Here is a 72,089-nt window from a genome sequence, read left to right on the forward strand (position 1 = left end):
CAATTGATTGGATTATCAAAACAATCGATTGAATTTCAGGTTTTCCATAACTCAATCGATTGGACTACATGTTGTTATCACAAAATAATCGATTGAAAATTGCAAGGCAGCGTGATTTTCACAAAAATCAATCGATTGATCATAATACCCAATCGATTGAACGATCACTAAAATGTGGGTTTTTAACAATTCAATCAATTGCTTATACTACTCAATCGAAAACAACCAGAGGTCTCACAATTCAATCGATTGGTTGTGTTACCTAATCGATTGAAGTCATCAAAACAATATGGATTTGCATATTAGAACTTTATATTAATGGAAAGAATTGAGGCTGATCCTAATCCACTAAGAATTGCATCCTGTCCGTCTTTTAGTTTTAGCTATATTCAGATCTTAGAACTGTGATGTCAATTTTGCATTCTTATAACATTGTCTTCTTGAGCTTATTCACTTGAGCATGTGAACGTGATTGACTGCATAAATGAATGAGACTCCAAACTTGTAGTCTTATTTAGGATAATTGGTTATGCATTCTCTCTTTTGGATAAATGATAATATATTATACGTATTTGAATAGACTTGTGACTTTTTGTGCCTAAGAATTGTAAGTGATGGTTAATCAATTTTATATGTCTTTTATGTATCATTTATTGGGTAGCACAAACAATCGATTGAATTCGGCAAATCCATATTGTTTTGATGACTTCAGTCGATTGGGTAACACAACCAATCGATTGAATTATGAGACCTCGGGTTGTTTTGAAGCATTCAATCGATTGAGTAGTATCGATTGAATTATTAAAAACCCACATTTTAGTCATCGTTCAATCGATTGCGTAATATGACCAATCGATTGATTTTTGTGAAAACCATACTGCCTTGCAATTTTCAATCGATTCTTTTGTGATAATAACCTGTAGTCCAATCGATTGAGTTATGAAAATTTGAAATTCAATCGATTGTTTTGATAATCCAATCGATTGATTTTTAAAGAAATATGATTTCACAGTCCTTGACGAACGTCACGGATCAAATATAATTTTTTAATCGATTGGAATAGCCAAAAAGTTTATTACGATCAACGGAAGATCTAATTCATTATTGGTTTTGTTTTTGATTGTTAATAAACATAATAGATTAATGATAAAATAATAATTTATAAAATAAAAAATAAATTTTATAATTAAAAAAATATATGAGATTAATTTATAATTAAAATTAGATAAAGACTATTTATCAATTATTAAAAAATTTAAAAAATTATATTTTATTATAAAACTATTTAATGGTCCAAACGTTTTGGTACCATCAAATCCGATGCCAGGTTACCTAACACTTTTGATGAGAGGATTAACTTGTCTCTAGCATCCGATACATTAGAAAATGAACACATGCATGTACGAAATAATTATTTTATTAATTATCATAATAATTATTAGTGGCTAATTGGGTTTTGCCGACTAATGAAAATCATTGGTGAAATGACAAGAATGATGATGAAATGATCAAGAGTCAAGACTATTATTTATTATCACAATTTATTGATGTGATCACAGTAGTTAATTCGGTGTACATTAAGCTTTTGAGGGAATTAATTTAGTACCTTTTTGGTCCAATATAATTAACCAACCAAAACTAATTTGATCTACATTACTTTTGGAAGAAGTAAGTCTAAACTCATCAGTTTTGTATATTGTTATTTTGTCAAAAGTATTTTTTTAGGTGAAATATTAATATTTTTATCAAGCATGTGTTTACACACTTTAAAACTATATTATATCTCTTAAAGTAATTCTAATTAATAATTTATTTTATCCAAACAAAAATTATTCTCTTAGCTTAAACGTACCTTAAACATACTCAAATCAAATACAATTCAATATATAAAAGAAATTCTTCGTCTAATTAAAATGAATTTGTCAAAAAGAAATTTCAAATTCTTACGATTTTGTTAAAAAGAAATTTCAAACTAATAAATTTGTCAAAAATCATAAATGTTAAACCAAACAGAACCTTACTTAATTAAAAATAAAAAATTTTTAAGTTTTAAAATAGTCTTTAAATTTTCACTCAACTTTTAAATTGGTCTTCTAATTTTAATTCTCTGATCTCAATTTAGATTTAAATTTTCACTCCATAATTCGTATTTTAGTTTCTTGAATGTTTTTTGTTAACAGCGTATTAACGTGACAAAAAAACATAAATAATTAGTGCTACGGATTAGAATATAAATTAACCATGTGTAATAGAATGATGTGTTAGTTAACGATACAAGATATATCAATATAAATACAAAATAATACACGTGTCATAACATGATTTGTCCATGTGTCAATTTGGTAATACATATTACTCGTATGTTATCATTGCAATAAATTTATATTGTCTTTTGAATTTTATTGAGCAACTTATTTTAATTTTTGAAATTAAATATCATAAAACAAAATAGTCTTTAGAACAATTTTACTTTTTTTTTTTCACAAATTCAAAATCCTTAATATTTCATCCATTAATTTCTTTTTCTATTTATCACGCACTACTTAAATATAAAATTTTTATAAATATTTTGTTTAAACTTTGATCATTCAAATGATTTATATATAATAATAATTAAATATTAATTAATTTGACAATATATAAATAAAATTTTTTAATTAAAAAATATAATGATTGATTAAAATAGATACTTTCTTTATTTTGCTTCAAAACATGCATATGTTATGGAAAAAAACTTATTTAAGTCTTATTTAACTTCTTAAGGAGGACTATTATTACTAATTGAATATTGATTGATTGAATAATTAAAAAGACCAATTATATGAAAATTCCAAAAAATAATTTGTTTAAAAAATAGTTAAAGAAAGACCAAATTTATCTTTTATATAGACATTATATATTTTTATATTTTTTTTCCTTCTATCTTTCATCGTCAAAATATATATCATTAGAATTTGAAAAGGATCAATGATATTATCATGTAAGAAAAAACAAAACAACAAAAAACAAAGCTTTTCATTATCACCATTAGGTTTACATATTTTAAGTTTATTAGTTCGATTTAATTGGTGATGATGTATTATATTTGATTGAAATATATTACTCTTAAAATAACTATTTAATAATTTTATATTTGAGCAATGAACATTTTTTTAGTTTAACAAAAAGAGAAAACAATTGTATAAAGAGAATGTTTTTTTTAATATTTTCTTATGTTGTAATTGTTTTTATAAAATGATTTGTTGTACAGTAATTTTTTTAAATAATTTTTCTATTATACATGTAGCAAGAGTTTTATTTAAGTTACATATAAAAAATAGATGAAAATTAATAAGTTTGAAAAATAACGAGAGTTTTTTTCTAATTTATGGAAAAAATTTTGAAAAAAGTTTAGTCCAAAAATTAATTTGATTCATAACTTTTTATTTTAGAGACTAAATTGAGATATTTAACATATTCCAGTGCTAATTTAAATTACTTGTAAGAATAATATTCTAGTAAATGTATAGACAAATTGTGTTATGATACGTGACACTAAAGGTATGTCACCACTTTTTTACATATATTTAAACTATGTAGGGCTGTCAAATGGGCTATTCCGGTCCATTTAGGTCTGACCCAATAAATTTGTGGGTTAAATGGGTTGAACCGTTTAAACCCACTTTATTCGCGAGCCATAATTTTTCAGTCCGGATCGTTTATGGTCAGCCCGTGGGTTAAATGGGCCAGTCCGTTTATTTATTTTATTTTATTTTTTAAAAAATAATATTTTTTTTAGTTGATGGATCGGATTTTCGGATCGAATCGGAAAAAAAAAATATTGGCTAAAAAAGTTACTTTTTTTTAAAAAATATAAAAAAAATTGTACAGATCACCCATTTAGTCCGTGGGCTAGCCCGTTATTGTTGTTAATGTTTTATAAATTATTAAGGAAACTTTTTTTCATATTAATAAAAAAATATTTAAAAGTATATTAAAATAACCATAAATTACTTCTACAAAATAAAGAAAAATGATAGAAACTCAAGTTAACACACAAACCCCATTCTAGAACGCAATGATGATTCAATTGATTCATAGATAGAGTTGGCTGCTCCAAATTTTGGGCTTTTGCATGCTGTGCGTTGAAATTCACTTCCTTTCGCATGCAAAGACATTTGTGGATGTCAAATATATATTATCTTCACCGGCCTAATCTTTTAAGATTTGAAGCTTCATCTTCAATTTTCTTTCATTCATTTATTATTATCTGCTGCCATATATGATTAGACTCCACATGTATACTCCCATCCATATATATATAGTTTTATGGAAAAAAAATTTTCTGGAGGAATAAATATAGGGAATTAATTTTAATTAGTTAATATTTTTATTATAAAATTATTTAATTAATTTTTATTTTTTGGAGAATTTAGAGTTTAAGGCTAGAATTTAAAATTTAAAATTCAGGGTTTAAAATTTAGAATTTAAAATTAAAAATTAATTTTAAAAAATTGATTGATATTAACATTATTGTAAAAAAAAGCATATTATATAACTTTTATTTGAAAGGTACAAATACACACATAGGGATATTAGGCTGCGTTTATTTACAGAGACAGGAGACTGAGACATAGATACAAAGACACAAAATTATGTTTGACAGAAGAGACATGAATAGAAACAGTGTGTCTAAAGATACTGAATTAGTGTATTTTGTATCCATCATGACATGAAGGACACAGGGATATTAACAAGGAACACAACTTATTTTTTATTTTTTTTTATTATTTTTATTAATTTTTTATAATTATATTTTGTTATTATTATTTTTTTCATCTCAAATTTTTTGAATGAAAAAAATGAAAATAAATTAAATTTTTATAATTTATTTTAGTTTATCACCAGACAAAATATAAAAACACAAAATTTTGTATCTCTATCAGTCTAGATCAGATGTGGCATCTAAGTTCTAACCCGATGTTATAGTCGCCAATTATTATCCTGCATTGTATTTGAGGCTCTGAGCACAATATAATGGTCCTAATGGAGCCAAATTCAGCTCTATTAAAATTAAATTCTTTTATGTTTTCTGTTTTTATTATGGTCGACTCCTACAAAATAGAGAGAAAAGTAGAAATTAATGTAACTTTTTTTTTGGTTTAAAGCATGAAATTATGCAATATAAGCTCTAATATATTAAAATCCTTAAATAAATTTAAAATATTAATGATAAAATTAAAACATATATGAAACGTTAGTTAGGAACAAATTGAAACAAATTAGATCTTAAGGTATTTTTAAAATTTTTCAAAAACTTTAGAAAAAAATATATTTTATCAAAAATTAAAATTTAAAAAAAAAATTTTTTAGTAGGATCAACAAAGATTATATTATAGATTTTTAGGTCATAAAAATTATGATACTATATTATGAATTATTTCTTTTAAAAGTTTATCTAATAAAAAAAAGACACATATAATTCCATTTTTAACAACACTCAATATTCCAGCCAACCGTATTTTTTAAAAAATAATAATAATAGAAATTAAATCAAGTTTAAGTTTTTAAGATGTGAAAATTGTTTTCTCGGCCATCAGTAGTTATGACAAAAAATAACATCATTTATTATTTATTAATCTTCACTTTGTTTGTATTGAATTTCACCTCTCATTTATTCTGTTAAATTGAATTGTGATATAGTTATTTTATTTTTTTTGGTTATGTTGGTTTTGGTTATATCATTCACAATTCTGATGGATGTTGGTTGAAAAGTTACAATGGAAAAATCGAAGTGTGCAGTATTTTTTTTTTTTTTGCTGAATTGTATACGATTTGGAGAAGTCTATTTCTAGTTTGAGATAGTGGATTTCATGAGATTATTTGTGAAATAGACCGAAGTCTTTTTTGGTAAACTAAAGAATGCTTAGTAATGATATTCCGAAATGGAATTTGGCAAAATATATACAGGAGGTTATGAATTGGAATTAGAGAGTCTCTATTCTTTTAACTTAGAAGAATGCGAATAGTGTTGCAAATTGTATGACTAAAGCAGTCGCTTCTACTGATGCGCACATTCGCTCGAATTAGAGTCAACTATGGAGTGAGCTTCAACATCTAATAGATTTAGATATAAATCTAGCCAATTAATTTGATTTTGTCTCTATTTTTTTCCTTTTTTTTTTGTTTAGTCACAAAATATATATATATATATATATATATATATATATATATATATATATATATATTGAAGCTGTAAAAAATGAATTGCTACTAAGATTTTCTTTTCATTTAAGTTGATAATATTTAAAGATATAATTATTAATGTAATTTTTTATCAAATTAATTTTTTTTTAAAAAATAGTTTCATGATATAAGCAAAAGGTTTAGATTTTGATTCTTATTGAATCCGAAAAGAAAGAGTGTTAATATAAGACAAATTAAAAAAAAAAACTTTATGCAAAAAATCCACACAATTTTAAAATAGAGACTCTTGCATAAAAAAATATGTTAGAGATATGAATATTCATATGTCTTATTTTATTTGTTTAAATTTTGAAAATAAATTTTATATATATATATATATATTTAATTATACTGTTAATGTAAAATTGTTTTACACATGCATTCAATTACATAATGGGACGTTAATAAAAATAACTACTTTACATTGATGATGTGAATAATTATCAAAAAAATGATTGTGATTGTATTGTAAAACACAATTTATGCTCTCAGTGTGTGTATATATGAAAGGGACACCTAGAATACTAATTGTTGACATGCCCAACATTATTAATCAATCATAATAAACTGAAGAAAACTTAGTTGAAGTGACAGCTTTCTTATTCTTATTCTTATAGTAGTGTTTCTCCTAAATGTATATCTTACATATAAATATATAATCAAAATACATTAAAAAAAAAAAAGAAAACAAAAACTCTGTTTGAGCTATGTATTGCATTATTATAATCTAAAATTTGATGGTAAAAAAAATCACATGGGAGCTCTATACTACTAAGCTAGATTTAATTACATTACACTTTGCTAATTAAGTGATATATAATAATTGACCTCACCACCATATCACAAAATTAAATACCCATAACGAAATACAACAATAATTCCCCTGAAAATTCTGTGTAGTGTTTATAGCCTTCTATATGTAAAGCTAGCATGTTGCGGATGATGAGTGTTTGAATAATGGATATCCATTATTTTTGTAGAAATGATTATGGTGTTGATGAGTTTTTGAACTTATAAGCAATAATTCCCCATTATTATTATTATTATTATTATTATTAGACCAAATTTTCTCACAAGAAGGGCATATAGTAAGAGTTGTTGGTGGAATTTGCATGGAAAAGGGTGGTGTTGTTTGCATTGATTTGAGTTCTTGAAGCTCGTTTTGGAGCCTCTTATTCTCTTCTGTTAGACTTTCGTAGCACTTCTTCAGGAACTCACAATCTGATTCTGTTTGTTTCAGCTTTGTCCTGTGACCATCAAATATAATATATTAAAATAAATTAAAATAGAGTAACTTTTCTTTTCAATTCTTGACATTTTTTAAAGAATATAGCGTCTTTTCATAATTTAAAATTTTTTAATTATTTTTTAATTATTTAAATAATTAATTTAATTGATTTCTGTTATTGGCCTAACCAGTTTCTAACACGTCAACATGTTATTATTTATAGGAATTTTTGTGACTACTAATAGAGACTACTTATTAAATCAATTATTTAAATGAATAGAGACTGATTAGAAATTTTTAAATTATAGAGTGATAATTTGTCTTTTAAATAAATTATTAGAGATCGAAAAGAATATTTACTCATAAAAATATAAGAGTTTTAATCTGATTAAGAATAAAGTAAGTCTTGAATAAAATTTTAAAAAATAAATTTTATATATATTTAAGTTTTTAATTTTAATATATTAATAGTGTAAATTTTTTTATATAATCATTTAAACAAACTCATGTTTAAATAATTTTTTAAGTAATAAATTTTAAAATTAATTATTTTTGTTAATATATGAATATATGATTGATTATCCGTATAAAATTCTTTCAAGTTTTTACTCTGCTATATGTGAGGGTGTAAAAATTAAGAAAAATTTTCAAATGTGCCGTCATATCGGTGTTTAAGTAATTTTTAATCGTTGATTTTAATTATAAAATATATATATATATATATATATATATATATATATATATATATATATATATATATATATATAATTAAGATCAACGATATTGGTATGATGGTACACTTGAAAATATTCCAAAAATTAAATTCATGTTAGGGAAACCAAAAAATAATACCCATCTCTAAACATAAAAATCTTTTTGCTAGTGCTATTCCAGTTATATTCACGTTCATATTGGTGAACAAACTTTTCCAGTAAAAAAGTGAAAAAGTTAAAAAGAAATGCTTAAAACCGAGTACTTTTCAACTAAGTAATGATAAATTTATAAAATTTGTTTCATGCTTTAAAGGATTCAATAATTATCTTTTAGCTCCCAAATAAAATCTTTTTAATGAAAACAATGGTTTAATTATATTTAAAAAAAAACAGTTTCATAAAAATAATAAAAATATTTACTAGCTAATATCTCTAAAAATTACATTTTTTTTTAAGTAATTAATTAAATTTCTCTTAAGAGAATATGGAAGCATATTATTCTGGGAACCATACCTGGCTCTCCTGTTCTGGAACCATACCTCCACTTGTCTCGGCAGCAGATGCAAGTGTGTTGCCAATTCTTGCTTTTGCTTCTGATCAGAAAAAGTGATCAATTTATTATAGAAGATATCAAAAGGGCAAAAAAAAAAAAAAAAAGAAAAAAAAAAGAGAAGGGTGTTATTAGATTATATATGATTCTTATCAGGTGAAAATTCGAGTGTAATTAACTTCATGTAAAGTTGATAGTTGAGAGACTTTACATAATAATTTAGTCAAATTTATCAAATTATTTAATAATTTTCAGCAATAAACTTTCTGTAAAATTAACTGCAACTAAGTTTCTATCTTCTGATAATTAATAAACTGAGTTTTACTTTTAGAGAAAATATTAGTTAGAGAAGATTAGGTTTTAATAACTAATTGAAAGATTAGATTGATGAGGAGGATAATAGTCTTTATTTTTTCTGTAATAATAATAAAATGCTAACATATACATAATATAGAGAAAAGGACAAATAGGTCTATGACTTTTTGTCCCGCGAATATTTTTGTCTCTGACCATTGAAAAATACTTTTAAGTCCCTGACCTTCACAAACTTGGACGGATTAGTCCCTTCGTCCAAATGCCTCCGTCAGGGACTAATCCGTCTAAATGTCTCCGTTAGGAACTGATCTGTCCAAGTTTTGTGAAGGTCAGGAACTTAAAAGTATTTTTCAATGGTCAAAAACAAAAATGTCCGCGGGACAAAAGGTCAGGGACCTATTTGTCATTTTCTCTAATAAATAAATAAATAAGTAAAGAATAATATGGTACATAAAAGAAAAATAGATAAATGGAGTAATGTTATAAGGCATTTAATTAATTACCGGATTGGGATTAGAATAGTTCTTGAAGCTTTCCTCCAAGATTATAGATTGTTCTTTTGAGAGCCTAAGTTTCTTCCTTTTTGTGTTGTTACCATCTTCATCCCTTGATGATGATGGAGCCTTCTCATCAATCTCAACCTCAAATTCTTCAACCAAGAATTGATCTTTCTCCTTCTTGATTATGATAGAAGAGTTGGAAAACGATGACACTGCACTTGGAGAAGAATTAGAGTCTTCAATAATCTTTGAAGCTTGATTATTATGATTATCATCATCAATTATTGCTGGTCCTAATGTAAGAGATGGGTATGCCTTATTATTGCATTTTCTTGATGGATCATCCTCCTTTTTCTTCATGCAATTCTTCTCTTGATGATGGAAGCCAATTCCAAGAGCAAGACCAAGTTGAAGGCTTGTGTTGGAGACACCATGATCAAAGTTCATGATCACATAAATTATGGGGCATATACTTTAATTAATTTGATGGGTGAAAAAAATGCTATTTGATATAATAATATATATAACAACAAAAGTAAGTGTAGGAAATGATGATGATAGGAATTGAATTAATTACTTGTAGGAGGGTGTGAAGGAATAAGAGGGTTTATGATTGAATATAGGTGATAGGGGGTGCTTTGTGGGGACTAATTCATTTATTTATTAGGCAAGAGATGAAAGACTTTGAGGCAATAATTATATGAATATAATAATAATCAAAGTTAAATTTAATTTTGCATCTCAAATTTTGGCTCATGCGTTGACCAAGAGAAAGTTCATGAGTCACCCTAGCTCCCTTTTCAAGATGGGGTAAAAAATTAAATTAAATTAAAGTGTAGTAAATAATAAGGCTGATTTTTTTTATATGAAAAAAATATTGGTATTTTTTTTTGAATGGGATTATTCGGTGTAATTATAGATGTGTGAATTTTGTAGGAGAGAAGTCAATACGTGGGGAGTGTGCTGGACATGTGACAGCATCCTGGCCAACACGTGGAGGACGTATTGGACACGTGGCAGCATATTGGCCAACACGTGAGGAGCTTGTTGAATGATTTTCACAATACTGTAATATACATCAAATATCAATATTCAATCAAAATACCATCTCTAATTTCATATTAAAAATAATTTTTAAAATAATAAAAGTATATTGTAAATAAATTTGTACCATGCATGATGAGTGTGTATATGGTAGATGGCATACGTGGAATCACGTGGAAAGTGGGTAGCACAATCAAGAGAATATGATCTTCAGAATATTTCAGGCCTTTTATTATTATTATTAGCTTTTTTTTTCTTCTTTAATTAATTTATTTCTTTTTCATGCACTTTCCTCTCATTGAGATTAATTTTACTTTGTCCATATTTTACTCATGGGGGGTGAAAATAGGCAGGTTAGGCAGTTTAGTTAGAAGGCTGCGATCTGGCTTGTATTTATTTGTGTGACACATTATTGAGATGGTAAAAGAAGGTAGAGAATCAAATTTAATTCTTGTGTAATAGATGAGTAGATATATATCTAAAACATTTTTGTGATGATGAATTTATAAGGAGTCTGTGAAAAAATTATTTAGTAAGTTCTTGACTTCTTGAGGAAATTTTTTAATAGACTCATTGATCTTTACCGATGATTATTATATAAAGTGGTTACTTTTATAAAGACATCTTTATGTGAAAATAATATTGTGAACTGTTAGATAATTTAGTCAAATAGGTTTAGTCAAATATATCAAATTATCTGATGGTTCATAATATTATATTCACATGAAAATATCTACATTAAAATAAATTATCACAAAACTTTTTTAATTGTAGGCAATAAATGTATGTATTAACAAATATTTTTGTTGTCAGAAAAGACAAAATAAATTATCACTAAAAATGAATTTTTTTTTCATAGTGATAACGAAACTTATAATGCATGGTATGCGTATATATGTCATGAAATAATACAGGAGGAATGTTATTAGATATGTTATAAAAGAAACTATATCCAATGCAACAATTTAGTTATAACTTATAATGGAGTTAAAAGAAACTTTGTCATAAAACGTTTTAACAAACATGGTTGGGTTCATGAATATATGGTCCAAATTATTTGGTGTATTTGATATGTGTGTGTTCAGTGTTGTTGGAAAGTCAAAATTGAGAGAAGGCCCAATTCACATGTTTGAAGGACAAGCTGGCTAGAAATATCTCTTGCAACAAAATAGAATTTAAGTTTTATTTTCTTAGAGATTAAGCTTGAGAATTAGAGATGATAATTTTCAAAGTAATGTATGAAAGTTGTATTGTAAATGAAAGCTTAATAAAATTAAAGAGAGAAACATAATGCACAATTAGCCAGTACAAAACAATTAGGAGTATTTATAAATTAGATAAAATTAGATTTAACTCAATTTGAACTTTACTCAATAATTTTATCGGATTATTTATTTAGACCTTTATCTTACTATAAATATGATAAAACTCTAATATATTAAGTCACACGAAAATTGAGTCTAAACTTTAGACATATCAAAATATATAAGTTATCATCGTTTACTACTATCATCTTTTTTGTTTCTACTATTCTACTTCTTCAATTCCAATCTCATTATGGTAGTCGCTACTTAGTAACAGTGAGAGGTGACGATGACGAAATAGTGATAATGAAAAAGAACCCTAAAAAAAAAAGTCAAAAACAATAACCTAAATCTAATAATAAAAAGAAGTATTGATAAGATCTGAACAACAAAAAATACAGTAATAACACATTTAAATAAAAAATAAGTAATTAATAAAAGATTATATAGAAGACAAATAATTAATGAAAGATTATAATATTGACAAATTTGATCATAAAAAATTATTATTTTATCATTAAATTTGTTAACATCAAAATTTTTTATGATCAATTTTGATATTTCAATCTATAATTAAGGATAAAATTAGACAAAAAAAAATACTAACTATTAGCTGTAAAAAAATTAACAAAAAAAACATTATTAAAATAAAATAAAATTAAATTAAAATTTAAAAATAATTTTAAAGAATTTCAACAATATCACAAAAATATGCATAAAAAGGAGCGCGGCGAAATAACTTTTAAAAAATAAAACAATATATCAACCAAATGTATGGTCATAAAGATTAAGAATATTAGAATATTGCATCTAACGTACTGGATAGTACGCATGTACGGTCATATGGTTTTTTTAATAGCCGTAATACATCCTTTTTTTTTTTTTTGTTAACTATAATACACTTCATTCTCCTCCATTCTTAATTTACTTTTTTCCTTTTAATATATTCCTGTTGCTAAGACTGTATTTAGAAGAGAAATTAAAATTAAGAGATAAATATTAAAAGATAAAAATTAAGAGATTAAAATTAAATTAAATTTTTATATTATATTTGATATAAAATATATTATATTAGATTATATTTAAATATTATGTTTAATTATTTAAAATAAATATAAAATTTGAAAAATAAATTTAAAATTTAAAAAATTAAATAAAATATTTAAAAAAATATTATTAAAATTTTAATTTCTAATTTTAATTTTTTTATTCTTATTTTTAAAAATATTGAAGAAACTAAAATTTTTGAGAATTTTTGATTATTAAATACAATATTCATTTCAATTTTTAAAAACAAATACTACATAATATATTAGAAAAATTTTTAAGTGTACTGTCATATCAGTGTTTCAGTGATTTTTAATCGTTGATTTTAATTATAAAAAATATATATATAATATATATAATTAAGATTAATAGTTAAAAATTACTGATATATCAGTATGACAATACATTTAAAAATCTTTCAATAGATTATAGTACAGAATTAATATTAATTTTTTTTTTTTGTATTATTGGGAGTCAAATATACATATATCACTTATCTCATCAGCAGATGTTTACAACATATATATTTATAATTTACTCACACGAAAAAATAGAAACTCAAACTTAATTTATAACATGAAGCCAATTAAGTCAAAGCCACTGACAAGTTTTTTTTTTTAATATAACATATAAGAATAAAAGAGTAAGTAAAATCTGACAAGACAACGTTCTTATTAAGATTATAATTGTTGACCAAGAAATTGGCTGGCCACCGAAAGTTTATAGAAAAATAATTGATTAAAAGGTTTGCTTAATTAGAAATTATTAAAAAAATCTTTTGCTTAGCGAACAAGAGAAAGGAATTTCTATAAATCTTAAAACTTGTCCACACGAGTGCAATACAATATTCGAATGCAGATGGATAACTCTTTTTCTATTGTATCTAATTAATAAATTAAATTGTGGCCGGTTAATTATATTTTATTATCACAAATTTAACTAATTTAATTTGATTCGATTAAATTTAAAACATAGAAAACCCTAATTTAGAACCCTCTCATATTTTAATTGGGTGTTTATTTTAAACTGAGTTACTATCTCATGAGAGTTAATATCTTGGAAGGCAGTGACAGCCTGACAGAAGAAGAAAATGGAACACCTAATAAGACGGTGATACTTAAGAGGCACAATGACGACGACAAAGGAGTGGGAAGGAGTAAACGCAATTAGAGAGAGTTGGAGCACCTTTTCTGGAAAAATGATTTGGGAAGAGAAAACAAGACACCAATGAGACGGTGATACTTGGGAGGCGTAACAACGACGAAGAAGGAATACAATGGGGAGGAGTAAACGCAATTAGAAAGAGTTAGAGTACCTTTTCTGAAAAAATGATTTGAGAAGAGAAAATAAGACACCAAATGAAACAGTGATGTTTGGGAGGCGTAATGAGTACGACGAAAGAGTGGGGAGGAGTAAACACAATTAAAGAGATTTGGAGTAAAGAATGATTTGGGAAGAGAAAACAAAATACCAATGAAACGGTGATGCTTGGGAGGCGCAATCACAACGAAAGAATGGAGAAGGTAACTCGGGTTAAAATAATCATCCAATTAAAATATGACATATCAGAGAGAATAACTTACATATTACTTTAGAGAAGATAGGATAGCATTCACCTATATATATATATATACACGTGAATATAAAATCAGTTTATTCGATCGTATAAGTGGATAAGGTCATCCCTTAAAAAAGAATCATAGCATCTCCATCAAAAGTATTATTAAATTATATATAACATATCTATCTTACATTTTACCGGAGTTATCCATTATCTTTTTTTTTTTGTTTTTTAATAATTAACTCGTATATATTAAGAGAAACAAAAATTACAGCAGCTAAAATTGCACGCAGATGCAAAATGACCTAGAAAGTACTTAAAAAAAAATAAATTCACACATGAATTAGAGTAATATTTTGTGTCTAACCAATTCAAAAAATAATACTCCACATACACGTCAATTTTTTATTAATGATATTTTATTGTGAAATATAATTAAAAATATACTACTATTTTATATGGGATCCTTTGAGCTTTTGTTTATCCTTTCACCATTGAAGCTATCTCTTGTGGAATTTGACTACATAATTAATTATCAAGTTGTATTTTGATGATAAGCACTTGCATTGGGTATGACATATATTAAATTGATTAAATTGATAATTTAGAATTGGGCTAAATTTATTTAATCCAACCCTCTTCCTTTATATTAGTTAACTTTAATTTCGAATAGGTTGTGATACATGATGGCTTGATTTTTGCAAATTTTTTATTTTTATTTTTGTTTATATCCTATCCCAAAATATAAGTCAGGCTCAGTAAAATTAAGAGATTAAATAAAAAAAAATTGTTACGTCCACGTATCCGACCTCTTAGATGAGGTCGGAATAGATTAAAATAGGCAGCCTACATTTAACTAAGTGAGTAATTGCCTTCCAAAATTTCTCACCCACTCTTAGAAGGGAGATCTCAACAATCCTAAGATACAGGGATGGTTATCCACCATCAGAAGTGAAACTACTTCAATGGTGGTTAGTGGCACATCACCTATAAATACACTGACATCTCTCAGGTATCTTTAAATTCCAATACTCTAAACCTGCTTAACCCGTTGTTGACTTAGGCATCGGAGTGTCTTGCAGGTACCACCCCCGCCTATTCAAACGCATTCGTACAACTCGGACGGCGGCTCCCAAGCGTGAACAAGTCGGAGACCACCATCCTTCAGCGTCTGGGCCTTTCACTCGAGCCCAATCGGCCACTTTCAGGTAAACCCCGGAACATTGGCGCCGTTGTCGGAGACCTGGAGATCAACGCACAATAGCGGATGACCAACATGAAGAGGGACACACTGTGTCTGAGTCCGATCAAGAACATCAAGACGCGGTCAATAATGACCAGGCAATAATACCTCTACCAAGAACGGAGGGATCGCGTGGCGAAGGCCCCTCAGGTGTTCAAGGACCAAGGAAATCTCCTCTGAGGTTCACCAGCCCGAAAAGGAGGGACAATCTCATTCCACCGACCTCATGAGGTTACTACATAGCCATCAAGGTCGACTCGAGCAACTAGAACAAGAGTTGGAGCGACAGCGTGAAGCGGAGAGGAGTTTAAGGAAAGAAATTGAGCGGCGAAAAGAGCTTGAAAAAAAGCTTTCGAAGTTGGAATCCAATATCCGAAATAAGGATTTTCACGCAGATCGGGAGGATACCCTATTGGGGGAAGAAGACCCGTTCACTGAGGATATCATGAGGGCTAAAGTTCTCAGGAACTTCAAAAGCCCTTATATGAACCTGTATGACGGGACAACTAACCCGAAGTATCACCTCAGTAACTTCAAAAGTCGGATGTACTTGGCGGACGCATCGGATGATACTCGCTGCAAAGCCTTTCCGACAACCTTAACGAAGGCGGTCATGAAGTGGTTTGATAGCCTTCCCCCTAGGTCGGTCACCAGCTTTGACGACCTCTCGCATAAGTTCTTTATATAGTTTTCAATTCAGAAAGATAAGGTCAAGCATGCCTCTAGTCTACTCGGAGTAAAACAGGAGGTTGGAGAGCCCCTGAGAGACTACATGGAAAGGTTCAACAAAACATGTTTAGAGATCCAAGACATGCCTACTGAGACAGTAATAATGGGACTTGTCAGCAGACTCCGAGAAGGACCCTTCTCTCAGTACATCTCAAAGAGACACCCGACTTCTTTGAGCGACGTACAAGAATGAGCTGAAAAGTACATTAATATGGAGAAAAACGTCAGGTTACGAGAACCAAGTTAGCGACTAGGGTACCCCTACCAACCAAAGGAAAAGGAGATGGAGCCCAAGAGAAAGGAAGAAGTCAGACCTGAGAAGCCTATAAGATATCACACTTACACTCCTCTACGAGTTTTCCTAGTGGATGTCTACAGGAAAATCTGTCATACTGAAACGCTTCTCCCCCCACGTTCCGTTAAGAACAAAAAGGGTAGAAGTCATATTGAATACTGTGAATGTCACAAACTGTATGGGCACTCCATAAATGATTGCTACGACCTTAAAAATGTGATAGAAAAGCTGGCCAGAGAAGGTCGATTGGATAGATATCTCATGGAAAGGTTGGACAGTCATGGAAAAAGAAAGAGAGATGATGAAGGCCACGAACGGAGAGCCCCCCCTTCCAGACTTCAGAGCGACATATTCATATAATATCAGGAGGGTTTGCTGGAAGTGGGTTGACCAAGTCGTCTCAGAAAAGACATTTGAAAGAAGTCTATCAAGTCGGGAGCGATGGACACGACCTCCCAACCATCTTTTTCACCAAAGAGGATGGACAGGGAATCATGCCTGGGCATGACAACCCGGTGGTAATTACAAGGATCCTTGCAAATGCTCAGTTGCACAGAACCCTAGTGGATCAAGGGAGCTCAGCCGACATATTGTTTAAGCCGGCATTTGATAAGCTAGGGCTAGATGATAAGGAACTAAAAGCCTACCCAAATACACTCTTTGGGTTGGGAGATGCTCCCATCACGCCATTAGGCTTCATCTCCCTACACACAACTTTTGGAAAGGGGTTGAAGTCTAAGACTTTAAGCATCAACTTCATTATCGTCGATGTGGCCTCCACTTATAATGCCCTGATAGGTAGAACAACCTTGAATCGGTTGGGAGCGGTTGTCTCAACCCCTCATCTTTGTATGAAGTTCCCGACACCAGAGGGGATTGCTACCATCAAAGGGAGATCAGAAGCTGGCAAGAAAGTGTTATAATGAAAGCCTAAACCTAAGGGGTAAAGGCAAGGAAGTCAACACAATAGAACTCGGAGGAGTTCGAGTAAGGAAAGAGTTACGACCACAGCCTGGAGGAAAGATGAAAGAAGTCCAGATTGGCCAAGAGGTCAGAAAAACCACCAGCATAGGAGCTAACCTAACAAAAGATCTGAAGCAGGAACTGGTAAAGCTCCTACAACAGAACTCTGACATCATTTCCTGGAAAGCCTTCGACATGCCTGGGATAGATTCCAAACTCATGTCACACAGGCTGGCTGTCTACCCGGGATCCCGATCTATCCAGCAAAGGAGACGAAAGCTCGGACCTGAATGAAATCAAGTGGTCAAATAACAAATACAAGCCTTGCTAGAAGCAGGGTTTATCAGAGAAGTCAAGTACCCGGCCTGGTTGGCAAACGTAGTGTTGGTTAAGAAGCAAAATGGGAAATGGAGGATGTGCGTCGACTATACTGATCTCAATAAAGCATGTCCAAAAGACCAATATCATCTACCCAATATTGATGCCCTAATAGATTCTAACTCAGGATATCAATATTTGTCATTCATATATGCCTACTCGGGATATAACTGAATTCCGATGTACAAGCTGGACCAGAAGAAGACATCCTTCATCACCCCCAGAGCAAATTATTGCTACGTGGTCATGCCTTTTAGATTAAAAAACGCAGGGGCCACATATCAAAGGCTGATGAATAAGGTGTTCGCACCTCACCTTGAAAAATTAATGGAAGTATATGTGGATGACATGTTGGTAAAGACCAAAGATAAGGCTGGCCTCCTGACCGACCTCTCACAAGTCTTTGACACCATAAGAAGGCATGGGATGAGGTTAAATCCCACCAAGTGCACTTTTGCAGTAGAAGTTAGAAATTTTCTAGGATTCATGCTAACAAAAAGGGAAATTGAATCCAACTCCGATAAGTGCAGAGCAATCCTAGAAATGAAAAGTCCGACCTCTTTAAAGGAAGTCCAGCAACTAAATGGCCGGCTTGCAGCCTTATCTAGATTCTTGGCAGGATCAACATTAAGATCCTTACCGCTTTTCTCACTGCTTAGAAAAGAATGTCAATTTGAATGGACCCCTAAATACGAAGAGACTTTTCAGGAGTTCAAAAGGTTTCTGAGTCAACCTCCCGGCCTTACTAGGCCAAAAGCAGGGGAAGACCTGGAGATGAGTTCGGATAGAAGCATCATCCATGCCAAAAGAACAATAGGGAATGATGTGTTTCTTACTGAACTTCATCCCATCAAAGCCGGTGTTGCCAACATTAGAGGCACCAGCTTCCAAGGTCTTGCGTTTCTTGGAAATAGGATCCGAGGAGGGAAGAACAGGAGGAGTAGACACAAAAGAAGGAGGAAGAGTGGGAAGACTTACCGACTTGGCCAAAGAGGCCATCCCCGCCTCCGACTTAGGAGGAGAGGAAGTAGTCGACGTCCGCCCTCTTGCGCCTGAGCAACTCGGGTGCGTGCATTTCTTTTTGCCTCTTGCACTTTAAGATAGGCTGTCTTTGACCCACTTTTTATTTTTTCTAAAAGAAAAAATAAGAAACAATTAGCATACAAGTCGGGAAAACAAGTTGGAAGAATACAAAAACACCTATAAAATAAAAAAGCTACCTAGCTCGGTCCGGACAAAGCTCGGAGTTCCAAGAAGAAATTTCTTAGTGTCAAGGTTTGGAGCCCGCTCCCAAGCCTCTCGGAAAAACTCAACCACAACCTCCTCTATCTCTTCCAAGTCTACTAGGTTATATTTTTCTACCGGGGCTATCTCTACCCAGTACAAGGGGAATTGAGGTTCATTGTTCTTATTCAAGAAAAAGGGGATGATAACCTTCAACAGCTTGGATTTTGAAAAAGAAATTCTTGAAGTCCTGGAATGACTCGTTAAAAATAAAAAAAAATTTTGGCCTTGAATAGCTCGAAATGAAATCCACTGTTACTTATTTTTAGCGCTAAAAGGCTTTGTTAAATGAAAAAGATAGAAAAAGATTCTTAAAGAAATCGGAAATTCGAGTTCATGGCTGACGAGTTGGTAAATTCTAAGAAAATCCCAGGAATTGGGATGAAGCTGTGAAGGAGCTACCCTACAATGGGACAACCCCTCTATCTCGAAATCAGAGAAAGGAAAGGTAACCCCCAAACGGGTAAACAAACAGTCATACATAAAGAAAAAATGCGGATCAGAGTCGTTAATCCTCCCACAACAAACTCGGTCCTCTTGGTCAGGGGACACTATTTCGTATTTGGCTTCTTCAACATCAGAACTACAAATCCTATGATGTTTATAGAGTTCGGTTATAAAGACGCCATCCACTATAGGATGTTCAGAAGGGACAGAGGAGTCTACCTATCTCAATAGAGCCTCAGAAACTCGGGAAGACATTTTTTCGGAAATAAGAAAAGATATATAAGGGGATATACCTACATTACACAAAGAAAAGAAATCATCAAAAACAAGTTCAAACAGTTCTTTCCCAACAAAGCAGAAAACAACCAACAGTCACAACAGAAATGATTTTCGCAAAGAAAAACACAAAATCTTAAAGTTTCATACTATAAAATGAAGGTACCACAGAAACCTACCCAAATCTCCTCCTCAAGCATACAGTATATTTAACAGAAACAAAAAATACTTGAAAAACGAAGAAAGGATGCAAGCCAGAAGAAACTAACCTTTCCAAAGAAGTAACGAAGGAGGGAATCCCAGCAACAGAGAGGCGAACGTTGTGAAGCACCGACAAACGAAAGCCAATGGATTTGAATAAGAGGGGAAGCGCGAAAAAACAAAGAAAGGTAGATTTAGAGAGAAGGCGAAAGAAAAGAAAGAGAAAAGAGGAAAATGTATTTATAAGATATCATGGGCATAATTGTAAAATGGCTCACTCATTAAAGGAATACGCCGTTACCAAACTGACGCGACAGTTGATAAGACGCGGCGATTGATAATTTGAAACCACGTCGGTTTCAAAATCAAAATCACGTCGGTTTTACGACTTGAAAAAAGTCGTCAATTTGCGCGTCTCCGACCTAATTTAATACTCGAATCCGACTCAAACAAAGAGATCGGTCTCGAGTAGGGGCACTATTCATACCCTAGCCCAAAATATAAGTTAGGCCCAGTAAAGTTAAGAAGCCCAATCAAGGAGAATGGCCTTGTCCACGTATCCGACGTCATCTAAGAGATCGGAGTAGCTCGAAACAGGCACTCCACATTTAACTAAGTGAGTAACTGCCTCCCAGAATCTCTCACCCACTTCTAGAAGGGAGATCTCAACAACCCTAAAATAAAAGGACGGTTATCCACCATCAGAAGTGGAACTACTCCAACGGTGATTATTGACACATCACCTATAAATACACTGACACCTTTCAGTTATCTTTAAGTTCCAATACTCTAAACCTGCTTAACCCCTTACTGACTTAGGCATCGAAGTGTCTTGCAGGTACTATCCCCCGCCTATTCAAACGGATTCGTACAACTCGGATGGCGGCTCCCAGGCGCGAACAAGTCGGAGACCACCACCCTTCAGCGTTTGGACCTTTCACTCGAGCCCAATCGGCTGGTTTTAGGTAAATCCAAAACAATTTTTCTTTAAAAACCATGTAAATTTAATTGTTTTGTTTTGCGACGATTATTTTAACAGTTTATAAAAATTGCCGCCAATCATTTTGTAACATGCAATATTGAATCAATTTATAATTTTTCATTATCTGTTTTAGGATGATAAAAAACCGTCATCATTTAACTTCAGAATTGTCATTATCTGCTACTATTTATACGGTAAATTTTATTAAATAAAAGTAAATTTTTAATTTCCAATCTTACAATTTTTTATTAATCATTTATCATCGAAAAATTTTCGACCGCAGTTAGCATGTTTTTAGTAACATTAAAAAATGGAACAATTTTTTTTTTGGGGAGAGAATTGCTGCACTAAGAGGATAATGCATGTATCTTCCCTCTCCTTACCTAAAAGACTTGAGATGACAATTGCAAGATAGTGCATAAATAAAGTTAAAAGGACAAAACAAGTTTGATAGACGTTGCCACGCACTCATGAAGCCAAGGGAGCAAAGTAACAATAATGAAAAAAGTGAAATAATTAAAATATGAAAGCAATATCCACTGAGAAGACGAAACATATAATGTTTTTCAAGCTTTCAGCATATATATCATATCTTTATCATTTCTTTCCTTGCTTCATCTTTCTTTCCCTCTCAGCCGTCAGAGTTGTTATGATGATTTTTTGTTGCATTTTATTTGTTCCATGCATTAATTTGTCTTTGATGCTCTTAATCTTCTAATATAGTTAGTTTGCTGTTTATAGGGAAACAAATTAAATGCATGCTTCATGATGCATTCAACTTTCATGTGTGTATCTCCAATTTAGACCAAGCAATTTTCTTTTGGAAAATACGTTTTTTTTGTTTGTTTGATATTAGTATTTGTTTTAAGTTTTGTCATTAATTATCATCTTGTTAATTACAGTTAATTACTATTGTTATTACAAATATAATTATTAACATACTTCTTCCTATTAATTTAAATTTTTTAGAAAAAAGTAATTTCATAACGTAGTATTACTATAACTTCTATAACTGAAAATTTAAAATTTGATCCTTACTCATTCTAAAAAGAATTTAGCATAAGACAAATTAAAAGAAAGTGAATGCTATGGTACGTATCATGCTGTGCTTAACTTACTAAAAGAGACAGATACATAATATTTAATAAATTTTAAATATTTTATTTTTATTTTAAATATATTTTTTTAATTTTAAAAGAAAGTTAGACAATTTAGACACCATAATAAAAAAACACCATATAATTCACCTTAAAATAGGAGATCTATGCAAAAAGATTACGTAAATCTAAAAATAGACTTTTGTGTAAACGAACATATTAAAAATATAATTATTTATATACCTCTTCCTATTAACTTAATTTTTTTTAAAAAATGGTTTCATATACACCAATTATCGTTATTATGAAATTACTAATCCCACAAATTTAAACTAATAAGAAAAGACAACATTAATAGTTATACCTCTAATTATATCTCTAATATGTACTTCTTTCCCTCAAATAAAAATCTTTTTTTGGATTTATTTGATTTTTGTACAGATTTTTTTTTCCTTTATTTGTTTTATGTTGTTTTTTTTTTTTTTTGGAGTTCACTAAGAATTAAACACTAAATTTCTCTAATATAAAGCTCTGATGATAATATATTATGAAATTATTTATTTTAAAAATTTAAACTGATAAAAAAATTATCATTAATAATTATATCTTTAACCATCATAACTATTTTTAATTACGATAATATGTTCCTAGAATCAGTATGTGAAATAGTCACATGTAAAAAATTTATACAAAAGTTAGATGCATGTGTATTTAGGGTATCCATCAATAATTTTTGTTTTATTTTTATCATTAGAGTTTTGTTTTAGAACCGCATGTTAAAGATAATTATGTGCGAGCATTTAATTTCAAATTCTATAGGAACATGGATTTTTCATCAATACCCATTTTTCTTTTTCTTTTAGAAAGTATGAAATATGCTTGCATCACGACATGAGCACTATAGTACGTGATTTAATAAACTAAAGTTCTTCAATCATTAAAATATGTAATGTTTCTAGCATTATCACTTAATTAATTAGTCAATATGAGATGGAATTAACTTTGACTTAGTTTGACACAGTAGAGAAAATACAAAAAGTAATGCTTAAATTTAAACCAAAGGATGATTAGGAATAATTAAGATTAGACATACAACAATAGTCTCTCGCTGGAAAGGGAATAGTACTAGATAACACAAAAAGTAGTGATGAGTTAAGAATAATAGATAAAATTAAAAAGAAAAATGAAATTAAAGCTTAAGATTGAAGGATATCCCTATTGATATGTTCACATTAATAATGATTATGTTGTATAAGTGATCTCATCAACTGTATTAATCATGCTCCTCATTAACTGTGTATACAGTGTGGAGCTTGAAATATTTTTGGGAAGGTTAAATTTATTTTATAATAAATTCTTATTTATTCATAGTAATTATATGTATTTTATATATTTATTTACATTAAAAATATTATAAACTTGCTTATAGGTTAATATCAAGAATTTCAATTAGACCCTTTAAAAGGAGCAAGAAGCATATATAACTTCAATTCTCACATTACTTAATTTCATAAAAAATACGTTGTGAATATAAAAAATAATTATTAAAATAGTTATTTTCATATTAATTTGATTGTTTGCCGCCTATGTTAAAAATAAAACTATATCTAATAAAGAAAAAACAATTCTATAAGTGGGATTACATTTACTTCCAAGCAATAGTAGTATAGTACTATCAAAAACATTATTATTAGAGAATCTTCAATTTTAATTTTAATTTTATTTTAAATTTTATTAAAAATATTTGTGAGATCATATATTATAAATAATAATTTAAAATTTAAAATAAAATTTATTTTTTTAATATTTAATCTTAATTTATTTCAAATTTTATATTATTTTTAATTATTTTATTAACATAATTATATAAATAACAAAATTTTATTAATTTTTTATTACAACAATATTGTATCTCTAAAGTTAATTTTATATATAACTTAATTAAATTTAAGTGATGTTGAAATATTTTTATCATTCAATAATAATATCGTACTTCTTTTTTTTATCAATTAAATTTTGATTTTATTATAATTTCATATACTTTTTTATTTAATTATTATCATTAGGCTAAATGATATCACTAGCAGTTAAGAGTGCACATAAGATTGGGTGAAGTTGAATTCGTCTTGACTTAGATCTAGTTTTAAATAATGATTGGGTCTATTTTTAAAATTCTTATCTGATCCTAAAGCCGATAAAATCACATTATTTTCAGGTCACACTAAAACTAGATCTAGACCGGATGAAATCCGAATCTTGATAAATTTTATATCACATTATTATACATTTATTTATAAAAAAGAAAAAAACATACTTGTTATCGAAAAGTTGATATCCATACCTAAATTTGAATGTCTATAAATTCTAATTTTATATTTTTTTATCTATTTTCTAATTCAACAAATGCGATTAAAAATAAAATAATAAATTTACAATTAATATAACATAATATTAAAATTAATTTAAAACATATATATCTTTTTTAGTCTTCATAATTTGAACAATTTTGTGAGTTTTCGCTGAGCTGAATTGAGTTTAAAAAATAGACTCGATTGTTAATTAATGAGTCGAGCCGTAAGTCAAACTTAATTTTCATGAGGTAAATTTGAGTTTGATCTAACTCGACTCGTTTCCAACTCTACACATCTATAGCCAACCACACACGGTCATCATCAGAGTCGCATATATATATATATATATATATATATATATATATATATATATATATATATATATGTTGAGCTAGTTCAACATAAAAATTAGTTTAAGCATTTCTAGGATTACTTATACCTCAAGGAAACTTCTAATAAGAGATATATCCGTTGTGTATTCAATGAATGAGGCAATGATTAATCAGAAGAAAAAGAGGTAGATATGCATGCTAGCTGATGAGAGACAAAAATATAAAAACAAATATTACAATTATAAATAAACAAATAAAGCTAAGGCATGAATTATGAATATATTGTAGTTAAATGAAGACAAAGGAGGTGGTGATGGCGAAGATGAATGGATGAATGGTTGGTGAGGAAGAAAAGAAAAGATAGAAGAGAGAGAGATGGGGAGATGGAAAGAGCAAAAGAAGGAGCACAAACCCAAAATGCCACTGCTCAACAAACACATCACACTTCACAATCCTTATCTGCCTCCCATTTCCTAACTTACCTTCAAATCTCCATCATTATACTCATCCAAATTTCATTTTCTTTAATTTGATGCTCTATATATGATAGGAAGTTTTTAACTTTTATTTTTTGAATAATTCATTTAGCTTCTCTTTGATTTAGTTTTTTATTTTATTTTAAATTTCAATTTTTTTTAAACATTTCTTTTTATCATTGAGACTTTAAAGTTACCAAAAGTGTAGTAGTTAAATTTAATTTTAGGTGATGAAATGTGTTAAAAATTAGAAAATTTTTGAACTGTTTAAAAATAGCCTATACAATATATAAAATGAATTTTTTTAGAGGAGTGCTACACATACAAATCATTTGGTTTACAAGTCATTATACAAGTTGGGAGAAACTTAACAAAAAACACGCTGATCCATATACGATTTTCATAGCGTGCTCCTCCTTCTCCTTCTCCTCCTCCTCTTCCTTCTTCTTCTCCTTCTTCTTCTCCTACTCTTCTTCTTCTTCCTCCATGAAAACGAGTTTCTTGCCAAATTTGATCTCCTTCGTGCATTCTCTATTTGCCTTTTCATTCGTTGTTTTATCTGCGTTTATCACTGGTATTCTTGCTTCGTTTTTTTTCGATTTTCATGGTTTGTGAAATCAAACTTTGAAATAGTTTTGAAAATAATGGAATTTCAGAAATACACCCAAACGATTACAGAAATACACCAAAACAATTACAAAAATACACCCAAACGGTTACAGAAATTCACCCAAACGATTATAAAAATACACCCAAAGGATTACAGAAATACACCCAAAGGATTTAAGAAATACACCCAAAATTCGTTGAAGTACACCTTATGCATAATTCAAAACTCTTTTTCTTTCTCCTCCTTATCTTCTGCTGTTTCTTCTTCTTCAAAAATGATTTCAGAGTTTGATGTCAAAAAATAATGGAAATCGAGAATAACGAAGAAAGAAAACAGAGAGAAAATCACGTAAATGAAGAAGGAGAAAGAGAAGGTAAGAAACGAAAGAAAAGAAGAAGAAGAAGAGGAAGAAGAACGTGCAGCAAGAAGAAGAAGGAGGTGCAGAAGATGAGGAGGAGGAAGATGAAAAACGTGCAGTCAAGAAGAACGAGGAGAAACACGACGATGAAGATAAAACACTTCAAAATCGAAGAAGAAGAAGAAGAATAAGAAGAGGCACGGAAAAAGAAGAAGAAGGAGAAGAAAAAGAGGAGGCATAGAGAAAGAAAAAGAAAAAGAAATAAATGACTTGTATGACTTGTATGTGAAAAAACTTGTATGTGAAAAATTTCTCTTTTTTTTAATAGCTCAATTTACTTGTTTGAAGATATTGTCCATTTTAATACTATAAGCTGTGCAATTTTTTTTTTTTTTTTTACAAAAAATCTTAGAAGATAATATTTTTTAATAAATGTTAGCTAATATTTAATTAGTATTAATCTTCGACATTTTATTGCAATTTGGTTTTTCTAAACTTATATACAAAAATATTAGTATTGTCTAACTATAGTCCAAAATAATAAAATCTATTAACTCTGTAACATTTTTTTTTTTATGAGAAACACTAAATTAGGTGACTATCAGAATTTATTTTCGACTATCACTTTTAACTTTTAACCCAACTATTTCTTAGTCTAATAATTTAACAACATACTTTAGTCTATATTTTTAAATATTAATAATTAATTAATAACCAAAAATAATAAAATTTGATATATTTTTTTTTTGGGTTACATAACCCACATCAAAATGCTTCTACTAAAGATATTTACCTTCTTATTGTCAACGCAAAATAACACATAGCAGTACCATAGCACAATAAAACTAAACATGTCACGCCTCCAATTAATTTTCTGTCGGTACACGAATCATAGAAAGAAATAATTAAACAACTTTCATCACCTTACTAGACAATCATATCATATTTACTTTAAAATAAAGCATAAGCTGAAAATTGAAGGTTGCTTTTTTGGTTAAGATCATAGCTATTATTCACATGTGATATATTAAGCATTATTCTATAAGCGGAAGCTCAAAGGTATTTTAAATCCAAATTAATTCAATATCGTTTATATAATTAAATTCAAATTTTAAATTGATCAAAATTGAAACAATTGGATTGGGTTGAGATAAATCTTATATCTAGCAAATCATATGAATTAACTGAAACGGAGTATATGAATCCATTAACCAATCAAAATTTCTGAACCCCATTACATGAAATTTAACGGGTTTTTTTTTTTATTATTATCAAACATTCAAACTTATCTTTTTTATTTACAATATGCTTAATTATATAATTTATTTTAATCATACATTATTTTTAGTTAAATACTAGTCTGTGAATGTGATATAAATTTTTATTTAATTATTTATTGTTATCACTTATCAACTTATATTATATTTATCTTTTAATACTGATAACTTTAGTTGATATTTTTTAAAAACAAAAACCCAAATAAACTGATTAAATACAAATCGCAAAATTTTGAATTAAATTAAAAAATTAGTAAAAATTTAAGTACAGTCAATTTCACATAAAATTGATAATTGAGAGCTGTTAAATTATTTGACTGATTTGACTAAATTTTCATTATTTAACAGCTCTCAACTATCAACTTTACGTGAAGTTGAGTGCAGCTAATTAAGTTTTCCCCAAAATTGTAATAACAAACTGCAATACAAAATTGTATATAAAAATATCTTCACAGTCTCTTTGGTCTAATAATCTAATCTTTAATTTGACATTTTTTTTTACTTCACTGTGCCTGTTATGTTTACATTCAGTATAATATAGTAGCTTAATTTACTTGGACATCATGATGAGTTATCAAATATGATATGCAATAATCTATATACTAATTTTATATTATTTATTATTTAATATTTAATTTTTATCTAATTTATTTTTTTATAATAAATTTTAAATAATTAAAAATTATTTAGTTTTATATTTATTAAATTAAATATTAAATTTCACATTTTTTATAAATTAGACATTACTTTTTACATACTATAATAATTACCTAATCTATACTATACACAATATAATGTTTATTTGATTTGATATAGTTGACAGAGACCAAGAGATTATATTTAGGTGAGTTCTATAATGTTTTTGTTATGGTGTTTAAATTGTCTAATTTATCTTTTAAAATAAAAAATAAAATATTTAAAATAAAAAATAAATAATAAAAAATTTATTAAATATTATTTATTTACCTTTTTTAATAACTTAGATACAATATAATAGGTACCATAGTATTCACCAATTAATTATTGAAATAAGATAATCGAAAGTGAGACAGAAAGGTCTCGTCAGAGACATCATACCATCTAGCCGATGAACACCATAAATTAAGTCTTTATCGTCAAAATCAAACCCCACTTGGATCTTATTTATTTTATTTGGTCATGCTTCTAACTATTATTTAAAGTAAAGAATTGTATTTGTTTCTAACATTTTAAATCAAACTTAAATTATATTTTTATCTTATTTTATTTATTTAGTCAAAATTAATACATTTTTTGGGTAAAATATATTTGTTATTATCCTTGAAATTTGTAAAATATTTTAAAAGAGTAAAATATTATTTTTATCCTCAAACATTTAAAATAAATTTCATTCATATTCTTAACGTTTAAATCATCTTATTTATATTTTTAATATTTATAAAAATAATTTAATATTATCGTGCTGTTAATCGAATGAGTCGTTTAATTGTGCCAAGTGTCCATCTCTTATTTGTGGGCCAACTTAAAGCCGCCCATAGTCAGTTAGTCACCACTCACTTAACCACCATAGAGGCCGCCAAAGTTAATTAATTATAATAATTTAGTAACGAAAGTAAAAAAAAAATTAGATAAACAAAAGATTGATAGATAAACAAAAAAATTATAAATGAAAATATACATTAATTTTTATAACTAATTTTTATTAATAATTAATAATATCAATATATGTTATTATTTATCAGTTTTTTTTGTTAATTTACCACTGTTTTTAAAAATTATTTATTTAGTAATTAGTAGTCACCATTTTGATTACGGTGGCATTTTTTGTTTTGGCATAGTAAGAGAAAAACGCAAAAGCAAAAAACACCTCCAATCGAAGAAACATTTTTACGATGAGCGCATTTTTCAAATTAAGGAAAGAAAACGTGTAGTCAATAAACTTCTTATAAAATAACTAGGACCGCCCATTTCTATTTCCCCCATAAAAAACTGAAAAAGAATAGGTGAAAACTCAGGTACAGTTGACTTCACGTGAAGTTAATATCTAGAGCTGTTAGATGATTTGATTAATTTGACTAAATTTTTATCTAACGACTTTTAGATATCAACTTCACATGAAGTCGACTTCACTTGAGTTTTCACCAAAAGAATAATAGAAAGAAACAAAAATTCCTCCCAGAGTGTGACTTAGCCCATGTAAAATAGAGTAATATTATAGACATAATAATTTAAAATATTTTATTTAATTTAATATTTGTAATTTTATGTATATAATATTTAAAGTTATATATTTGTTATATTTAATATTATGTATTTATTTTAAAATTAATTAATAAATATAAAATAAAGTAATTTTAAACTAATTTTTATTATCTTTTAAATATTTTTGCCTGAAATATATGGGTGCGGTTATGATTGCATTGCTTGACTTCATATCTAGTTGTTGCCGCTCTACAAATTTTGCCTCATTATTGGACATCACAAAAGATCATCTATAATAATTGCCATATCTATTATCCTTGATTGATAAAAAGCCAAACTCCTTATCTTCTTAACCACTTTAAAAACTCATAATTTCATCTTTAATTATTGTCCAAGTAGCTTGTGATTTTGATGTATTCACAGTTAGGAACAACACAACATTGTACATTTTCATTTTACAATCATTATCGAAAGAATTATTTTTCACATACAAACTATTTTATTATATAAAATGGGATAATAATATTGTTGGAAGTAAAGTAGTTGAGACTTGAGAGTGGTAAGTGAGGGACTGAAGAGAGAGAAACGGAAAAATCTATAAAGATCTTGAATTTCGTGTAATTCTTACATGACCACGTTTAAATTGAAAGAAAAAACAATAAAAGAGAAGAGTGATAAAAACTTGAAATCGTATAACTATCTTTAAAAAGAGGGTTATGCAGATAGTGAAATTTTGACGTGTTCTTCTCCACAACTCTTTTAACATTTTCTTCATATTCATATTCATATATTTATATCCTTCTTGACATATCTTCTCTCATAAATTTACCAGTTATCATCTTCACGTACATAATGCCATAAGTCACTATTTATGTACATAATGATATTATTTAATGAAAGGTGATAAATATATAACTCATGTACATGAATAATGACTTTATGACATTATGTATATGAAGGATATAAATATATGAATATGAATATAATATTTGAAAAAAGTGTTAGAAGAGATGTGGAGAAGAACACGTCAGAATTTCACTATCTGCATAACCCTCTTTTTAAGTTTTTGTCACTCTTTTCTTTCATTGTTTTTTCTTTCAACTTGAAGGTGGTCATGCAAGGACCGACCCTTATAGATTTCTCCATTTCTCTCTCTTCATACACTCACTCACCACTTTTAACTACTCACGAAATTCTTTTGTTTCATCACTAAATCTGTATTTTTTTTTAAACAGTGTAAACATATTTTATATAGTCATTTAATCATATTTATTTGGATAAAAATATAATTATTTTATTAATGTACTATTATATAATTAAATACATGTATAAAATTATTTTATATGTGCACCAAATTTTTCTCTTTTCTTTATTATATTTTTCATGGACATTGTTATTTTTTCCAACGGGGCCGAGGCCCAATAGAAATCTTTATGTATATAAAAACCATAATTATTGGACAATACAAAATAACATATTTTGTGAAACTCATAAAAGTAGCCCAACATTTTATTTTAACTACGTTACACATTATAGTTTTGGTCATGACTACATTATAATTTTGACAAACGTTATAAATTAACCCAGCTAAGACTGGGATGAGGTTCCGACCAAAAAAAGAAGGGCAACTCACGTTAAGGTTAGAAGCATCATAAATGCTTCCTTCGGTTGGAATATAAACTAATAGTCTTGTTCTCTTTTTATAATAATAATTATTATTTATCTTTTTTTTTTTAATTTATTTCTTTGTATTCTGCATCTTATGTCTTTTGTCTTTTATTTCAGTTATACTAGTAAATTGTCCCGTGCATCGCACGGGTATGGTAAGTTTAATAAAAATCATTCATTATGAAAACGTTTTTATGTTACTAACATATGTATAAGTATTTTATAATAATTTGGATCGTTTGGTGAGATTGACCACAATTTTAAAATTCTGATTTTTATCCTGTAATTTTGATTTTCGTTGGTAGTTTTAATATCCTTTAGCAAGTTGAAAGATGAAGTTATTATTTAAAAAAAAAAAGATAATGAAAGAAAATATAATCAAGCTAATTTGATGATGGTGCTAAAAAGAGTTGTTTTGGTATAGTAAAACAAATTAAAGAAGGGCAATATTTATAATGTGAATAACCATCATGATTTTCACAAAAAAATTAATAATAATGAAGAAGAACATAAAGATAATCATGGTGTACAATTAAGATAGGACTGTCAAACAGGCTAGCCCGGCCCATTTAGGCCCGGCCCGTTAAGCCCACGGGTTAAACGGGCTAGCCCGTTTAAGTCCACTTTATTCGCGGGCCAGAATTTTCTAACCCGGACCGTTTATGGTCAGTCCGATGGGTTAAACGGGCCAGCTCGTTTATCATTTTATTTTATTTTTTGAAAAATATTTTGACAAAAAATACCACTTTTAGGTCAAAAACCATTAAAAAAGAATATTTTTTTTAGTTGATGGGTCGAATTTTCGGATCAAATCGGGAGAAATATTAGCTAAAAGTGCTACTTTTTTAAAAAAAATGTAAAAAAAATTAAACGGGCCACCCATTTAGCCCGCGGGCTAGCCCGTTTAGCCCGTCATTTTTTCGGGTTAATCGGGCTCAACCCGTTTAGCCCAAAATTTAAACGGGCTTAATTTTAGAGGAAAAGTCCGCCCATTTAAACGGGTAAACGGGCTGGCCCGATGGATTTAGCCCATTTTGACGGCCCTAAATTAAGATGATTGGCTGAAAGAAAATCATGATAGATAATTGAAATTATGAGTAATGATATTGTACACACAAAAAAAACCAGGTAAAATTTACGAATTTAAGTGACACATGTAACTAAATATGAAAGAAAAAAATAATGATGTGAATAGTAAAGTAGATGTGAATAGTAAAAAAAGAACAAAAATGTATGATTCAAAGAAAGGTTAAACTATCAAGTAGAGTACAAATTCACTAAAATAAATTAGTATAAAATAGGTGACAAAATATTGATTGAACTATTTTATGTGTAAAATAAATGAGAAGTCACTCAAACTAATTCAATACTTCGAAGTAACAACGAAATATATAATGGAGTGAAAATGTTAAATTGTGTTTAAGAATATAAATTTGAGTTATCATAGCAAGTTCAATATTAATGGATATATGGTTTGGGTGCATTGAGTTATAATAATTCGCTTTATGTTTAGGTATATAGGATCATAGTTGAAAAAACCGGACCGGACTGGCCGGTTCAACAAGAAAATCGATAAACCAAACTTTGCACCGGTCCGGTCCGAGGTTAGGACCGTTCAAGGCAGAGAATTGAAATGAACCGGTTGAACTCATAACGAACCGGCTAAAACTAGCCAAATCCGGTGAAAATCGGACCGAACCGAATCGGTTGAAAATTTTTCAAAATGGTTCACATAAGATTCAAACTCCTCTCTCCAGGGTTGCATGAAGGACAATCTGACCACCAAGCTACATTGCTTTTGACTAATACATATCCAAATTATAATACATATAGCAATTTTCTATTTACTTATATTTAATTAATTTTAATTTTAAAGTCATTAATTTTTAAATCAATTATATTTTATTTAAATATAAATTTTATTAATATATATATATATATATATATATATTAAAAAGATAAAAAAAATTATTAATCATAATTTATTTTTTCTTTTCATGATTATATGATATCTATTATTCTATTAATATTATTTTTTCAATAAATATTTGTAGTATATAATAATAGGTAAAGACTCACATGCAGATATGAAGTTGATAGTTGAAAATTGTTAGATGATATTTAGTTAAACTTGTCAAATTATCTAACTGTTTTTAAATATCAACTTCACATAAAAATTAACTGTATGTAAGTTTTTACTTATAATAATATAATAATACAATAAATATAAATTAATTAATAAAATATTAAAATTTAAAAATAATAATTATTTTTATAAAAATAAAATAAAAATATTTATAATAAAAAATAATTAAATTTTATATAATTATTTAATTATACTGAATTAATCGGTTCGACCAATAATTCATCGATTGAACCAGTAATTCAGTAACCTCATCAGCTCGATCGCCCATTCGGTTTTGACAATTATGCTCACAAGTCGCAAGTTATGACTTATGAGTTATGACCCAGACGCGCGCGCATATAACAGCCCCTTTTCAAAAGGAAAGTCCGCGAACAAGCACACAAATATTTCATTTCTTCTCATTCTCATTCTGTTATACCCTTTCTTTTCAAACGCTACCTCGCTCACCATAGCCCTCGGAGTTCATCTCTCTCCGTACGTCATTCTTAGGGTTCTACCTTCAATGGCGTCGCAAGATTCGCTTCCGAAGACCGCCGACTCTTCGAAGCTTGCCGATCATCATACTCTTCTCAGCATCTGCAACTCTCTTGCCGCTGGTGGAATCGCAGGTGGAGTGTGAGTGTCACTTCCTTTCCACTTTATTTTTTGCTTCTTTCTTTCTTTTATATATGTTTCTGTTCTCTTTTATTGTTCTGATTCTTTTTCTTCTGATTTTGCGATATTTTTTATATTCGTAGTGATTTTGAGCTGGTTTTGGTCTCGAATTTGCTGTTTTCTTGAATTCAACTGTCGTTATTGTGCTTATGTTGCTCTTGCTTTGAATCTTAGAGATCATGAAATCGCTTGTCGTAATCTTTTGCTAGGACTAAGCCTTACATTGAAATCTGAATTGTCTGTGCTATTTAGTGGTTTCTGAATGACTTCCGTGTTTATTGGAGAATATTCATTGTAATGAAATCTTGCTGAGCCCTTTCAGTGCATTATTTCCTTCCTTTCTGTATTTCAAGTTCGGGTCAGTAAAGTTCCATTAGAAATGCCAGAGAAAGTACTGTATTGATTATTAGAAGATAATGTACGTGAGACATACATAAGTCGCTTAATATCTAGGAAAGATAAATTCCTTTACGTATTCCTTGCTATCAAATGCTTCTGAAATATTCCGCTTCAAGCATGTGAAAGGAATAATGAAGGGAAACCTTGATTTGCAAACTAGTTTATTTATAAAGTGGATTTACATCTTAAAGGGAACATAGTAGCTGGAAAGATCTACTGGACATGTGAATGTGTTAATATTAAAAAATAAAAATGTCAGTAAGGTTACTAGTATTTCTCATAAACATTATGAAACAGGCTAATAAATAGATATAGCGCCTTTTATTTTTTTCCCTTGACATAGATGGAGCATATTTTCAACTCATGATGCACATACATGAGATTAATTTTGATCTTGAATTATGCTAAGGGGAAGCATTTAAGTATATTTAGTTATTTACTTTCTTTAATAGGTCGCGAACAGCTGTGGCTCCTTTGGAGAGATTAAAGATTCTGCTGCAGGTAGTTCGCTTTAAGATTCTTAGTTTCTTACTACTAAATTTTTGGTTGTAACCATTCTCTCCATCGCTACTTCCTCATCCCAACCGACCTTCCAAATAGATTTTTGTTGCATTTATGTAGGAATGTTGCATCTAGCATTTTCTTCAATGCTATGAGGATTATCGCTGTCTATTAAACACTGTCTAGATGTATCACTCTTTTTCATAAAGAACAGGAGAAAGTGTGTGGATAGCCAGTGCAAGAATGTAGATAAATATGCCTTTGACTAGGGAGATTGTTTTCATTCTATACTTTTCTGATTATAGGTTAATAAAACCAAGTGTTTTTTGAAAATGCAGGTCCAAAATCGTGACAATATAAAATACAAAGGAACTATTCAAGGCTTAAAATATATATGGAGAACTGAGGGTTTTAAAGGGATGTTTAAAGGAAACGGAACTAACTGTGCCCGTATTGTCCCAAATTCGGCAGTGCAGTTCTTAAGCTACGAGGAAGTATCTAGGTATGTTTTTTATCTTCCGATACTTATCCTATTTCTGTTGTCATTGTGTTAAGCCAATAGCAGTCTACCTGAAACTGTTGCTTAATACTAATGCAGGGGTATTTTGTGGCTCTACCGGCAACAAACTGGAAACGGTAAAATGAAAGCACTTCTCTTTGGATCACTCTATCATGCATCTGAGCATCATTAGAACATATTGTTGTTTTGTCCATTTATAATTTTCTTAACCGAGATGCATCTATCAATGTTAGCATTACTCTTGAATCATGTGTTGCTGTCTAGCTTGTTTCTGGTATTGATGGCCATTTGCAACCCCCCCCCCCAAAAAAAAAAAACAGAAGCAACTCAGCTCAGTCCTCTTATGCGTCTTGGAGCCGGCGCATGTGCTGGAATCATTTCCATGTCTGCAACTTACCCTATGGACATGGTGCGAGGTCGGCTAACTGTCCAGGTATTATTAAAAGGAATTCCTTAAAATTTTTGCTTCATTTGTAATTATTTCTAATAGTGTTGTTTATGGAAGATGAGTTAGCATAGTGAATTGTTTATTTTTCTGGCTATATTTTTTTAATTTATTTTCAACAATTTTGTAGACAGAGGCATCCCCACACCAATACAGAGGAATTTTTCATGCTCTGTCAACAGTTTTCCGGGAAGAAGGCCCTCGAGCCTTGTATAAAGGATGGTTACCATCAGTCATAGGAGGAGTTGTATGTACTATGTACACAACTTTGTTTATTCTTGAATTAAGTTTGTGTTAACCTTTATTGTACTACATCTTGGAACCAAAACTTTTGTTCATATCATTCTTTATGCTCTTAAAAAATTTCTCTATTTTCATCACCTTCATTAATATACTTTGTTTTGGCGCTTTGCAGATACCATATGTAGGTCTCAATTTTTCAGTGTATGAATCTTTGACGGACTGGTTGATTCGATCCAATCCACTTGGAATAGCTAAAGACTCTGAGCTAAGTGTTACCACAAGGCTTGCATGTGGGGCAGCCGCTGGCACTGTTGGTCAGACAGTGGCTTACCCCCTTGATGTCATTCGCCGGAGAATGCAGATGGTAGGCTGGAAAAATGCTCCTTCAGTTGTTGCTGGTGATGGAAAGAGCAAAGCTGAGTACGCTGGCATGGTTGATGCATTCAGGAAAACTGTGCAGCATGAAGGATTTGGAGCATTATACAAGGGCTTAGTACCCAATTCAGTGAAGGTCGGTTGATCTCTTGGCATTGCATAACTTCCTTCTCTTATAATGCCCCACGGTTAGATTAATTTTTCCGCGAGTTTAGTTTATTGGTACGCAAGTTCAGTTTATACCAAAAGTATGCGGTGCCTTTCGCCATGTTTTTAGGTGGGGGCAGGTTCTGGAACGATTGCTATATCTTACGAACAATTTTGTTTTGGGGTTGGTTGACAATAGTCTTTTTAAGTCTTCGAAAAAGAAAAATTAATGTATAGTACCACTGCGTTGCCGATTGAAATTTTCTTTCGCTCGTTTCAGGTGGTCCCGTCTATAGCTATTGCTTTCGTGTCATATGAGATGGCGAAGGACATGCTCGGAGTTGAATATCGGACATCTGACTGAGGAATTAACTAGTTGTTGGGTTTTCGTTGGCATTTGCCAGATGTGAAAGTGGAAGATGGTAAAATACTATTCATCCTGTAAAGTAAACTTCATGATTCTGTCTACTACCAAGTAGTAAAAAGTAGAGAAACGATTCGATTCCTGTCTTTTTTTTTTTTCCGAAAAATGTCCATTTCCATTTTTGTCCTTGATTTTAGTAAGACTGTAAGACAATGCGGTTCTTTTGCAAGTTCATTTGTTAACGAAAGTTTGTTTCACCGTAGAAGCTTCCATAAAACATACCTTTTTTTTCGTCTCACTGATTAAATTGGAATCATATGGCAACCAACACAAACTAGGTAGCTACAAACGAGTTCTACTAGACCTATCTGAACCTTGACTGCTGCTCCTCAACATCTTTCTCAACTCTTGGAGAGACTCTTAGGATTTGGAAAAATTGGGACTGCTTGATTTTATTTAAAATTTTTAGAGATTAAATTGATATTTTCAAACATTTCGCCACATCATCTAACTGCCATGGTATCATATGTCAACTAAAATGGTCAGATCAACTTTTCGGTCACAGAAAATGACGGAAGGGCCAAATTGAAGCACAGACCAAAATTTTAGGATATAATTAGAGTCAATTGTAATCTTAAGGACTAAATTGAGTGAGGAATCAAATTTTAGGGTCATTTTGAGTATTAAGTAAGGCTAATTCTCTTAATTGTTACGTCACTATCAAAGTCCAAAGATGGAAGCCATGAAGCAGGAAAAGCTCTGCCGCCGGCAGGACACTGCCCTTGCCTCCGCCGCATCGAAGCTCGCCGTCGACGAGGACGACCCCCTCGCTGGAAACTACGGCGACATCACAATGGAGTTCCTGCAGTCGAAGACCATGGACCCCAGCGCATGGACACGGGTTGTGAATCTGGAGAAGTCTCTAGAAGGGAAGCACGTTCTGATCCGAGCTAGGGTTCAGGCGATCCGTCGCGTTGGGAAGAAGATGGCCTTGTTGGTTGTGAGAGAGAAGGGCTTCACCGTGCAGTGTTTGGTGCAAGAGCAGCGAGATTTGGTTAGCGTGCAGATGGTGAAGTACGCTGCCGCGCTGAGCCGCGAATCTGTTATCGATGTTGAAGGTCTTGTTTCGGTCCCTTCGGAATCAATCAAAGGTGCCACACAGCAGGTTAGTTAGCTTCTGAGATTTGATTTTGGATAGAAATAAAGGGAAACAGTGGCAATGCATTTAGTAGGGTTTAACACTTGCTGGTAAAGGTTGTACTAGTAAATGGTAGAACGGTCTCTAACGCTTCCTCTTATTCTCCTTTACTTGTATATTTGTAAGTCATTTTTTTCAAGTAATTGAACATTTTGTTGAGGATCAATGCTTGAGATTATAGCTTATGTGGTTTGTTCTGATAGGTGGAAGTTCAAGTGAGGAAGTTGTATTGTGTTAGCAGGGCCCCTCCAACTCTACCCTTTAATCTCGAGGATGCTGTTCGAAGTGAAGCTGAAATTGAGAAGGCTCTTCAGGTAATTGATTGGAGGTGTCTGGTTCTTTGTTAACCTGTTTGACTCGTCACTTCTTTGTTAGGGTGATTTGTTTCCAGGAGCTGATCTTCTATTTTTTTTTTTTTTTTAATTTCATTTTGTGTATTATTAAATTCTCCTGAATGTGTAAAATCGCAGTTGCACATCAATTCTTTTCATCCATCGGTTAACTAGTTCTCTTAATGAATGTAGGCTGGTGAACAACCTGTTCGTGTTAATCAGGATACACGTTTGAAGTCTAGAGTATTTGAGCTCAGAACCCCGGCTAATCAAGGAATTTTCCGTATTCAGTCACAAGTTGGAAACGTAAAGCATTTCATCTGAATTTTTTTTTTCTGAAGAGTTCTACTTATTCACGTTCATTTTTTAATTACATGTTGTTAAGATCATGGTTGCTTTAAATTTTAAATTTACTCAGTAAATGCATACTAAGACATTAAAGGAATAGATATTCCCCATGATGCCAAGTTGAATGATCAAATTATTTTTCATTGCATTGTTGGGTAGGCATTCAGAAAATTCTTGTCATCTGAAGGCTTTGTTGAAATCTACACTTCAAAGTTGATTGCTCTTTTGAACTATAAAGGGCACCCTGTATGCCGTGCTGAATCACCACACCTCCACAAGCAAATGCCAATATATGCTGATGTTGGCCGTGTTTTTGAAATTGGTCCTGTGTTTAGGGTTGAAGATTCCCTCACACCCAGACATCTGTGTGAGGTTACCGGTCTTGATGTTGAAATGGAGATTATGGAGCATTATGATGAGGTATTCTTACTTTTAGGCATATCTTTTTGTGTATGATTTCGAAATTAGAGGTACATAATGTAATTTACTGATATTGAGTTTTGAACAGGTTATGGATATAGTTGATAGGTTGTTTGTCTCAATATTCGATATAGCTTGAACCAGAATTGTAAGAAGGAGCTTGAAGCTGTGGCACTCCAGTACCCATTTGAACCTTTAAAGGTAAGCATCTTCTATTAAAAAAATTGTATTTTATATATATATATATATATATATATATATATATATATATATATATATATCAAACATTCCTTTCTATTCTAATAAATTTCTTTCTCCATAAAAAATAAGGGTAAATATTCTTAGTTATCCTATGTTGTATTTGTTATGTTATGAACCACCAGTTGAAAATTGTGAATGCAAATGAATGCAATGCGTAAAGGCTTCTATGATTTGATATATCCCCTTGATATGCAGTATCTTCGTCTAACATATGAAGAAGGGGTTCAGATGCTCAAGGTAAGCTTAAAAATTTTCTTAGTATCTAATTCACAAATAATGCACAAAAATTTATATTTTATTGAATGGGTTGACTTTATTCTTAATAAGACATGCGTAAAAAAAATGGAGGGATTATACAACAACAGTGATAATAACAAAGTCCTGGCCACTAGTTTATGCCGGCTACATGGATCATATGGTGCTATTGCACTGTGAAAAGTTATGTCGTTTTAGTTTCTAATTTCTAATCTCAACTAAAATGTCAAGGGCAACATGATTCATAATAGTCAACGGTTTATTAGAAAATGTTATGGAGTCCCTATTGTTAATTGAAAAATAACTGGGCTTGAGGAACATTTTTACTTATTCGCGATCTATATCATAATCTCGTGTGCTTGCAAGTGAAAGTGGGTTTATAGTCCCAAAAAGGATGAAATTATTGTCTTGATGCCTAATTAGGTTCCCATTCTTTATTGATGCTGAGGCTTCCTCTCTATTTTTCCTCTTATAGATGGATCTCGGTTTTCTTTGCAACTGTTGAATCAGACCTCTCAACACTCAGAATTTTGTTTAACTTTGCTAATAAGAATTTTAGGAAATGGTTTATAGTCCCTAACAATACACCGGCCTTGGAGAGCCGACATCACAACGGCGGCTTCACTCTATCGAAGCTGACCCAATGGTAGCCACTTTGCTACGGTCTAGCTGATACCATTGTTAGATATCTAAAGAAAGTGGGAAACCACACCTTAAAAGCTAGCTGTTAAGGGGGAAGAACCACTCTCCTTATATACAACATCAAGCATCCCATACTACTCGATGTGGGATTTTGAGCACCCATAATACCCAAGTCCCTAACATAATTCCTTCTCTTTCACACGCGCACACATAACAAAGAAGTGCAAATATTTTATTTACTTTTTATGACCTATTATTTTGGACTTCATTGGGTTGTCATTTTTGTGTATAGGTATGGCATGGAGTTCTATATCCTTTACCGATACCCCTTGGCTGGAAGCCCATTTTACACAATGCGCCTTGCTATGATAATTCACAGTACTCCAACTCATTTAATGTTTTTATTAGAGGTAAGCAATAAGTGGTTTTGCCATTCATTGTATTAATACAAGAAATGTTTTCATTAAACATTTCATCTATATTGTTATCAACAGGAGAATACTTGTAAACTCCTAGAGCACATTTAATATGTGTTCTAAAAACATCAATAGCCACTTATTCTTGATATTTTATATAATTTTTAAACATTATAAATGGAAATAAATGGATATAGTTGTTCTAGGAGTGTGCAAGTATTTCTTATAGCCATCATTGCTTCTTCATAGATATAAGTATTTCCACAAAAGCTTGGAGTTTGTCACTGGTTTTTATTCAAAGTTCTGTGTTGCTTGTCCCATAGGTGAGCAGATTCAGGAGCTCAGCATGTCCACGATGCAGAGATGTTGGAAAAACGGGCTAAGACTTGCAGCATTGATGTCAAGAAGATATCTACATATATTGATTCTTTCAGGTATTCTTCACAGCCTGTTGCTCAGTTCATCTTTGTTTAACTCTGGCAGCTACTATCATTTTAACAAAATCGTTATGTCTAAAAATCAGTATATCTAGACATAATTTGTGTCCTTATGGATAACCCATTATCTTGACCCTTGAAATATTAGTTTGTTGACAAATTGGTCTTTTAAAAATGGATAATTATTTCATGGTACCTGAAATATTGTTTTCACTTGACAGAAATCATTATTTCTTGTTGACAAAATGGTTCCCTGATAATTATTTCATAGTACCTGAAAATCCACCCACATAATGAGAGCACTATTTTGTTAGATATTTCTAGGGCAAAAATGATGGTTTGATCCATGATTCAACAAAGTTTATATTGGCAATCGAAAGCCTAACACAATCCTTCTCTTTTCCGGACTTGGGACTGATTATATAATGTTTGCAACAAGCTTGACATAGGCAGAGTTTGCTAGAATGATGAATTACTTTCAAAACAAAAATGAAGCATTATACATTCTGTCTATTATGGTGTAGTTATCAATATTTGAATTGTCATTTTGTCAGCGAACTAATTTGAGAGTTGAGGGTTTATCATCCAAATACATTAAATTTTGGAATTTACAACTGTCTAACCGACCGTTAATATTTATTACTGGACAGAGGGAATGATTCATATTTTCAGCAAATTGAATTACCTTGTGTCAAAATCTAATTGCTTTGTTGATGATTCAGATATGGTGTACCACCACACGGTGGGTTTGGAGTTGGTTTGGAGCGTTTAGTAATGCACTTCTGTGGCCTGGATAACATTCACAAGACAACACTTTTTCCGACTCCTGGGATTACACTATGATAGTTATACCGAAACAGTGACTTGGAAATTGCATTGTTACTAAATGTTCATATTGCAAGAATTTCTTTTCCTTTGAATTAGCAGTTTTGGAGCTGGTGTATATATACTTCTTTACAAAGCATACTTTTTTTTTCCTCCACTTCTCTCTCATCATCGTTGTTGTTTTTTCTTCTTCTTCTTATACTTTTTATTTCTTATTCATAATTGTCTTCTTTATTTGTATATTTTAAAAAAATATTATGAATGAGAAGAAAAATAGAATAAAAAATGATAATGATGATGATGAAAAAAAGATATCGAAATTTTTTATATAAAACACAAATAAAATAGAAATGACATAAAAATTTATTATATAAAACACAAAAATCATTGCAATGATTTGGTTAATTTATCTCAGTGCTGATGAGTAGTAAACTTGTCAATAAATTAATGATGATATTTCAAACAACATCAGTCAAGTGAAGATAACACACTAACTACCCTTCTAAATTCTAAGACCTTTGTCCCTAGGCTTAATTTATTAATTGGGTAAAGTATTATTTTGGTTTTAACATTCAATTAAATTTCAATTTGGTCTTTAATATTTTAAATGTCATATTTCAGTTCTAAAAACCTTAAACATTATATTTCAATCTCAAAAAAAATTTAAGCGGATTTAATATTATCTCACAATTAAATTTAACACAAACAATATACATATTGATAAAGAGGTAATAGTATTCGATTTTAGTATCTATGAAGATTAAAATTGATTCACAACGATCACTAATATAAAAGTTTTTTCTTTGATTTTGAAGCGTTTATGGTTGATTGTTAAGATTTGGAGTTTTGTACAAAAAGAAAATTAAAGAGAATAAGTATTACAAAAATGTTTTAATTATGTAGATATGACTTAACTAGTAATGTTATTAATGTCCATATCACTCATTCTGATAGCTATTAATGTTAAATTTAATAGTAGGACAACGTTGAACCTATTTAAAATTTTTTGAGGCAAAAATAGAACGTTTGAAACATTAGACACTAAATTAGAATTTAGCACAAACATTGAGAGATGAAAATAGTACTTTATCCTTATTAATTAAATTATCATTATACAGCTTGCAAATTGATTCTTGTGATTTAGCTATATAGCTAGCTCATATGAACATAAGTTTTCTTTTATATTTTAATTAAGATCAATATGAACATAAGAACCTCCGAAAGAATAAGGATATAATTAAGGCTAGTATTAGCTCCCTTTTTCCTTAACAAATAAAGTCTAATCATTAGTCTAAGTTGTTGTTACATTAGCCTAATTGATTCTTGACTTTCATTCTTGCTGTTTCACTGCACTGAAGATAAAATAATAATAGCCTAATTATTTTATAGCATGGTTGATCTAACCGCTACTTTGAAAAATTACAATTAATTAGATTAATTTTTTAATATAACTGCTGTGCATATCACTATTTCATCATGCAGCAATGATGAAGTACAATAAATTTCGGTCATCAAATTAGTAAGTATTTACTTGTATGTATTTATACATATTAATTTATAAAATTTTTCAACTACATAATTATTAAAATAATTAAATATGTCATAGTAAAATAATTAAATATGTAATTAATAGATAATTAAATTTATTTTTAGTAATATAATTAATTATTTTATGAGGTATATAATTATATATTTTTATATGCAATGATTAATTTTTGATAATATAATTATAAAAAAAATATTAAGTGATTATTTTTTTTAATTATTGTCTCGTAGTTAAACTAACACTAATCCTTTTTCTTTTTGGGAGACAACTATTTGTAACTCTTCACTTGGGTTTTTTCATTTGTAGGGACACATCAGACCTAATTATCAGATTGACTTTAAAAAATACATTTTATAAGATTCTAAATGTATTTGGATATAACTTTAACAATACTCTTATTAAAAGAGGATTTCTGATAATATTTTTAGATATATAAAAATTCTTTACAGTAAAAGATAGATAGAAACAAAAAATGTTATTAAATATTTTTTTCCAAATTTGTTTTAAAGTAAGTTCCGATTAAATTAGTTAGAGTTGACGACTGACTTAATTCTACACTATATTTCTATTTTATTGTGCCTTGATTTTGAAATACCGTACAATGGAAACAGGATAGTGATAGTGCTAAATTAAGCTCAACCACTAATTAGTAGGGGTGGTAACGGGGCGGGTAGGGACGGATTTTTGCTTTATCCGATCTTGTTCTGTCGTATAACAATCTGCATAAAATCTGTCTCGTTTTTATCTGCGGGTAATAAAACGTTGAATCCTAACCCGTCCTTATGGTACCCGTTCCGCCCCTACCCGTCCCTATAATTATTAAAATTCAATAAATAAAATTAAATTTTAAAATTTATATAACCATCATCACATGCATAACATAAATTAAAGTAAAAATTTAAATATGATACAATATTATTAATCATTTATTAATTATTTTACATATATTATATATTAAAATTATATATATTATATATATAGCGGGGTGGGTAGGGACGGGTATTATCTAAACCCGAACGAGTAGAGACGGGATGGGTACCCCGCGAGTTCGGGTGGTATTGCTATCTCTACTAATTAGCAATTCAACATTTCAGAATACATGCTGCCTCGGTTTTCCGATGATATTATTATTCTTATTCTTATTCTTATTATTATTATTGTTATTAAAATATTAGTGAGCCAATATTTTTATTAATATTTTGTATTAATATTTTTTGTATTATTAAAATTTAAATTTTACTATAAAAGTATTTTTATTGACAAAATATTATTAAAAAATAATATATTTTATTTATTATATATTGTTATTGGTGTTGTATTATGACATATAAATGGACTTTTGCAATGAATTTGTAAGTATTATAAAAAATATAAAACTTTAGGTAACTCTTTGAAAAAATGGTAATATATAAATTTATAAGTTTTTAAAAAATATTAAATAACATGTAGAAAAACGCATAAAATATAGGTTCTTGAAAAATTACGACACGATTTATTCTTCTATTAAACACTATAAATCTACTGCTGTAATTTTTCATAAATTAATTTTTCTCACGGACTAGCATCGTAAAATCCTTAAAAATCTATTTGATATTCTTTTTTTAGAGACTTATTATTATTATTTATTAAAGAAAGAAGACTCGAACCTACAACTTTTTAATTGAGTATAGGAAGACTATGTCATTTAAGCTATAATTTATTAGCTGAAAACATGCTTAGACCACTCGGCCATCCTGACCTTGTTGGTATTATTATTATTATTCGTTTGGTCACCAACCAAAAATAAAATAACAGGATTTAAAAAAGTCTACAAGTTTTCCGGTCAGCGTTTTCCTCTTTCTTTTTCTTTGGGAAGCTTTGTTGACTTTTCAACGGAATTATGCCCTTATAAATTTCAAAATCTTGTGGGTTGTTTGTTTTGATGACTTAAATAAAGTAAACAAAAAAAATTAAGAAGGGAACTGTTTGAATAGAAGGATAGGTTTTTTTTTAAATTATTTTTAGGTGAATGTTAGGATGTCATTTTGTACTTAAGTTATTAAAAAGGTAAATAAATAATATTTAATAAATTTTATATAATTTATTTTTTATTTTAAATATTTTATTTTTTATTTTTAAAAAAATTAATAATTTAGACACCATAATAAAAGTACTATAGAACTCATTTTATTTTTAAACTCTTTTTAAGGAAAAGAAAATTTCATATAATAAAGTTGTAATTTTATTATCATCTTTGTCATAATATCTACCACTGTATTTACATCTTTCATAATTAAATGAAAATTAATATATCAATTCTAATATATTATATCCCTTATTTTGAGCACTAAAATAATACTTTGTTATATCCTTTGCATTCTGTGATGGAATTAAAAAAAGTCGTTAATAAATTAACAAACTCAAACGACCGTCATATATGTTCGTAGTAGCGAAAAAATTGTTTTAAAAATCCATTGCTAATTACTTAGTTTGAACTAAATCTTATAATACACTTATTATGACACACAAACTTGCTTCATCTAGCAAGAAATGTGTGTATTTATTAGCATTTAATTTTTTTTTGGATCGTTGATAAAATTCTCACTTAATAGTTAATATCAACATTTCGCGCTTATAATAGAAATTCACATCAACTCAAGTAAAAAAGGACAAACAACTAAAATATAAACATTAAAAAAATCTTCAAAATTTTTACTAATCGCTAAATCTAAGCAAAACACCATAAAAACATTAAAAATAATAATTTAATACCACTGAAAGATTTTTCCACTTTACATGAGAGTGAATTTAACTTACATCGATATAAGTTGTTGCTTTCATGCACGTAATAAAATAATCTTGACATGACAAAGTATTTAAAATATTGCCCGCCGGAATAAATAATAATCAAACGTAATATAGGAATGGTTTAATTACTTTCTTAGTCTCTATAATTTTGTAAAATTTTTAATTAGGTCCTTGTATTTTTTTTTTTAATCAAGTTCTTGAACCAAGTTTTTTTTTAATTGGGTCTCTATACTTTTTTTTTCTTTTTATTTGGATCCCTGCACCAATTTCTTTTTAGTTCGGTCCCTATAAAATTAAGTCAATTACTGTTAAGAGGGACCTAATTGAAAAAAAAAATTAGTGTAGGAATCTAATTAAAAAAAAATATAAAAACTTAATTAAAAATTTCGCAAAACTATAGAGACTAACAGAGTAATTAAACCTATAAAAATTGCGATAACTTGTTAGACTTTTATTACCTTTTCTTTTAATATATATTTTAATGCTATAGAAAGGCTAGAACCAGTGACAAAAGTAGTGCATGCTAATAAACAGCAAGCTATAACAAGGTTCAACTACTTAACTAGCTGTATATATAAATAATTGCAGATATAACAATTTTGTTGACAAAGGAGAAAAAGAAAGAACAGTACATTGCAACTCAAATACATGCACCAATGCAAGCATCTCATAAATAATTATATATTTATATAAATCTTTTTTTATTATTTTGAATTTATAAGGATTTTGCATTGATATATTTTTATTTAGTCTTATGCAAAATTATTTTATTTATATATAGAACAAAAAGAATCAGATTTTAGATTTTTTATTATAAAAAATTGATATTATATTATCAAATTATTTTTTTAACAACTTAATTAACTCAATGTCAATGTGTTAAGATACATAAATAATTATATATTTTATACTATCTTTAAAAACAAATCATTAATGATCTTCTATTAGAAAGTCTATATAATATAAAATAATATTTTCATACATTTAAAATAATATAGAATTATTCTAAGTGCACACTAAAAATTATCTATTAATTCAAGTATTAGTGTAGAATACATTTTAAAATATTAAATAATATTTATTTATATAAAATATATGATAACTAATTTAGTAGCTTATTTTTTATATATACATAGTATTTTATGAATAATATCAGATAACGTATTATTTTGACTCCTAACGTTTGGACCAAATTCTAATTTAGTATTTAACGTTTTAAATAATGTCCTATTTAAATCCTAAAATGTTTTAAGTTTTCTATTTCAATCTCAACAAATTTCAAACATGTTAAATATTATGCCACAATTAAATTTGACATACACGATAAATTAGCATATTAAAGATCTAATAACGTTTAATTTTTATACATAAGTAAAATTGATCTACTAACGATCACCAATAATTACCAATGTAAAAATTTTGCTTTGATTTTGGAGCGTTAATTATTATTAATTGATAGAATTTGAATTTTTTTTACAAGAAAAAAATCAATAAAAAAAATATTACAAAAAAGTTTTGATTATTTTTTTAACACACAAAAAAAAAATATAACTTAACAATAATATTGTGGTTATTTTATTAATTATTTGTATCAAATTTAATAATATTAAATCTATTTAAATTTTTTAAAACAAAAATAAAATATTTAAAATATTAAAAAACTAAATTAAAATTTGACTCAATAATTTACCAATTTTCATTCGCCTAGTTATATATAACTCATTTAAACACTTAATAAGGTCTCTATTATTATATTTGATGAGTTAAAATTTTCACCAATTTTCACTACTACTCATGGAATATTTTGATCTCGAATAAATGACCATTTGTATTCATAAAAAATGAAAACACTGACATATGTATTCACATTAGATCAAAATTAAACTTGTACCCACGCAAGATGCCTTCTGTGTGACAAAAGTACCATACGCAGCACTTCAACCCTCCAAAGATAGGATACTTTTGTCATACGAAGAGCATCTTCCATGAGTACAAATTTAATTTCGATTTAGTGTAGGTACATATGTCAGCATTTTCATATTTCATGAGTATAAATGGTCATTTATTCTTTTGATCTCTATTATCTAAATTTGATTCTAGTTTAAGAAAGACAAGAAGAAGAGAGCTTATTCTCCTATTCTGTCAACACACACTACACTACTAAATAATTTCTAGAATTTTCCATAAAAAAAAAAAAACAGTTACCTCTCTTCACTGCTGCCACACTATATAAAAATAGTGAGAATAAGGATTATTGTCCTCGGAATCATGTTATGTATATCCCCTTACAATTTTTATATTAATAAAATTCTCTCTCTCTCTCTCTCTTATAATTCAAGCAAATAGGGTTAAGAAGGAACCAAAAGAATATCAAAGAGTGAATAGCCAAAAAGAAAGATGGGAAGGGCTCCTTGCTGTGACAAAGCAAATGTGAAGAAAGGGCCATGGTCTCCTGAAGAAGATGCTAAGCTCAAATCATACATACAACAACATGGCACTGGTGGCAATTGGATTGCTTTGCCTCCAAAAATTGGTAATTCATTCACTAATTATTTCAATCATTATCATCATATAAAAAATTATATATTTTTTTTCTGGGGTTTCCTCTATTTTCCTTGATCTCTGATCTTTAGTATATCCTTGTTCATATATATATAATATGTTACTAAACTAGGTTATATATATAGCTATGGTGTTTAATTTTGTAGTATACTACATAGTTCAAATATAGGGAATTTATTTAATATTTAATTTTGTGGGTTATTAATTAATTATATTATACTATTATAGGATTGAAGCGTTGTGGGAAGAGTTGCCGTCTAAGGTGGTTGAACTATCTTCGCCCTAATCTCAAGCATGGTGATTTCTCTCAAGAAGAAGACAACATTATTTGTAGCCTCTATGTTAGTATTGGAAGCAGGTAATTAATAATAATAAATTATCTTCACTCATCATTATTAATATTTAAGAGAATTTTACAAGTACAAATTCAGTTTTATGATTTAAACTCTATATTTAAATTTAAATGAATTTTCAACTTTGATTATTACCTTACTACATACATACATGCATGCATATACATACATTTTCTTATGAGTAATTAGTATTATTCATGCATGGTTCTTAATTTTGTTTCCTTAATGATTTTCTGTTTATATGTATATGAAATTAACAGAAATGTTTGGTAACCAAAGAAAATCAGCAAAAAACAGTCATAACTTGCCTTATTTAACATTCATTAATTATTACGACAATTAATTAATGCTAAATAAGGCAAGTTCTGGCTGTTTTTTTTTTGTCTACCTATCATTACCCGAAATTAAATAATCCATTTTGGTTTGTGAAAAACATATATAGGTGGTCAGTTATTGCTGCTCAATTACCAGGAAGAACTGATAATGACATAAAGAACTATTGGAACACAAGGCTCAAAAAGAAGCTTCTTGGCAATAACAAGAACCGCCGCAACAAAGAACAGCAACAATTACAAGCATGTAGCAATAATAATGGAATCAACAAGCAACAAGAAACATCATCAATTAATGGAGGGAGTGTTATTATTGGTGATGATTCCTTATCTTCCTTATTGGTTCATGAAAATAGTAGTACTACTCATCAACAACAACAACAACAACAACAACAATGTTATTGGCCACACTTCATGCCAGTGTTGCCAATACCAAATTTGCCATATAGCACAACAAATAATAACCAACAATTCTACTTAGGATCTTCTTTCAATGACCAAGATTCCATCAAGAAACTACTTATCAAGCTTGGAGGGAGATTCCATAATGATGTTGATTATCATAATTACCATCCTACCCTTGGTGATGGATTATTGAATCATCTTCATCAATCACAAGGTACTACTACTTATTATTCTAATAATTCAACACAACAACAAGTACTTTATCATCAAGAACAAATACAATTTGATGATGGTAATAATGGACTTCATCATGATGAAATGGTGCAAAGAAAAGGAAACCTCAACAATGAAATTGAAGAAGAAATGGTGGGTAATACTAATTTTATTCCACAAAGATTATTAAATAATGGGTTGGGGTTCTTCCATGGAGACATGGTTTTCAGTGAGGATAAGATCATAATAGGCTCTACTACTACTAGGCCTAATTGGGGTGAGAATAGTAGTGGCAATTCAGTAATTTACCACCCTCTTATTTCTTCTTCAAATTACCAAGAAGATCAAGGTGTAAGGCCATCAGAAGAATGTGCTTTGCAAGAGTATAGCACTATAGCCACCATGAGGACCAATAGTAGCAATAGCATGCTTCATGTACAATAATAATTATACTGTGTACATTATTAATGTATTAATCAACAATGGTATTACTAGCTAGCCATTTGAAGCAAATTAAATAATTAAGGGAATGAAGCTTGTAATTTGATTTTGATTATATGTGATTATGATTATTAAAAATCATCATATATATATATATATATAGAGGTCATTTTAGTATGTCTATATTACGGTAGTTATGATATTTTACAAAATATTGCTAAAATTAAAGTAACACATTTTGAATATTCAGCAATATTTTTTAAAAAGTGTTGTTAAAAAAATGTTATCAAAATATAAAAGAAATGTGACTTTAATTTTAACAAAAAAATATGAATGATTATATATCTAATACATCTCCTCAAATAATTTGAGAGTTATTTTTTGGATTTTTTTTTTTTTGTATAATTATTCTTTTTGTCGATCTTTTTATTTGTCTTATGTTATTTTTATTTTTATTTTTAGGGTTTATCAAAAATCAAATTCTAAATTTTTTAGATATAAAATTCTAATATTATGTTATAAAATTATTATTTTTAAATTTAATTAATAAAAAAATAACATAAATAATTATATCTCTAATAAATTGTCATTTGAATTTATGTCAATTGTGTTCTAAATAGAAATTTATCCTCTCCTATAACTAGATGATATTATTATATAGGATATTCATTGATGGCTAGTTACTGTATTATTTTAATATATTTTGTATCATGATACTATTTGATAAATTTAAGCCGATAAAAAAAAACAATATAAATAGTTATATTTTTAATGTCTTTTTAAATAAATTTTTTTAAATTTGTTTGAATTTTTATATAATTTTTTTTAAGATATATAGAGCTCTAATACTATTTTATTATATCATTTTTTTTTTAAATTTAAAATGATAAAAAAAGACAACATAAATTATATCTGTAACTTTTTGAATGTCATAGTTTAGTGTATAATAATGAATAATAGAGTATTGTATGTATATAATATATAATATTGTTAATCACATCATCATAAGTGAGAATAATTGATATCACCTTCACTGTTTAATTAGCATATGCACAGGTTGAAGAACAAATTCAAGTTTTGGGAGTATGATAATAAGTAACTCACAAGGAATTAAGGGGCACTAATTAACTTGGTACGGCATATCATATAGTTATAGTTATAGTAGCTAGTCAGAATTGGATGTGTGGTAGGTCTATAAATTAATTCATCTTATGAAAAATAGAATGAATGTGGATGCACATGCTATCAAGTAATTAATTCGTTGGCCGTATCTGTTTGACCGTTAATCTTCTCAGTTCCCACCTAAAGTCATTATTTTTACATGCCCAAATGTATAGCATACATATCATTTTTTTTTTAATTAAGAGTGAGATTCGAACTCGTTATTTTTAAATGAGTATAAAAAACTATGTTATTTGAGCTATATCTCATTGCATAGTATACATATAATATACATGTATAAGATATAAACAAAATGACCGTTAAATATCTAATAATCAGTTATACCTTTTCTTATAACTTATTAAGTCTAAACTTTTGAAAAGAATGATTTTATGTTATAATATTAAAATTTTTATGGTATAAAAATTTGGAATTTAATTCTTATTAATTATAAATTTAAAAAAAATAGTATAAAACAAATAAAAAATAAATTTTATATAAATATTCATACAAACGCAAAATTAAAAAAGCTAAGCTCTTACCTAAGGGATGTATTAGCTATTAACTTAAGAAGAAGTGATTCACAGTGATCATAGCATTGTATTGGCTGGTTTGTTCATTTTGTTTACTCCCAAACAAATAAAGCTATTTTGGGAGCATTTATATTACAATTCTGTTATATGTATACTTTTTGTAGTAGATATTATTTTAATGTTAGTATTTGTTCACAATTAATACGGATTTTTTGTTTTATTAATAAAAATAATTTAAATAATTAATAATAACTATATTTTTATACGAATATAAAAAGAATTTAGTATATAAATAGTATTAATGTTTATATTATATGTATAGAGTTAAGAATATTAAATTAATAATACTGTATTTGTAAATTAAGTAACTGTAATAATTAAGTATACTCTTCGAAATATTTCAGGAATTTACTACAATTGAATCCATAAAGTATTCTTTTTATAGTTAGTTACAATAATAAGTGGTATAATTTTATTTAAAGCTACATGAATATTGATCATTTAATCTCAACTATATATATACATGAATATATACACACACCTACAAATTACTAGAGATATAATAATTATTTATGTGGCTTCTTTTTATTATTTTAAATTTTTAGAAAAAGTGGTATTATGATATAATATTAAAATTTTATATTTTTTTGAGAAAATAAAAAAAGGTCTATATAAAAAAATTAAATATATTAAAAAAAATTTATTTAAAAAATATATTAAAAATATAATTATTCATATTATTTATTTTTATTATTTTAAACTTTAAAAAAAATAATATCATGACACAAATATTGAGTTTTATATATCATATGTACTCATCAGTCAAAGCCATCAATAGGAATAAGTTTCTGTAGCTAGAGAATATTAATAATCTAGATAGACAACAATTGGTGGCTCAATTTTTTCGTTATGGAACCATAAATGTGATGTGCCTGGATATAAAAATAGGGCGTGCTAGACAAAATTGTGGGACAGTTAGAACTCGGACTCTGCGAGTTCTGTGTTAGCAAAAATTACTTAACAAATCGGAGGGTCTGATTTGGAAGGGGCTAAAATTTGAATTTCATAGCATGCAAATCGGATGGTGCGTTTTGTATATATATATAAATTTTTGTATGAATCCATATTTTTATCTACAACTCGGACCGTCCGACAAGTTATGAAAAACTCGCATGGTCCGATTTGTGATGTTCTCATACCACACACAGGTCAAACACCTCTCTTCTCTATAACCATATCCAACCCAACCTTTGCCTCCATATTGAAATTAAAAAACGCACAATTGGTATATAAATATGAAGCAGCAGTAACTTTATATTATATTTTCCTATATTATATATACCCACACACGCAATCTAATGCTTATTGGATATAAGTTTGTGAAATCAATAATTATGGTGTATATAGAAAATTAATATAAAATATGTATTAAAATAAAAATATATTAAAAATAAGGATAAAGTATTGAATTGATCTTTACATTTTGGTATAATCCTGTTTTAGTCTTTAAAATTTAAAGTGTCTTATTTGAATCTAAAAAAATTTTATTTAATTTTAATGTAGTCTTATCGTGTGGTCAAAGTTAAATAATTAACGAAATGTTCTACATGATAGCAATACAAGAACAAGATCGATAATCTGGAGAATAAGTACAGCTCCAAAGGCACAAAATTAATTATTAATGCATGAATATATTTATTTATCATTTTTCTTGCAATTTAAATGAAATATTTTCTATAGAACTAAGAGAATGATAAATAAATATATTGATGCATCCACGATTAATTTTATGCGTCTGGAATTGTACTTATTTTCTAAATTATCAATATTGTTCTTGTACTGTTGTTATAGGACATTTCATTAATTATTTAACTTTAACTTTACGGTGGAACTATATTAAAGTTAAATAAAAATTTTTTTGGATTCAAATAGAACACTTTAAACCTTAAGAACTAAAATAAGATTACGCCTAAATATAAAAGACTAATTTAGTACTTTATTCTAAAAATAAATAAAATAATATATATTTATACAAAAAGTATATAATTACCGATTTGACTTCTACACATGGTATTTTTGTTGTATAATTTAAGCCAACTTATTATTATTTACCCAATGCAATAAATTTCTCTCTCTAGATAGATAGGCACATAGACCCTAAATGTGTTAGTTACATTGTTGAAAAGTTTAAACCCTTCAAAATAAGTTGTCAAACAGTGTATTTAGTAATTCCATTGATCCAAAGTTCTCACGAAGTGTCTAACCAACAAATTATAATTTAAATGACATAATTTTTTTATTATCACCTAAAATTTTTAAATTTAAATTTCACTCATAATTTAAGAAAAAAAAATGTCTAACCATACATATATTCCCAGGAACCAAAAAAAAAAAAAAAACACCATACATAATATATTCGGGTCATTAACTAATAATCATGTTCAGACTTACTTATTATAAATTATATATTAAATATGAATCGCTTTTTTATCTTCTTGACTAATATAATCTTTTGACATATTTGGTTAATAGAGAAATATGTATTACCTATATTTTAAATTTAACTAATCTGATTTATCTAGCGGAAGTATTATATATGGGACAGATATTTTTCAATTTTTTTCTTCTTCTATGATTTATTCCTATATCTCGAACCTAGAACAGATTAAAAGGATCAAAATCTTTACCACATTAATTAACTAATAATAAGTTGGTCAAATTTAAATAGTTAAAGAAGACTTTGTTATCTCTCCTTAACTTAATTAAGATCAGAAATGTTATTTTTAGAAGTACTAGATTTTTTTTTTCTCCCATGTTCTAACACTTGCCAATTTGTTTTCTTTCTATTATATACGTTCATATATGAATTATAATACAAAAAATAACATTTTTTATTCCAAATAAATAAAATTCACTAGTTTTCTACTTTTAACTTCATGCACATACAAATAAGGGGATATAGAACAAGAGTCACGTTTAAATAAAGATGCTTAAAACATCTTTTTTTAAAGATATTTTTCAGTAATTAAAATTTAACATATATAATCGATTAAATTATGTTATTTTTATCAAAATTAATTTTTTTTATGAAAATGACTATAATACCCTTATTATAGAGAATGATTAAAATACTCTTATTATATATATATTAATTTTAAAAATTTTAAATCCTAATCCTACAATAAAAAATAAAGGACTAAAATTTAAGATTTTTAAAATTAATATATATAATAAAAATATTTTAGTTTTTTTTATAATAAGGTATTATAGATATTTTTTATAAAAAATAATATTAATTTAGACCAGTTTAAGATTTGATTCACCATTTTTCGATCAGATCAATTTATCTAATCTAATTTTGATAAAATAATACGATTTAATCAATTATATGTGTTAAATTTTAATTATTAAAAAATAAATTTATAAAAAAGATATTTTTACCGTTTTTACGTGAGTGGCTCTCTATAGACAAATATAAGTAGTAAGAATATAAAGTAATCTAATAATGGATTTTTTTTACCACAAAACTGTTCAAATTTACATGTCCACAGTTACCATATATAAAGCTAATTAATTAACGGCATAGACCAATGACTTTTGACTTAACAATCAAGCATTTAGCTTTGAAGTTATGTAGAGACTAGAGAGGTCCCATACACTCAAATTCAAACTTTATCCGGTGCCAGCAATTATTCACTAGGACCAATTGTCCTCAACTCAAATACTTGTTAAAAGATTATGCTTTCAATTTCGTTTTTAGAAGACAAAATATTTTTAATTAGTTTATGAAAGATTGATCATATTCTATAGTTTTGCCAATGAGTAATAGCTCAAATGGCATAATCTCTCTATATTCAATTAAGAGGTTGTGAGTTCGAGTCTCATATCTTTAGTAAAAAAAAAAATATAAATAAAAAAAAAACTAGGATACGTGACATAACTTATTTTATGACATGTCATTATCTATAATTGATAGAAGGATCAATATTATCACAAAACATACAAAGACACAACTTTTCTTTTTCCCGCTCTTTTTACAAACATAGGTAATTTCATTGAAGAAAGACATTATAAATTAAATAAAATGGACCATAATATAAGGTTATCATAGCATTTCTAATAGTAGTTCTAATTTCATTTTATTTTGAGTCTTATAAAAAAATTTGTGGAATCATATATTATAAATAATAATTTAAAATTAAAAATAAAATTTGTTCCTTTAATATTTTTATTTTTTTATTAAAGATAGGGAGACCCGAACCCACAATCTTTAAGGTAGCGTTTATTTTGATGTATTGAAACAGAAATTGGAAGACTGAGACTCAATATCATGTTTGTTGATTCAGAGACTGGTACTAAAATTTGTGTCTCTGTCATCAAAATTTTAGTATTTCAGTACCTCCAAAAAGTAAGGACACATGGGACTAAAATTTTTAGAGATGGAGACTGAAATTTTAATAACATTTTATACCTAAAATACTTTCATTTCAATTAATTAATTCCAATTTTATTCTTTGTACAAATTAAATTAGAATTTCATTCTTGTTTCAATTTATGTCTCCCACTTTGTACCAAACAGAATACTTAAATTTATTTCAATCTCTGTCTCTCAGTCTCAGTCTTTCCGTCTCTGTCTTTCTACTAAACGCTACCTAGTGAGTATAGAAAGACTATACTATTTGAACTAGAGTTCGTTGTGAAGATTTAAAATTTTCATAAAGTTATAAAAAAATCCCTAAAAATTTAATTTATTATTATTTAATAAATTTTTTAACTTAAAAATTATATTTTTTTAAAATAATAGTCGAAGTATTTATCTTTTATTTAAGTGATCCTTTTTTTTTTTAAATGGACAAAAGACGGATTGATTCAAAAGTAAAATGTTCCTAAATTAGAAATTATATTCAAGGGTTATTCTATTTGATGCGGTTTCAATTTGGGTCAAATATAGAGTTGGATACGTCTCAACAAGTTTGATTGAATAATCTCAGTGGCATCCAATATATTTAAAGCTATTTTATTTGTTTGAATTATTTAGAAATGAATGGACCCAGGTCCCCTCTCATTATTTCTTGAAAACTTGAATTTTAAACACTAGATCGTGGGATCGGAATCCAACAATGTGTTATTCACTCTTATATGCGTTGAATTTAGAAAATTTATTTGGCGAGAACTGTAATTAGATGAAGACGGTAACTAAATTTTTGAGAATAAAAATTATTATGAATAAAAAATATTAAAATTTAATTAATATGTATTCTAAAAACATAAATTAAAGTTATTCATAATAAAAAATTTTAAATAATTTATTTTAATAATATATTAAAAATTTAATATTTTTTCTAATATACAAAAAATAGTTTTCATTTTTTATTGAAACAATCATGTCAGGAAGCTAATTAGATTACGAGCCAATGATAATCAACTATTAGTTAGATCGTAAATAAGTCAAAAAAATATCTAAAATCAAATAACAAGAAATCTCTAAAATTTAATAAAAAAACATTTAAAATTAAATGAAAAAAAATTTAAAATTATTGTAAAAAAAATTCAAAATTTAACATAAAAAATATAAAATAATTATAAAAGAACATCCAAAACCAAACAAAAAAATCCAAAATCTGAATACAATAAAACTCGTTTAATTATAGTAAAAAAATCCATCACTTTGCGATATTTAATTTATTATATCTGGATTTTAAATGTTTACATTTTAGAGGTGTTAGATTTTTTTTTTGGAAATATACAATAAAAAATAAATAAAAATAAATTATTAAAAAAGAAGGCATCATTTCTGATGTTTTTTATTTTTTTGATATTTGGATTTTCGGATATTTATGTTTTAGAGATTTTAAATATTTTTTTGGAAATGTATTATTAAAACTAAATGAAAGCAAACTATTAAAAATAAAAGTATTATTTTAGATGTTTTTTACACCTAAATTTTAAAAGTTTTAAATATCTTTTCTAGGAATATATGTTAAAGAGTAGTTTGATAGTTAAAAATTATTAGATAATAATTTAGTCAAACATATCAACTCATTTAATAATTTTTAATTAGTAATTTTACATGAAAACAATCGCGTATATAAGTTTTTACTTTTGTCCAAAAAAGTGTATAATAATTAGAAACAACATTATTGTAATTATGGACAGATCAAAACTCAAATGCATTCAAGGAAGTGGCATTGATAACTTAAGGCACCCACGTGTTAGAGAATATGATTTGATATGTTTGATTTAAAAGAGAGGTTTTGGAATTTTTTTTTCTATGATTTTAAATCTTTTATTTTGTTATTAGGTTTTAAATATCTTTTTTAATGATTTTATATGTTTTTTTTGTTAGATTTTAGATGATTTTTTTATAATTTTAGATTTTTTTGTTAAGTTTTAAATATTTTTATTATTTTAAATATTTTTTTATTTAATATTTTGTTATAAAGTAGGCTAATTTATTAAAAGATTTAGCAGGAAAAGAATTGATTACCTACTTTTTTTTTATTGGAAAATACTCTTAGTAATTATAGATAATAATTTTGAGATCTGCTACATATACAAGTTTTTTTGGCTTACAAGTCTTACAAGTTGGTACAAGCCCAACAAAAAACACGCATTACACTCTCACATTCAAGAGTAAATAAACGCACGTTATTCAACTACTTCCTGTTTCCAAAGCGCGCTACTCACCATGCATTATAAACGACTCTTCTTCTTCTTCCTCCATGAAAACGAGTTTCTTGCCAAATTTGAAGATAATGGAACATCAGAAATACACTCAAACGATTACAGAAATACACCCAAATAATTACAGAAATACACCCAAACAGTTACAGGAAAAAGAAGAGAAAGAGGAAGAGGAAAAAGAACGTACGCAAGAAGAAGAAGAAGGTACACTTATAAAGACTTGTATAAAAAAACGCTTGTATGTGGAGAATTTTTCAATAATTTTATGTTTTCGTCCTAAAATCTTAACTTAAAAATTAAATTGATAGATACAAATTTTATGTTTTTATATACAACACATACAATATATTTATTGTCATTGCCTAAGTGTTTTCCTAAATAAAAATTAGTAATAATTTCTATTTGTTTTGACTTTTACCTATCATTGGCTATAGAAAATATAAACCTCTCGCTTTTTTATTTATATATATTTAAAAAAAAAACTTTTGACTTTGTTGCTTATAGGTTATTAGGTGTGAAAAAAACTACGAAAAGTATAAATGAATCGATTATTTATATTTACATGATTACATACATATCCAAGTATTCAAGATCTCCTATTTTCAGTAGCAAGTTTGATTAAATTATAAAAAGATTAGAGAAGTCATCATAATCTTATTATATAGATCATTAGCTGACTGCCTATACATTATTTGGTTGAAAACAGTTGTAATAATTTAGATGAATATTTGTTGACTATATGGTCATGATTTGTTAACATCAGTTGACACTTAGCTTGACATAATTTGACAATTGAATAGGTTAATTATTTGTTAAATCAATGTTTCAAACATTGGCCCATGGCTGATCTCACTTATTATTCACTTCTTATTATATAGGGAGTTTAATTTAGTGATTTCTTATATGTAAAGTTAATTATTTTAACACTAATAATAATAATAATAAATTATAATTTTTCTTGCTATTAATTACTTTTAATTTTTTTTCTCTGTTTTATGTTCCTATTATACATATTTGACTATGTGTGTCCATCCGGCACTGTGATATATTTCTTTTTTTATAATCATTCACATTCCGCAAAAAAAAATTGAGAAATAATAAAAAATTAATCTAAAATAGTATAAAATTATTTTATCTTACATTATTTAATTATTACTTATTTTATTTTATATTTTTAATTATCGTTAAAATAATTCAATAATATGAAATGAAATAAATGTGTAGTTATAAATATTAGTTAAGTTAAATAAAATAACTTTAAATTATTGTCGTATTATTTTTCTAATATTACTACACATTGCAATGTCTTAAAATAAAATATTAGACGAGTTAACTTTTAAAGTGGTTTTTGAAATTTATTTTTATAAAATATTTTTAAAATTTTAGTTTTAATTATATAATTTTTTTATAATAATTTAACATTAATAAATTTTGTAATATATAAATATATTATTTTTAAAAAAATTATATAATTGATTAAATATATTTTTTATTTTCATAAAAAAAATATATTTTTAACAAAAAAAACTCAAAAATATCAAAATACACAATTTTTTAAATTAAATGCTTCTATGAAATACATTTTTTTTGGACTTAAAAACATATTTTTTAAATCAATGATATAACTCTATTATTAAATAACATATTCATTGTTATAAAAGCGTACTTAAAATCAGTTGTGTGTAAATGAGTTAGATAAAAAAAAGTTAGAAATGATTATGAGAATTTTTGACATGTTAGTTTTAAAATGGTAATTGGAGGTACTTATAAGTAGGAACAGACCCACATACAATAAAGAAAGGGCATTTATTCCCACAAAATTTTTAAAAAAATAATAATACTTATATACATTTATCTTTTATTATATTATATTTGTTCTAAAATAAAATATAAATAATTTTCTTGTATTTTATGTTAAATGTTTTTTGTTAAACTTAATATATAATAATAATTATATTATTAAATTTGAGTTAGTATAATAATAAAAAATAAATAAATAAACTTAAAAAATAGTGATAATTTTTATTATATTAATTAATTAGTTAATAATTAAATTAAAACTTATTTTTCTAATTAAATACAACTTAAATTATTACTAATTTTAAAAAAATTATTTAAGATAAAAATATATTATCTACATATTAATATACTATATTAATATTTATTATTAAAATAGTCTTGATTATAGTAATTATTTTAGCTAAAAATTTTATTTATATCATAAAGACTATAATAAATAGACTTAACAGTTAAATATAAAATAATAAAAAATAAAATAATAATTTAAGAATATATATAAAAAATAATATTGTCATGTTAAAAATAAAAAGAAAGTCATTGTAAATTATTATTTTTATTATTTTAAATATTATACTGTGTGTAAAATTATTTTTTTATTATTTTAAATACAATAATAAATGATTGTGTGTATATTTTTAGTTTTTATCAACATGTATAAATAGTTCTAATTTAAAATTTTAAATATATCTAAACCAATTTGGATTGGTCGAATAAACAGCTTAGTCATTCGCTTAAGTAAGTGTTGAGAGTTCGAATTTCATCTTGTATGTATAACAACTCATTGGCCAATTACATACTTTTAAATCGAATTCAAATTCATGATTGATTAGTCCTTAATTTGTTGGGTATTGTGGGAGTCAAAAAAAATATATCTATACTTAAATTTTATTATATTTTTCTCCCATTGTAAAATTTTTTTTGGATCCATCACTTTTTGTAAGAGACTCCAATGCATAAATTAGTAACAGTTTATATATATTTGTTAAGATATTTATAAAGAGAGATGTTAACTTAGTCATCTGAACTAATGATCTTATAAGGAGTGTGTAGTTTTTTTTTTCTTATTGCACGGAAGTAAAAATTTCGTCTAATTAAAACTAAAATCTTAAAAATATTTGTATTTAATAAAAAATTATGTGAAAAAAAATTAAAATTAGTGCATATTGAGAATTTTGAATTCATAAAACAAAGGGAGAAAAAATTAGTGAAGGAATTAATTTGGTGCATGATATTCAATTTCAAATATTAAAATAAGTCTCTTAATATAAAGTTAGGGATTAATATTATGACATGTGGCACATCTGTCTACGCCAGTATGCTACATGTCACTGATCACCTCTCGCGTCATCAAGGTATCAAGCCACATCGCTTATAAAAAATGATTAAGAAACTAATTAAGTGGTGTATTTTTGTCAATCTCAATAATGTAATTAGTGTAATTAAAATTTCAAAAATAATTTTAGTGTACGACACTAAATTTAAAAACTACTTTAAAATTTAACTCACATTAAACACATTATTAAAATTAAAAAAAAAAACAAAATTACAAAACTGATTTCAAATTTTATGTACGGTTAACATAAATGGATTTTATTTTGTTATCTAATATCATATTTGTCACATGCTAGAATGAAAAAATTAAAGAATATGTAAAACATGAAATTCAAGTGAGCTTATTAAAGTGATAGGATATGTCTATTTTATATGTGATAAAAAAATATCTTTAAAATTTAGAGATAAATTTTGTCATTAGACTATATATTTAGACAAAATATAAGTAAAAGGTGGTAAACATATTGGATAAACATATATATATGTTCACCACCTTTTATCGTCCAATATATATGGTCTAATGACAGTACGATAAAAGATGGTGAACATAAATAGTAGAGTATTATTTAATATTTACATTATTAAATTATACTTTGTCTAAATATATAGATTAAGTGTCGCAGAAATGAGAATGTTACGTTGAGATAAATAAGTAGTAGCTACATATATATGGACAAAATATATATATATATATATATATATATGAAAAAAACTTGAAGTAGTGTCTATTGTTAAAAATATAATAAAATCTCATCTTAACTTGTTTGAAAATGTAAAAAGTTGATCGGTAGAATATTCAAATAAAAAGATAAATGAGATGAAAGATAAATATAAAATAAAAAATAGTTTTATTTTAAAATACAATACATCAAATGATTTGTTATCGTATAATTTATATAACTGATCTCACACAATAAGATAAAATTTTGTTGTTGTTTGTTGTTGTCATACAAGTGAAATACTTGATGATTCTGTTTGAAGGTTTTACAAATAGAAGTGCATACTTAATTAGGACGATAATAGGGCATCAAAATTAAAGCTTTTAGCTAGCTAGAATCAAACTGAAACATTGTAAAACATAAACAACATAAGATTTATCCTAAAAAATTAACAACATAATTTCAGTAATGTCAATCAGCTAGTTAAACACGTCACGAATGATATTAAATATTAATTACATTGACATATATAAACAGACACGCCTAAGAAGAAAAATAATTAATTATTAATTAAGTATTAAAATTCATGTAACTTGTGGAATAATTTCGCACTGTAAAGTTAAAGGGAATATCCGGAAGGCAGAAGAAACAGGAGGGAACAATCAGAATACATAAAACCAAAGACTTCAAAACAAAACTCAAGAGTTAGGGCAACAAAATTACAAATTAAAATGATAATTTATTGAGAAACACAACAAAATAATATTCCGTGATTGAGTCCCTAAACTCTGGTCTATAGCTCCAAAATATAGCCAAACGACATGTTCTCTTATCATGTTTATGTGTGTCCGTGGTGTTTTTTTTTTTTTTTTTTATTTATTTTTTTTTTATGACAAGAATATGTTGTATAACATAGTAAGTATTAACTAATTTGGAAAGATGATGATAGATATGATATTCAATATTATAAGTATTAATTAACTATTTTGATATTTTATTTGAAAATATTTGACTACTGTTTTTTTTTTTAAATATATCTAAAAAAGAATTATAGTATTATTAAATTAAATAAACATGCATAATACTTCTTTCGGTTTTAGCATAAGATTAAGAGATATGGTAGATTCTATATTAAATATTGTGTTGATTTATATTTCATTCTTTATTGAAAGTAGAGTTCATATCACTACTCAATAATAAATGAAATCTGAAATAATATTGTGTTTAATACTTTTTTCTTCTTAAAATATCAGTTTGAAAACACAAAATTATATTCGATTCTAAAATAATTCTCTTTTTTAATATTAAGACGGTATTTATTTTTTCAAATAAGATTTTTAATTTGATTGTGATAATTGAATACATGTTAGTTTACGTATATTCAACTCACTTAATTTTAAGTATTTATTTATTATTTTGTTATATATGTATTATGTATGTATTTGTTTGTGTGTTTAGATAATTACTAGTATTTTTACTTGTAATAATATTATGGAAATATAAATTTTTTAAAACTACGGTCTACTTTGTTCTGACAGTATAGATTATGTATGACACAAAAAATTTATAAAATCAAACTACTTTTGGAAAAAAAAAAATCGTAAGTTGACAAAAGTCTCTGACTAAAAAAACTAACGTATTTGTAGATAAAAAAAAGTCTAATTTTTTATTAATAATTAATTTTAACATTCGTTATCTAACATTTAAAATAATTTAACGTGTATTTTTTTACATTTAATTAGGTGTTAACTGTTAAGTTTGTTGCACAAATAGAAATAATTAATTTTTATATTTTCTATTTAAAAATAATATTTTTTTTCTCTCTATGTATATAAAAATATAATTAAATATTAGTATAAAAAAATTATACTGATAGTTATAAAATTGACTCAAAATTAATTTTTAAAAATAATTGAATCTTGATTTTAACTTTTAATTATAACATTAATATTCTCTCAAAATTATATGTAATAAATACTTGAAGAGTAAAGTATCATTTTTGTCCCCAACGTTTGGGGTAAGTCCTATTTGTGTCCCTAATGTTTAAATCGTTCTATTTGTATCCTTAACGTTTATAAAAGTGATTCAATGTTATCCTACTATCAATTATACTAACAAATCAGATTATATTTTTCGATTATTCTCACTTGGATGTATTCATTCTCAATTAGGTCTCACTTGGATGTGTTCGATTTTAATATTATACCCACTATTTGTGTTTAGATTCAATTATGTCCTTAGAAAAGTGAATTATGTAAATGTTGTAGGAATTAGTTTCAACATTTGATGAGCTATTTTTGGGAGTAGATCATCGATTCTATCCCAGACATTTGTATTCTAACTTCAAGAAGAGATTTTTAAAACTCAAACTAAAGCGTTCATGATGTGTAATTGACGGCAGGATAACATTGAATCACTTTTACAAACGTTAGGGATACAAATAGGACGATTTAAACGTTAGGGACACAAATAGGATTTACCCCAAACGTTTGGGACAAAAATAATACTTTACTCATATTTGAAAGAAGAGAAATGAAAATATAGATTAAAAAGATAAGCGGTGAAAATTTAAAACTAAATAAAAAACTAAAAAATTATGTATATAATAACAATAATAATAATATATTTTTTAAATTATATTATTTTGTTAATTTTATTTTATGTAAAAGAGAAAGATAGAAAAATAGAGAATGAGAAAAAAGAGAGAGAAAGATAAAGATGAAGAATGAGAGTGAGAGTGAGAGTTTGTTAATTTTGGAAGAAATTTTTTTATTTTAATTGTAAAAAAATATCGGATGACATATTTTGATTTGTCAAATTACTAATATAAAATATAAATTATATATAGAGTAAAAATAGTAGAGATAAATAGAAAAATAGAGAGATAGATAGATAATTTAGGAAGGGAGTTTATTAATTTTGAAAAAAAAAATATTTTCTTTCAATTTTAATAAGAGAGTGTCATGTGACACATTTGATTATTAAATTAGATAGTAATATATAATATATAATATAGGTATATTTCAATTTCAATTTTAATATTTTAATTTTAATTTTAATGCAATTAAAAAAATCATGTTGCACATTTTGATTGTCAAATTAGTAATTAATTATTGATATTGATAATGATATATAAAATAGATAGAGTGGTTGAAGGAATGAGAGAAATAGAGAAAGAAAGTGGGAAAAGGGGAGAACTCTTTAATTTTGGAGAAAAAAATTTGATTTCAATTGTAATGAGGGAGTAATATGTGGCACATTTTGATTGTAAAATTAGCAAGGTTCTGAAAACCAGTTCGAATGGCCGGTCGAACCGAATGAACCGTAAACTGACGCTAAAAACGAATCGGTCAGATGTCAAAACCGCATATTCTAAAATCGCTATTGAACCGTTGAACCGGCCAGAAACTGACCGGTCTAACCGAACCGTGACTCGGCCGGTTTTTTTATTTTGCAAAAACACCGTCGTTTGGCTGTGTAGAGGAACCCCGAACCCTAACTCCAGCACTAACGAAAACGTGCCTCTGTCTCTCTCACACTCAGCCACTGTCCAGAGCTCCTCTATGCTCCTGCTCCTCCCTCAGTGGCCACGCATGCAGTCTCCATCTCGAGTTTCCAGCACAACCTCCGTCCAGCCACCGCCGTCGTCGCAACACCTCCGTCGAAATCACTCACCGTTGCAAGTTTGTGGAGCCAGCTTGGAGATTCGCGCAACCCTTTACATCGCGAAGTCAGCAGTGGAAATCGCAGCCACCGCCACCACTCCTTGCCGTCGCGCTGTGTCGTCCTAAGTGACGTGAAGCCCTTGCCCCCCTCTCGAGCCCCATTCCTGATTCCTCAGTCTTATACATACTCTCATTGTTTCTCCCCAAAACACAACCCTAGCCTCCATCGCGCCGCCGTTGGTCGCACTGTTGCCGCTTGGTTCATCGTGGTCGTCCTCCAATCCTCCTGTTTCGTCGTGCTCGAAGGTCCTTCCATTCCCCCAACGCCAATCCTCCTACTGATTGATGATAAATTGATACCGATAAATTGTTACTGGTGAACAGATATATACTGTATTACGGAATCAATAAGCAAATTGAAAGCAGGAGGATATATATTATTCCATTCCTTAATTTATGACTCCAACCAGAATTAATGACATGCAGCATTAGTATCAATAACATTGTGATTTATGGCGGATTTTGATGATTGATGATAAATTTGGATTTTGGCATTTTATGTTCGGTTGTTTTTTTTTTGTTATTTGACTTTTGAGTTTGTACTTGAATGAGATCATAATATTCTGGTTTATGTAGTACTTTAATTTGATGATATTTTAAGGTTTATATTAGACTATAATTATGTTTTAATGTGTTTATTTATTATTTTATTATAAAACGGTTTTTTCGGTTTAACTACGGTCGAATCGGTTGAATCTATGAACCAGCGAACCAGTAACTAAAGCGGTTCGATGACCGGTTCGGCTTTCAGAACCTTGAAAATTAGTAAAGAGGAAGGAATAATTCTTTAATTTTGGAAAGAATGATTTAATTTCAATTATAATGAGAGAGTGACATGTGGTACATTTTGGTTGTAAAATTAGTAGGGAAGAGAAGAAAATTCCTTAATTTTAGAAGGAAAAGTTTGATTTTAATTATAATAAAAAAGTAATATGTGACATATTTTAACTTTAAAATTAGAGATATATAATAGATATAATAGATTTAAAAAAAAAAGGTATACAATATGTCTACCAAACATTTCTCAAGAAACAAGTTCAACTAAACATGGCATGCTGAAAACTTTAGCTAGCTTTAAAATGATCCTTCTTAAATTAGATCAAAGTCACTATCTTTAATTATTATTTATTATTATATTGATATTGATTTATGCATGATTACGACATTGACCAGCATGTAAATTTTTCAAAACTTGAGTCCTCCTCTTAGACCTGACAAACGTGTTTCATTGGGCAACTTCATTTTCTTAAATGAATTCAAATGACTGCAGACAAATTTTCTAGCAAGAGCGATAGGATCAGTAAATTTTGTGATTTGTAATCATTAATTAGTTATTATTAATATTTTTAATAATATAAAATTTATCTAATAATATAAAATTATTTATTTTTTTTATTAATTAAGTATTAACTAAATTTTAATAAAAATATTTTCTCCTAAACTTTCTCATTTTTTAATACCTGTGCATTGTATTTGTATCCATTCCAATAATAAAACAACCGACAATGACCCACTATATTTGTGTTTCAAAGAATCAAAGTTGCCCACTATAAGGACTACTAAAAAGTAAAAAATACCATATATATTTAACCCCCTCTATTTTGAATTAAGTATCTTTCTAATTATATATAAATATTTTTATTAATTTTATTAAAAATATAAATAATTATTTTTATTAATTTTAGTCATTTTAATTTTCTCTTTAATAATAAATAAAAATTAATTAATAGCTTTTTTTTTGTACGTTGATTAATTAATAACTTTTAAGGCTCGGCCGTCGATTATATTTATTGGGCCAAACAAATACTAATTGAAGCCTGTACTTTAGCCCAATAGGCCCATTATTGATAAGCAAGATTCATACCAAAAAAAAAAAAAGAATCTGCAGGAGATAAACCCTACCGAAAACAACGAGATACTGATGCAGTGAATTGCAATTCCGAACAATTGAAGGATGGTGCTTATTCCTTCTCTTGCAATTCCTTCCCCTCCCAAGTTACGGGTACGTGTCTTGCAAATTTTTTTTCTCAATTCATGAAATTAAGTTGTAAACTACATTTCTGGAAGAACATTTCAGCTTATTTTGTTTGTGCTGAAGCAAGTTATTCAAATACTGACTAGACTTTCTGTTAATTTTTTATATAAATTTCATCAGTTAAATGAACAAGTTATCTTTTGCTTCCCATATTATTCTTTGAAAGATTTAGGTTTGAACTATGCAATAATTTGTTAATCAGGCAAACATAGCAACACTCATTCTTAGGTTTGAAGTTATCCTTTGAGTTAGGGCTTGTTTCTGTAGATATGAATTTCTGCTGTTAATTCTAGTGGCTGGCCAATATTTTAACAACAGGAATTGAAGATAGACATTGATCTTAGTGAGGTAGAGATATTTCCCCCTAGGAATAGGTTTCAAAGAAATAATAAAGGGTGGTTCGGGGCACAAGGATCCTATCTGGTGGAGTCTGGGGAGTGTACATATCTGCAGCCTTACACGATCGAGTAGAGTCCCTGCTTCTAGAACTTAAAACCTGTCACCTCTTTGGTCGCAAGGCGGCAACCTTGTGTTGCACTAAGACTTCCCTTGGGTTTGAAATAGAATAGAAATAGAAGAGTATATGAAGGAAGTGATGTGCTGCTCTGGTTTCTTGAATCCGTGACCTTATTTCCATAATCCATCAACTAAAGGCTACATCTTATTTGAATCATCGTGTAACTCTTCAAGATGTTGGCTGTTATCCATGTAATATCGGTGCAGGATTCCGCTTAAGCGTACACTATTGGCGTTTTGCTTTTATGTTGCATTTGATTAATGTCCATAGACACAAAAATACATGAACACTGTAGGAAACAAATATGTTTGGTTGCACCGAGAGTGAGAATGAGAATGAGATCATGAGAGACATGGTGGGATTGAAAATCATTGTCCTAGTGTGCATCTCAAAAGAAAGGACAGTAGTGTCCTTGGCTCAGTGTCTTGCCCCTCGTTCCAAATGCAGCCTAATATATTTATATTATTTATGTGCAAGGGAATCAAATCAACTTAAGTTGTAGTTCCAACAATTTATGGATTATGTTGTGCCTCAGCATTTGTTGGAAGTGCTCATTTCTTAATAGGAGTATCTTTCATTCATTGTGCAGGTTAATCTGTTTCAGTGCCAACCCTGCCAAGCCCATCGATGCTCAGAAATACATCTTCCCCACAGAATATTTTGTACTCAAACTCGTTCAGTTAAAATTAAAGTGTCAACGGCAGACCATAATGAGCCTAACGGGGTTAATATGCAGCTCGGAGTCCTCGGCGAGAAACTCAGAGCAGCAATACCAACATCAGTTCAAGAATTTCCCTGGAGAAAAGCTGAGCAGATAGTTCTAGAAAGAGTAGTTTTTCTTGTGCAAGAGGCAGCGAAGTGGTCTCTTGTTCTATTTTTTGTTTTTGGCTTTTTATCGGATGTTGTATATACATTTTCCATAAATCGGGAACTAATAATGCCAGTTGGCCTCTTTGTTGGCTGCCTAATGGCCGATTTCTTGAAGGAGATCTCACAAGAACTGTTTCATAAATCCGAGGTATACTTTGAATTTTGTTAGTTATGCCCTTGCAGTTCCAATGTTTCATCCCCATTTCTTTAGTACATTTGTTAATTACAATCCCCTACTGTTTGTGTCTGTCAGGAAAAGGATTTGAAATGGCATCTTCTGGGTCTATACAGCTTTTTTGTGTTTGTCAAGTTTATATCGACTAGGTTCGCGATACAACCACATGTATTTCTCTTGCATGTTGGAAATGGTGGCTTGATGCAGGTTTTGTGGTCTTGGAGAAAATCTATGGAAAATGCAACAAACAAGTCAGAAGAGAACAACACCTCCAATTTGGAGTCTTCATGATTTTTTTTGCCGGATCTTTTTAATGACTAATGCTGGTTTTGTACTTTTATTTTCCGTAAATATCAGCCATCAAGCTCATTTGATCCGGCAATCGATTTAACTGTATCTGCTATCATGTATGAGTTGATCTCCAGCAGCCATGAGTTGATCTCCAGCAGCCACCAATCCCTTTCAAGTTTCAATTGTCTTGCTCTTGTGGGCTGGTTATTTATGCTGCCTATTCAAGTGGATGCCTCATACCTAAAGGAGCACATTTCTGATATTCATTGTTAGCATGCCATTTAACTATCAAGAGATATCATGTTTTGTTGGCCTGTATGAATGATAAAAAATATAATTCAAGATTTCATCTATGAATTCGCCTTCTTTCTCTAGGTGGAGTTGAATTTTTATCTCTTCTCTGTATAAGTTGAAGGAAGATAACTAATTAACTTTTTTTCCAAGCCCTAGTAGCATTATTCTTTGGAAAAGTTTTATATATATGCGAAATTCATTCATGTACCCTTTTTCAAAGTCGTTATGGACTAGCATTTATATTCAAAACTTGTGCATTCTTTAAAGAGAATGAATATTCCCATAGAAAATTTCCAACGTATAACTTACTTGGACCCACGTCCAAAAAAAAAAATTTGGACCATTTACTAGAATTTGCTATGCTATAGTATCATTATTATTATTAATATTAATATTATTATTATAAATATAAATGTATAGACATAACGAACGCTAGTTTTTATCCCCTTCTCGCATTGAAGGTATTGACATTTGTAAGCCATTACATTAACTCCTCATGTTTTTATCTTTTTAAGCTGCCTGGAATTGACTACTACCTTTTTTTTTCTTTACATATTCGGATTTAGAGGAAGTTAATATCTAAACAAAAAATATTTACAACTCAAAAAGAATAAAACACGGGAATGTTTCTTATACAAATGTACAAGGCGAAGAACTCATTTACATCCCACCAAGCACTACTGCTTTGGTACTCGAAGTGCGATGGAAAGACCCTGATTTCTCTTTTTTAAGAATCTCCTTCCCTGAAAAGCAAGCAGCGAAGTTAATATAGCTACACAAATATCCTTTTATCTAGAGAGAAAACTGAAAA

At 28.2% G+C, this 72,089-nt stretch overlaps 5 protein-coding genes and 1 pseudogene across 9 annotated transcripts in view; 4 read left to right on the forward strand and 2 right to left on the reverse strand.

Annotated features, from left to right (window-relative positions):
- Positions 1-6,804: 6,804 nt before the first annotated feature.
- LOC107648563 (uncharacterized) lies at positions 6,805-10,148 on the reverse strand. Of its 2 annotated transcripts, none has more exons than XM_088491332.1 (3): positions 9,535-10,148; positions 8,680-8,756; positions 6,805-7,472 (listed from the first exon to the last, which is right to left on the reverse strand). In XM_088491332.1, exons 1-3 carry the CDS (start codon positions 9,976-9,978, stop codon positions 7,151-7,153), a joined length of 843 nt encoding a protein of 280 aa, XP_088347458.1. In that variant the 5' UTR covers positions 9,979-10,148; the 3' UTR covers positions 6,805-7,150. The 2 variants fall into 2 exon arrangements, with proteins under 2 accessions (XP_088347458.1, XP_088347457.1); XM_088491331.1 differs by having other exon boundaries at positions 8,680-8,759.
- A 24,135-nt stretch (positions 10,149-34,283) lies between these two features.
- On the forward strand, positions 34,284-37,488 carry LOC107647724 (mitochondrial adenine nucleotide transporter ADNT1-like). Of its 2 annotated transcripts, none has more exons than XM_088491597.1 (8): positions 34,284-34,396; positions 35,287-35,335; positions 35,674-35,837; positions 35,934-35,971; positions 36,176-36,288; positions 36,431-36,547; positions 36,716-37,054; positions 37,346-37,488. In XM_088491597.1, the coding sequence occupies exons 1-8, from the start codon at positions 34,284-34,286 to the stop codon at positions 37,427-37,429; spliced, it is 1,017 nt and encodes a 338-aa protein (XP_088347723.1). In that variant the 3' UTR covers positions 37,430-37,488. The 2 variants fall into 2 exon arrangements, with proteins under 2 accessions (XP_088347723.1, XP_088347724.1); XM_088491598.1 differs by having other exon boundaries at positions 36,431-36,544.
- Positions 37,489-37,776: 288 nt separating this feature from the next.
- On the forward strand, positions 37,777-42,720 carry LOC107605565 (aspartate--tRNA ligase 2, cytoplasmic-like; annotated as a pseudogene). The gene is made up of 9 exons (XR_015885697.1): positions 37,777-38,594; positions 38,831-38,941; positions 39,152-39,265; positions 39,467-39,727; positions 39,816-39,928; positions 40,184-40,225; positions 41,178-41,295; positions 41,625-41,735; positions 42,461-42,720. The product of XR_015885697.1 is annotated as an aspartate--tRNA ligase 2, cytoplasmic-like (transcript).
- A 6,395-nt stretch (positions 42,721-49,115) lies between these two features.
- LOC107648564 (uncharacterized) lies at positions 49,116-51,343 on the forward strand. The gene is made up of 3 exons (XM_016352380.3): positions 49,116-49,429; positions 49,687-49,816; positions 50,254-51,343. Exons 1-3 carry the CDS (start codon positions 49,294-49,296, stop codon positions 51,203-51,205), a joined length of 1,218 nt encoding a protein of 405 aa, XP_016207866.1. The 5' UTR covers positions 49,116-49,293; the 3' UTR covers positions 51,206-51,343.
- A 17,632-nt stretch (positions 51,344-68,975) lies between these two features.
- On the forward strand, positions 68,976-71,359 carry LOC107605567 (uncharacterized). Its single transcript, XM_016307479.3, has 3 exons — positions 68,976-69,098; positions 70,238-70,666; positions 70,772-71,359. Exons 1-3 carry the CDS (start codon positions 69,051-69,053, stop codon positions 70,982-70,984), a joined length of 690 nt encoding a protein of 229 aa, XP_016162965.1. The 5' UTR covers positions 68,976-69,050; the 3' UTR covers positions 70,985-71,359.
- Positions 71,360-71,651: 292 nt separating this feature from the next.
- The window catches only part of LOC107605568 (hyperosmolality-gated Ca2+ permeable channel 2.1), an 8,135-nt gene continuing 7,697 nt past the window's right edge, over positions 71,652-72,089 (reverse strand). For both annotated transcript variants that reach the window (XM_016307480.3, XM_021105280.2), the window contains exon 12: positions 71,652-72,021. In XM_016307480.3, the coding sequence (XP_016162966.1) occupies positions 71,939-72,021 (83 nt within the window). In that variant the 3' untranslated portion in view covers positions 71,652-71,938. The remainder of the gene's footprint in view (positions 72,022-72,089) is intronic.

This window comes from Arachis ipaensis, chromosome B6, assembly GCF_059453495.1.
Source record: "Arachis ipaensis isolate K30076 ecotype BB chromosome B6, ASM5945349v1, whole genome shotgun sequence".
NCBI classification, from domain to species: domain Eukaryota; kingdom Viridiplantae; phylum Streptophyta; class Magnoliopsida; order Fabales; family Fabaceae; genus Arachis; species Arachis ipaensis.

What these genes read in the sequence shown, in the direction of transcription:
- LOC107648563 (XM_088491331.1), bottom strand. Translation starts at nt 9,978, where the DNA reads ATGAACTTTGATCATGGTGTCTCCAACACAAGCCTTCAACTTGGTCTT. An exon ending in ACTATTCTAATCCCAATCCG is followed by an intron (nt 8,760 to 9,534) that starts GTAATTAATTAA and finishes TTTTCTGATCAG; the next exon opens with AAGCAAAAGCAAGAATTGGC. An exon ending in TTCCAGAACAGGAGAGCCAG is followed by an intron (nt 7,473 to 8,679) that starts GTATGGTTCCCA and finishes TGATGGTCACAG; the next exon opens with GACAAAGCTGAAACAAACAG.
- LOC107647724 (XM_088491597.1), top strand. Translation starts at nt 34,284, where the DNA reads ATGGCGTCGCAAGATTCGCTTCCGAAGACCGCCGACTCTTCGAAGCTT. An exon ending in GGTGGAATCGCAGGTGGAGT is followed by an intron (nt 34,397 to 35,286) that starts GTGAGTGTCACT and finishes TTTCTTTAATAG; the next exon opens with GTCGCGAACAGCTGTGGCTC. An exon ending in AGCTACGAGGAAGTATCTAG is followed by an intron (nt 35,838 to 35,933) that starts GTATGTTTTTTA and finishes ATACTAATGCAG; the next exon opens with GGGTATTTTGTGGCTCTACC.
- LOC107648564 (XM_016352380.3), top strand. Translation starts at nt 49,294, where the DNA reads ATGGGAAGGGCTCCTTGCTGTGACAAAGCAAATGTGAAGAAAGGGCCA. An exon ending in TGCTTTGCCTCCAAAAATTG is followed by an intron (nt 49,430 to 49,686) that starts GTAATTCATTCA and finishes ATACTATTATAG; the next exon opens with GATTGAAGCGTTGTGGGAAG. An exon ending in TATGTTAGTATTGGAAGCAG is followed by an intron (nt 49,817 to 50,253) that starts GTAATTAATAAT and finishes AAACATATATAG; the next exon opens with GTGGTCAGTTATTGCTGCTC.
- LOC107605567 (XM_016307479.3), top strand. Translation starts at nt 69,051, where the DNA reads ATGGTGCTTATTCCTTCTCTTGCAATTCCTTCCCCTCCCAAGTTACGG. An exon ending in CTTCCCCTCCCAAGTTACGG is followed by an intron (nt 69,099 to 70,237) that starts GTACGTGTCTTG and finishes TTCATTGTGCAG; the next exon opens with GTTAATCTGTTTCAGTGCCA. An exon ending in AACTGTTTCATAAATCCGAG is followed by an intron (nt 70,667 to 70,771) that starts GTATACTTTGAA and finishes TGTGTCTGTCAG; the next exon opens with GAAAAGGATTTGAAATGGCA.